This window comes from Coenobita brevimanus, chromosome 45 (genome assembly GCF_032717465.1).
Source record: "Coenobita brevimanus isolate Jiangsu-jjx chromosome 45, ASM3271746v2, whole genome shotgun sequence".
Taxonomy (NCBI): Eukaryota; Metazoa; Arthropoda; class Malacostraca; order Decapoda; family Coenobitidae; genus Coenobita; species Coenobita brevimanus.
This window is the reverse complement of record NC_136998.1, coordinates 21,788,498-21,860,586: the sequence shown is the minus strand read 5'-3', so window position 1 is coordinate 21,860,586 and position 72,089 is coordinate 21,788,498.

Genomic DNA, 72,089 nt, shown 5'->3' with positions numbered 1-72,089 from the left:
ATAAAAAAATCGTAGATCGACCAGACGTACAGTCGTGGCCATAAATAATCACCTATCCTCCTGTACCCCGTGCCTCAGTCTGGCACGTTTATGCGCGGCAAGTCACACTGGAGTAAGAGGGGCTGAGAGGGAGGGTCCAGAGAGAGAAGGGACGGTGGGTGGGGGGGACGAGCGATGGTGCTGGGGTGGAGTGAGGGAGGGGAGGGAGGATAGGTAGGGGAGGGAGAATGAAATGCGAAATTGTGGCCACATAATTTGTCTATTTTCTTTCATTCAGGGCATCATATAAAGGAGTTACTGTTCGGTAGATAAAACTGCATTACACCTTGTATAGCGGCGTCAGATAACAAACTTTAGATAGGTGGTGATATCAAGGACTGGCTCGTGAGAGAAGTATACTGACGTGACAGATCAAATATTAGTAGAGCCATCGAAATTGTGTGGGCCCAGATTGTCAACGCGAGGAAGCCAGAGAACGAGAGAACAAGGGCCCGCCTCCTCCAGCACACCAAGGACGAGTGGGAGCTGTTCAGACGAAACCAGCAAACCATCAACAACATTGTTTCCCCGGTGCCGCGAATCCTGCATGAGGTTTTTAAGGCATGACGCCACAGGACTACTTACTAAGGCGTTCCTGGTTGCTTTGGCTTGACCAGTGTCGGTAAACGTTGATTCAGATATATTTTGGGAGTTTGGCTAAAGAACTTTCTTTCATTTTCCCTGTAACAGATTATGAGAGATACCTTTATGATATCCCCCCATGAGCACAGAAATAAAATTTATTTACCTTTTATGCACATTTATTTTAAATAGCCTTTTCATATAGAGATGTCATTACATAATTATTGAACTGACATGATGGTGACTGTATAGAGAGAGTGTATACTGCGACGGTGATCGTATTTACTGTGGACACAGCCATGTCAAAGGTTGCATATAATATTTACTATATTTCCAAAAATTAATTACATGTACGTGGTAGGTGGAGGCGCTCACCATCCACTCCCTCTGTGTAGTGCTGCTCTCGGCTGTCTGCCCTTTCCTCTCCATCCTTCTTTCTTTCCATTCTCTTCTGACTTTCTTTCCTTCATTCTTTTCTTGTCCTTCTGCCTACGGGTGACTTTACACTTCCTCCTCTGTCTTTCTTTTCTTCATTCTTTCCACTTCCTTCAGCCTGTGGGTGACTACACTGAGTGACAAGCCAAATGGTTTCCTGTGCACCAGGAAACCATTTACTACGCTGGGTGGTAACCATATAACCAAAGTTTGGCGCCTGGTGGTTTAGTGGGTAATTATTGCGCTCCAATCGGATTGAGTCGGTGAAGGTTTATATCCAAGGGGTGGTTGGGGTTGATTGCTCATGTAATGCCACTCAGGGATGAGTGAGGCTGGTCACTCTCATCTTAAATGTCGGGACCAACTGCCTAACCCCGGGCTCCTACACTCCTCATGGGGCAATGTGGGATTGGATGATGGATTAATTACATGTAAGGGTATAGGACGATTCTTACACATACATAACGGAAGTCAAAGCCGTCCAGATTCCATTCTGCGTCTGAAGTCAAAATACACGGATACACACAAATATCTGGCTCTGTACTAAAATTTGATCTGTCACGTCAGTATACTTCTCTCACGAGGCAGCCCTTCTAAAGTTTATTATCTGACGCCGCTACATAAGGTGTAATGCGGCTTTATCTACCAAATAGTAACTCCTCTATATGATGCCCTGAATGAAAGAAAATAATCAAATTATGTGGCCACAACTTCGCATTTCATTCTCCCTTCCTTACCTCCCTACCTCCCCTCCCTCACTACACCCTCGCACCATCACTCGTCCCCCTCACCCACCTTCCCTTCTCTCTCTGGCCCCTCCCTCTCAGCCCCTCTTACTCCAGTGTGACTTGCTGCGCATAAAGGAGCCAGTCTGAGGTACGGGGTACAGGAGGATGGGTGATTATTTATGGCCACGACTGTACCTCCTCCCCTCTGACAATGAGACTTGGTGGAATAGCCTCACCCAAAATCGACAGCTCGGAGTAGATCGTAAAGCGTGGAGTAAGTCGTAACTCTTAGCTGATACGACCTGGAGTGAGCATCGAGCGTCAGGAGGTGTTAGTAGGAGGCAACGTCCAGCCGATCTTTGTAGTCGATAATGGGGGGAAGAGATAGGCAATCCCCCTCGTCAGCATGGGGGGCCGCCTCCTCCACCTCCTCCCCATCTGATGAACTGATCGTCGACTCCTCAAGCATGGGGACAGAGGCAGAAGAGGCTTCCCCCTCCTAGATCTCAGGCGGCTGAGGGTGGATATCTGCCGATTCCGTTAGCATGGTCGAGGCCGGTCCGGGGTCGTCATCACGGGAAGCAGTCCGCCGGTTGAGGGGGACGTCTAGCCGCAGCCGTTTCCGCCGTGTTGTGCGGGGTTTAGGCGACGGCTGCGGCCGGGCCCGACGCTCCCGCCACGCCGGCGAGGTACCGAGTGAACATCGCGGCCAAAGCACTCTAGAATGACAAGGCTGGGCAACCCGTTCTTCAGATGAATTAATGTGGTTAGGCAACGCAGCATTACATTTACCCAGAATACATCCTATGATTGTATAGTCATAGCCAGGAAACGCTGACAGGTAACATTTTATAATATGCCTTGCCCATTGCAATTGACGTTTTAATTTCAAACTGCACTTGTGTAGTTAAACAGATGATGAAAGTATAGCACACCTGTGTCCCGTGAGTAAGCAATGAAACACACGGATGGTTGGGTCTCTTTACATTTTGTCTAAGCTACGGGTTAATCACATAAGTGACGGATGCGACCAGAACGTGGATAAGCGTCTTATTTTAAATTATGATTAGTAAAGTGAAATCAATATGTTGTTTTCTCTCTTAATAATATTATAATCGTAATAATAAACACTGAAGGAGATGAAAGACTCAATTGCACTGATATTTACTATTACCATACTTAATACCCAGTCCACCCACCATTTTCCTCAATAATTTTTGTAGCCTCCGCGTCACTAATGCCACTTGCGTTTGCATCAAGTCTGGCCTGTGCCTGTGATACTCACACTGCCGTTGAACGTGAGCCATCAAGGTGTTGGTATTTTTCTTAATTTCGATTTCCCTGCTGCGATAATCTGGGCCCACATGTGCTCAATGACATTCATGTCAGCTCCTTTGCTGGCCCAATCAAGGAGCTGAAGGTTGTCCTGCCTCTGAAACCACCTCTGTACAGCATGAGTAGTGTGGATTGGGCATTTATCTTGAATGAAGAGAACGGGCGCAGGAGGAAAATGGTAATCACTTTCCCAGAGGAGAGGCAGGAAACACTCCTCTAGAATTTCTGTGTATTTGTCAGCTGTGAATCGACCTTCTATTTGAAACACGTCACACATGCCGTGTTGACACACCCAGTCCCAGACATTGCACGTGACGTGACCAGAGCGGGCCTCCTCTAGAATGTTGTGTCGGTCACAGCTGCAGGAGAAAATAAGCGTGATATTATTGTCCTCTCGTATCAGTCATTAGTAATATACAGTACTTTCTAAGTGGCATTATGGGTGTGCATTTAAATACATATACAGTATTAATATTTTACCTTTATATGGATTGGTGCAAAAGAGTCAATTAAATTATCGCCAAAGAGCCATGATGCACATAGTTTTCATTATTGGGATAACACAATATGCATATAGAGAAAGCAACTAAAGGTTTCTGTTGTGGTGAAATGCCACACTATTCTACTCTGAAAGAATATTCGTCGGATATATATATATATATATATATATATATATATATATATATATATATATATATATATATATATATATATATATATATATATATATATAAAACTAATCATCATCATCAGCCGTTTGAGTATCCACTGCAGGACCGGCCTATCCCGACCGAAGTAGGGATGATACAGCCTATGTATCTCTACCAAGTGGCTTAGGCTGTCTGGTAGAAATTGTACTGTATGTAGGGTGAGAAGTACTTGTAAGTGTGATTGTAGTGTTGTAGTGGCTTTGGATGTGTGTGTAGTCTGTGAAACAAGTGTAATCGGCCCGCGCAAGCCTACTGGGTGCAAACATACTTTACAGTATGCGACACTGTTTCAACCACAGCACCCCTGGCGTCCGCCCTCGCTCTCCAGTGTACGAAAACGAACACTTTACCACTATACCACAGAGGCTCCATATATATATATATATGTGCGTGCGTGTGTGTGTGTGTGTGTGTGTGTGTGTGTGTGTGTGTGTATATCCATCCATCATCCAATCTTATGTTGCCCCATAATGAGCGTAGGAGCCCGGGGCTAGGCAAGTTGGTCCTGACTTTTAAGATGAGAGTGACTAGCCTCACTCATCCCTGAATGGCATTACGTGAACAGTAAACCCCAACCATCCCTTGGATATAAGCCTTCTCCGGCTCAATCCGATTGGAGTGCCATAATTACCCACTAAACCACCAGGCGCCAAAATCTGGTTACATGGTTACCATCCAGTGTAGTAAATGGTTTCCTGGTGTACAGGAAACCATTTGGCTTGTCACTCAGCGTAGAGTCACCCACAGGCAGAAGGAAGAGGAAAAAATGAAGGAAAGAAAGACAGAAAGGGGAGTGTACAGTCACACGTAGGCAGAAGGACGAGGAAAGAACAAAGGAAAAAAAGACAGACGAGGATGGAAGGAAAGAAGGATGGAGGAGAGGAAAGGGCAGACACCCGAGAGCAGCGTATAAAATTAAAGTCGTGCAAGGGAGAGAAAAAGACGGCGCAATGTGGTAAGGGGGGTGTCGTGACGCTGGTGACCCAGACTCTGTGCGTATGAAACAGCCATTTTTGTTTTATTTTCCCATATGCTTTGAAATGGACACAAAGTTGGGTCACAGTAAAAGGTGTTTGGAGTGTAAATGTGATGCGCATTTGATCCCTTAATCGCCTCAGCCCGCCAAGGCGGGGTCACAATAAACCAAAAAACTAAAACAACCATGCAAACTCTGGTCACATTTGCATCACATCCACACTCTCAGCAACGTAATACGTTTTACAGTATTTAAATCTGTGATTATTAATTTGCAATTAAGCCGTATGTATTGCAAGACTGTCGACAGTTCATATCTTACCGTGTATTATCCCTCCTCCAACAATAGACTCTGCCAAGGGAACTAGAGGAGAAATGCTTCTCATCTGTAAAGATGGCTCTGCTCCATAAGTCATCATCCTGCTCAACATGGAGCTGTACAAAGCCAGTCTTCCTGCACAGTGCTGGTCCGTCAGCTGTTCCTTCTGAGCTGGGGTGTGATGGTGTATTCCAGTGCGATGCAACCTTCTCCTTACAGTTCTGGCTGATACGTCTAACTGCAAGTCATGCCTTATTGCCGCTGCGTTGGTAAGGGGGTTAGCTTCCGCTGCCACAATAATGTTCCCATCCTCTACTGGTGTCGTCCTCCTTAGGGCTCCTGTTCTCTCTAAGAAAAGGAGTTTGCTGTAAACCCAACGAGGTTGTGATGCATTTATTGAGGTGTTCTCAAACGTTACTATTATAGCTTGCGTGGGTCTTTCCTAATGACTATGTAAGGTTTTAGTGCATCCGTCCGACTCCGTGAAACCTGAACGATCTGCATATGCAGTATCGTTTCACGGGGCGATCGTCACTCTCTCACCTTGTCAGAGCTACTCAGCAGGGAGATGTTGCCATATGCAGATCGCTTGGTTGTATGAGTCTCGACGAATGGACTACGTTATTACTTCATTGCTAACACTGTCACCTCCATAGAATCCACGAGAGTTACCCAGTTGGGACAATTTCCTTATTGATATTACCAATGGAGGAACGTGTGAACAGGACTGTTTATATTACTCTATACACCCATATATTTTCTCCTCATCCTTTATCTGTTTTACCAATGCTTACCCCTATTTCGCTAACACTGGTGGAAAATGAATCACGTAACATAGATATGTCACATAATACGAATCTTCTTGTAATGTCAATGGATCCTAAACGTAATCATTAGTTTAATCACCAGCTATGCTTAAGTAAAACAATGATATGGATTTGTAGTCAAAGGGTATGTGGAAAAACTAATCATCTCCTTTGCATTTCATATAACATGGTCATTTGAGAACGGGAGGGTGGGAGAGATGATAAGGTTATCAGAAGACTAAAGAGGAAGCCAGAGCTACAATGCGTTTTGCTCACGTAATTGGTACAGCCAGGTTCGGATGCATTAAATATACATAGATAGCATGTAAATATGAACTACTACTGTACTGTAATGTTACTGTAAGTCATACATTACCGTGAACAACAATTAACCATCATAGCACGATTAACAGCGTAACACAGACCCTTCTTTACTGCAACCCCACTACTGACAGGACTAAGTCTCTGATACCCTACATTACCCCACCACCAACCAGTAATGCAGGTCACAAGACAGTTGTTGATGATTGTAGATGTAATCGCAGATAATATGTATATTCGTAGAATATGAATATCTATATATTGAAAATTTCAGTATAATAACTGTAACCTCATAGGTAAAATATTTATAACTGTTCACATTCACTATATCGTCCGGAGGTGGAGGGGGCAAGGGAGGGCAGTTGCCCCCCCTTGGAATTTGACGGCTTCAGTTCTTGTTCAAGGATGATTGAGTGATTTGAGTCGATTCATGCATTCTGTCACAATGCATTTGATGTAAGTCATGTAACTCATATAAGTATATGCCTTTGCCTATTTGGAGTGTGTGTATTCTGATAAAACTGCACATAGATGTATAATTTCTCTTATTTTGCCCCCCCCCCCTTACAAAGAATCCTGTGGACGCCCCTGTGTACTCGTACTATAACAAATCCAAGTATGCACATAGAACTTAAAGACCTTATGCAGGTCGTTTATGTTTCTGTTGGTGTTCCACCTCGTAATCCACTTGGCGACGGTCCTTGGTGCCGGGCCAAGTCGCTGAGCTATAGCACGTATAGACAGCCCACTATCGCGCAGAACGATGAAGCTGCCTCTCAACTCCAGGTTTTGCTCCTTCCTGTTCATACAGTATTTTCCCGGGGACTGGTAACCCCCAGATCCGTATGATACAAAGAAATCTCGGATGATTTCCTCCCTCCTTCCCTCTCTATCAGTGTCAGACACGCGAGTCGAAATTCTTGATCTGATGCAAACGTTTCTGGCATCATTAACGCGGAGGCTACAGAAAGTGATTGTGAAGAATGGTGGGTGGACTGGATATTACGTATGGTAATAGTAAATATCAGAGCAACTGAGTCTTTCATCTCCTTCAGTGTTTATTACTACGATTATAATATTATTAAGAGTGAAAACAATTTATTGATTTCACTTTACTAATCATAATTTAAAATAAGACGCTTATCCACGTTCTGGTCGCATCCGTCACTTATGTGATTAACCCGTAGCTTAGACAAAATGTAAGGAGACCCGACCATCCGTGTGTTTCATAGCTTACTCACGGGATACAGGTGTGCTATACTTTCATCATCTGTTTAACTACACAAGTGTAGTTTGAAATTAAAACGTCAATTGCAATGGGCAAGGCATATTATAAAATGTTACCTGTCAGCGTTTCCTGGCTATGACAATACAGTCATAGGATGTATTGTGGGTAAATGTAATGCTGTGTTGCCTAACCACATTAATTCATGTGACATGGGAATAACGTAATAATAAAATCGCTAGTCTTTTACATATATAGAAGTATGTAGATTACATATTTCATAGAAATATTGGTCGTGACTGTAATGAGATAGGGAGACGCTCCGTCAATGTCCTTTACCATGCCTTAGGTGTATACTCTCTCTCTCTCTCTCTCTCTCTGTCAGTGTGTGTGTGTGTGTGTGTGTGTGTGTGTGTGTGTGTGTGTGTGTGTGTGTGTGTGTGTGTGTGTGTGTGTGTGTGTGTGTGTGTGTGTGTGTGTGAGACACGTGAGTCGAAATTCTCGAACTCTGAACCCCAGACGCTTTGGCGTTGGCAGTGCTGACTGTATCACCAAAACCTGACCGGAGCTGTACCTGAGCAACCCACCCCTGAATCACATCTTGTTTATGTTTCTGCCCGGAATCGTGCTAAGTCTGTTCTTCATTCTGCTAAAAAATAATTTCATCCGTACTAAATGCTCTCAACTCTCCAACTCGAATTCTTCCCGCTCCTTCTGGCACTTTGCAAAAAACCTTTCTAACAACTTTACCTCATCATCCTTCCCTCCTCTTTTCTGTTATGATGGCTCTGTAGCTATTTCTTCTACTGATAAAGCATATCTCTTCGTTCAGACTTTCTCCTCCAATTCCACCTTAGACGATTCCGGTGCTGTTCCTCCATCATTTCCCCCCTCCGACTTCCTCATGGCTGACATTAAAATTTCTTCAGCTGATGTATTTTCTGCCATTACTGGCTTCAGTATTAACGAGGCATATGGGCCTGATGGAGTCCCTCCTTCTTGTCCTCAAGAACTGTGCTTCTGTGCTTACACCCTGCCTAGGTAAACTCTATCGCCTTTGTCTGTCAACTTTTACCTTTCTTCCTTGCTTGAAGTTTGCTTTCATTCAGCCAGTCCCAAAGAAGGGTGACCATTCCCAACCCTCTAACTATCGTCCAATTGCTTTAACATCCTGTCTCAAAAGTTTTCAAGTTAATTCTTAACAAAAAAAATTTAAAGCATCTTTCCTATCACAACCTTTTTTCTGATCTTCGGTATGGGTTCCGTCAGGCAGGGCCGTTTCTTGCTATAGGCGAAGTATGCGGTTGCCTAGGGCCCCCGATGCCACTAGGGGGCCCCCAGGCTGCCAATATTAGCTTTTTAAGAAATTAAAATATGTGAAAAGTGACTCGAGGTTGTGGTGCTTGGCTATTTCTTGGCTGTCTTGGCTTTTGTTCGCGCCTTTTCGTCTGGCATCCCTGGTCTAAGACAGGGGCCCCCAAACAGCATTCTGCCTAGGGCCCCCCAAAGGCTAGAAACGGCCCTGCCGTCAGGGACGCTCCACTGGCGATCTTCTCACCTACCTTTCAGACTCCTGGTCATTCTCCTTTCAGGACTCTGGCGAAAGCTCTGCCATTGCACTGGACATCTCAAAGGCTCTCGATCAAGTCTGGCATAAATCTTTAATTTCCAAACTACCCTCTTACGGTTTCTATCCTTCTATCTGTACCTTCATCTATAGCTTCCTTTCTGGTCGTTCTATAGCCGCTGTTGTAGATGGCCATCGTTCTTCTCCTAGATCTATCAACAGTGGTGTTCCTAATGGCTCTGTCCTATCACCAACTCTCATCCTTTTACTCATCAATGACCTTCTAAGCTGTACATCTAACCCTATCCAGTCGTACGCTGATAATTCCACTCTTCACCTTTCCATTCGGTTCCTGCAACGTCCATCTCAGCAGTTCAACAAACAAGGGATGAGGCTATGGCACACCTAATGTCTGACTTGGCTTGTATCTCTGACTGGGGTAAAAATAATCTTGTTGTTTTCAATGCATCAAAAACTCAGTTTTTACACCTATCAACCCGACTCAATGTTCCACATGAGTACCCACTAATGTTTAACAATATTCAGCTTAATCCTGCATCATCCTTGAACATGCTTGGAGTTTCATTCACTCGGGACTTATCTTAGAAAGATCATATTGCATCTCTTGATAAATCTGCTTCTAAGAGATTAGGTGTCCTAAACTGACTTCGTACGTTCTTTACCCCTGAACAGTTGTTGACTCTATACATGGGTTTTATTCGCCCCTGTTTAGAGTACAACTCTCATGTGTGGGGAGGCTCCCCACATACAACTTTTCTCAGTAGGATGGAATCAAAGACTTTTCGTCTCATTAACTTTCCTCTTCTTACTGGCTCCCTTCAACCTCTGTCTCTTCACCGCACTGTTGCATCTTTGTCTCTTCTATATTTACTTCCATGGTCACTGCTCCTCTGAACTGTCAGCTTGCATCCCTCCACCTAAACAACGGGTGCGTAGCACCCGTCTAGCAACAAACTCTCATCCCTTTTCTGTCCAACTCTGTAATGCAAGAGTTCAACATTACTCCCAGTCCTTCATTTATGCAACAGGTCAACTCTGGAACTGTCTCCCTCTGTCTGTATTTCCTACTTCCTATGATCTCCAGTTTTTCAAACGCAGTGTGTCCAGGCATCTCGAAATGAACGGATCTTGATTTTGGCTCTCTTTTGTATTGTTTTTGTTTTTTCTTGGAGGGAACGGTTTGCGGGCTCCGGCCTTTGGTTCCTTTCTTGCAATAAAAAAAAAAAAGGTGGATGTTTATAGTGGGATGACAGGATAAATAAGTAAACAAATAAGAATTTACACACACACAAACACACGTGTATATATATATATATATATATATATATATATATATATATATATATATATATACGGGGGAGAGAGAGAGAGAGAGAGAGAGAGAGAGAGAGAGTGGCTTTGTTCTGAGTCAAAGCAAAATACAAATATATGTTTTATCATTACGAATATGTCCTGGGGAAACGTCTCATGTTAAAGTCGAGAGAGAATGAAAGCATTCAAACCTCTGTCAGAACCCAATAAACTTCCATAACTTTCCTGACAATAATAACTCGAATGACATCTACGTAATTTTTTTTTTTTTTTAAATGAAATGCTAGCATCATATTGTCATTTATCCCTACTAAATTAATTCACACCAAGTCATATATAGCAGACTTACACGTGATTCTCAACCTATCACCAATCCCTCCTGTGCCCCCAATGCTCCTCCCCGCCCTCCTTCACACACAGTTACCAGACACATGAGGTCTGTCTGCCGCTTCACATTCACCCGTCTCATACCAGTGCTTCTAGAGGTGGGCAATGCGGAACTTTCCCTGATTTTACATACGTGTGTGCATGTACCACTTTGCTTATCTCAAGACTTGTAATGATAATTACTGCAACAACTTTGTACCATATGTCATTGTATGTCTTTGTTCATTACTGTGCTTGTAATGATCTATACCTTCTCTGCCCTAAGGTCCCGATGTACTTTTTTTTTTTTTTTTTTTTTTTTTTTTTTGCATCCTCCCCTGCTTGACCATCAGGGACAATTTTCCCCAGAGTGTTGGGGCTTGTACCGAAGGGTAAATAAAGAACCTAAATTAAAAGAAAAAAAAATTACTTACAGACCGTGTATTTACACTAACAGTAGAGGTGTGTGGGCTGCTAGATATAAGTGTAGTATATAGTTAATGAATTTCGCACTGAATAACCAGAATGAGTCAGGTGAATGATGAAAATCTTGTGGCTTCCACAACGCCGCCCCTAGCTGAGGGAGGGAATTGATTGGAGTTTTCACCCACGACGTCAGAAAGTGTGATCCTTCCTGACTGGAGCCTTCCCACTAGCGCCACTCTATGACGTAGTCGAGATGTGTCGTCATGGTGTACCGCCTGAATAGGGCTGAACTGCCGGGAAAATAATTTATATTGTATTCTCCAAAAAAACAGTCCTTGTTAGCAGGCACAAATTGGGATACTGAAGAAGTGTTTATACTCGGACCTAGGTAAAATGCAGGGGTAGTAGTCCACAGCACACCAAGACAGCAACAATTATCAGACTAAATACCTTCTTGTTGTGGGAGAACAGGAACAGGCGATGATTCAGGTTGCAAAATGTGTGATTTTTATAAGAATGCTGCGAGTCTTTGTTACCAATCCCACCAGCTTTCCACGAATATGTAGAGGGTCAAGCAGTTAGGTCCACTTCGTCTTAAGTGTAGTTCAAACTCTAGATGAGGCTTTGTAAACTATATTTCTTCCAGTTATGTACAGCTTGAGAAGTACAGGTTTTGGCCAGGCCAGGGCATAGAGAGACAGTATGCCCTGATGGTTGACTAGAGAATCTGGTGCACACATGGCTTTGGAGCCTAGGTGTTTCAATGCGGATTAGTAAATCTGTCACTAAGATATATCGGCATTTTTTTTTTTTTTAATAAGAGAACGGAGGAAGGAAAAACATATGAATTAAAAAAAAAAAGTCCATACACCAGATTACTGGTGTCCTCTGTTCATAAAATATCTGTAACAGTTAGACTTGAACAGCTGTGGGTTGAAATTTGGAGGGAAACAACTCTGGGGAAGCGAATTCCAGAGAGATGCAGTTCGGGGAATGAAAGAATTCTGATAGGCAGAAGTTCTGCAATATGGCTGAGTGACATTCCAGACATGAGCGCTACCAGATGCCCGAGTAGCACGAGGGAAGGCATGGAGAGGTGGCACCATGGACACAACTTCGTCCGAGCATTTGCCAAAAAAGTATCTGTAAAATAATGAAAGGGAGGCAACATTCCTTCTTGCAGGGGAGGTAGTTCATTTATAATTGCAGGGTTGTTATTAATTCTAACAGCTTTGCTCTGAATGTTATCTAGTTTTTTTAATGCAACCTCTCCACATCCATTCCACAAGGGTGAGCAATATTCAAGCTGAGTGCACATGACTTATAAATTATAGCTAACTGCTCATCAGCGAAGAAGTTACGGACTCTGTACAAAAATCCAAGTTTCTTTGAGGCGGTTTTAGCAAGTGATCTAACATGAGAGGTCCAGCTGAGGGCATTGTTAAGTGAGACACCAAGAATTTCAATACTTTTGGAGATGGGAATATTAGCGGCACTGAAGGTAATGTACAAATGTGCCAATATCTGTCTATAAGTAAATTGTATATATATTTAGTTTTACTAGCATTAAAAGAGACAAGGTTGTTTTGTCCCCATTCACTGATCGTAGATAGGTCTTGATTTATGGAGATGGCTGTACTGAGTTGAGAGGTAGAGATATTAGACTTTGTAAATGGGTGTCTGAGTGTGAATGAACTTTGTAGTGTTGAGTCATCTGTGTATGAATGGATGGGATTGTGGGTGATAGATAAGAGATCATTAATATGAACCAGAAATAGGGTTGGCGCCAGAACTGATTCCTGCGGCATGCCGGCGTTAATTTAGTGGAATTGGAATATACCTCATCTACTTTTCCTCTTATTTTCCTGTCACTAAGATATGAAGAAATCAAAGGAACAAAAGACGTTAGTCCATAGCAAGAGAGTTTGGACAGCAGGGAACGGTTGCCACCTTGTATCATTAAATAATGTATGAACAGTTAACACTGTATCTGCTTATATTATAATAATTACGACTGAATATTAGTGGATGGTATATGCATGGTGGGACCAAAATAATACTTGTTAGAGATTAAGTTTCATTTCTTAAATCAGAATTTACCGAGTTAAATATACAGTACGTATTTATCATTTACTGTAATCGTTCACACTGTCCTTAGGAAATTGTAATGCAGTCCCGCGAATGAAGAAAATCTTTAAAACAATTCAAACGATTACACATTCATTAGCAAATTTATGGTTTATGCCAAAGCCTGTTGGGTCATTGCCGAAGAGATTTTTAATTACTAAATTTGTCAGACTGGTTATAAATAATAAGAGATGGTTTTATGGTAATCATTACGATAGTTTAATCACTGGCGTTTACCATGCACTTGTCTGCTTCTCGTCTAACACAAACGCAACTAAAACTAGCGATTAGTGAATAGCATAAGGAATACCTCAGAACTGTGGCACTACTAAAATTTCACTACTCGATAAAAAGTAGTGTGCTAGAGTTATTCTCTACCAGGGATGGCCCGAGGAGTATGTGACTCCAGGGAAGTAAGCTTAGTTTTGACCAACTCTCTGCATATTTGAAGAACGCATCCCTTACTTAACCAGCTCGAACATATTTCACAAACAAATTAGATAATTAGATATAGCACTTCTACGACTTTAAGAATAAATATCCCCAGGATAATATATATATATATATATATATATATATATATATATATATATATATATATATATATATAGATGCTGTTGGCATCCCTACGTGTCAAGTGGGGTTGGTGGAGGATTAGTGCCCCTCCCTGTAAAACAATTAACTCTAAGCCCTTGGCCACCCCGTCTGGGATACATGGCGTCTGGCAATGAATGAATGATGAATATATATATATATATATATATATATATATATATATATATATATATATATATATATATATATTTATATATATAAACTAATATGTATATATATATATATATATATATATATATATATATATATACACTATAAAAGCACCCTGGTGATTTAACTGTGAATATGCAGTGGACTTCGCAATGTACCCTACTTCATTTGTTGGAAACGCAGCTTGTCTCTTTTTTTTGACCAACTGTGTGAACGTTTGAACAACTCTGAACCAAGTACTGGGGGGTGTCTCCCTCACCCCCAGGTCGGACATCCTTGCTTGTACTTAAAACCACCTCAACTTTACACACGCCTGCATTATTGTTTACAAGAAAATAGATATTATGTGTATGTTTTAGTGGTCTGATTAAACTAATTCGCCCAGCCATGACATTTGAAGTTATTTATGACCAGACTAGTAGCAGAAGTGCATACAAATTTGCCTCCCCCCCCTCCTCTTGCCACAATTCCATGGGTGGAGGGGGTCCAGGTCAAGACACCTTGATTAAAATGTTACCTGATTTTTGCTTACTCTCCTGACAGGAGGGAAACTAGTGTACAGGCATTTTGTATTTTGTACACTAAATGCATATATAAAATGTAAAAATTAAAAAAAAATTTTTTGTCCTCTCGGAGACCTTTCCTTTATGTAAAAAAAGTCTCTACTCTCCATTTTTGACCAAAGCAGAAACAAACATTGGAGGCGTGACCCTCCCTCCCCCCGGTTTGGCCATCCCTCCTCTCTACTAAAAAAAAAAAAAAAAGAAAAAAAAAAAGCTCCGTTACGTGGCATCCCACTAGCAGTGCAACTTTTAGCGCGCGCGCACACACACACACACACACACACACATATATATATATATATATATATATATATATATATATATATATGGAGGCTGTGGTAGAGTGTGTTTCGTACAAGGGTGAACCAGGGTTCGCGCCCCGCCAGGGTAATAAACTTTGGGAGTGCTCACTCGGGCACGTACTGCATTGACGGACACAAAGGGTGCTGTGGTTGAACCAGTGTCGCTTACTATAAAGTATGCTTGCTCCCAGTCGGCTTGCGCGGGCCGATTACACTTGGTTCACAGACTACACACTCATCCAAAGTCACTCCAACACTACAATTACACTTACAAGCACTTCTCACCCTACATACAATCTCTACCAGACAGCCTAACCACGTGTTAGAGATACATTGGCTGTATCGTCCCGGGATAGGCCGGTCCTGCAGTGGATACTCAAAAGGCTGATGATGATGATTTTATATATATATATACAGGTAAAAATATATATATATATATCATGGTACTTGAAGCCCTTTCACGTGACTTTAGAAACGGACTCCCATGGGAGTTGTTGTATGCTGATGATTTGGTGTTGATCGCAGAGAGCGAAAGGGAGGCGGAGGAAAGGTTTAGGAAGTGGAGAGATGGTATGGGGCACAAGGGTTTAAGGGTAAATGCAGATAAAACAAAAGTGATGATATCTAGGGTTGGTGGCGGTACTGTCAAAGACGAGGGAGAGTGGCCATGTGCAGTTTGCCACAAGGGCGTGGGAAGTAATTCCATCTTGTGCGGTGTGTGTGATAAATGGGTGCATAAGAGATGTAGTGGTATCAGAGGTAGACTGCGAGATAATGCTGATTTTATGTGTACGGCGTGCCGGGGTGAGCAGGTGGAGATCGTCAGACGTGAAAGGATTGAACTTGCTGGTGAATCTCTTGAGTGTGTGGAAGAGTTTTGTTATTTGGGAGACATGTTGTGTGCTGGAGGTGGGGCTGGAGCTAGCTCTGTGGCTAGGGTGAGAAGTGGTTGGAAGAAGTTCAGGGAGCTCTTGCCTCTCCTGACATTGAGAGGGCTCTCCCTACGTGCTAAGGGGTCTTTGTATGCAGCATGTATTAGGAGTGTAATGCTGTATGGCAGTGAGACCTGGGCAGTGAAGGAGGAGGATATTCGCCGGCTCAGACGTACAGAAATGACAATGATTAGGTGGATGTGCAGTGCGTCCCTGCGTCCAAGGCCTGGAGGGGCTGGGTTTACAATGGAAGAGTTGAGAGGTAGGATGGGACTGGAGTGTATTGGTGTTGTGATGAGGAGAGGTAGATTGAGGTGGTTTGGACATGTGGAGAGGATGGGGGATGATAATTGGGTGAGGAAGGTGAGAAGTGTTAATATTGGGGTGGGGTTATGAGGGGTAGACCGAGAAAGACATGGGACGAGGTCATTAAGTGTGACCTTAGGGTTAAGGGACTGAACAGGGAGGCTGCAATGGATCGTGCAGCGTGGAGAGCCGCCATTAGGTGACCAAGGCCGACACATACAAGCATGTTGGAGCCTTTAAAAACGAAACAAAAACCAAAAGAAAACGAATCGATATATATATATATATATATATATATATATATATATATATATATATATATATATATATATATATATATATATACACTATACTGTATACAGGGTGTAACGCGACGTTTGACAAAAACTTACACCAATGATCTAGCATGTAATTCTGAGTATATTTTGTTCTATAAACATATGCTCTCCGCGACCCCAGTTCAGTATCCAGCATTCGGCTGTTTTGTGTAAAAACTCGTCTCTTGCATGTGCCATTGGGTGAGCGCTTCGCAGGACGCCGGGAGACGAGTATTATTAGCTTATACTGTACTATACATAAAAATCCCATATCCTATCAGTACACACGAGTTTTAAGAAGAAACTTTACGTAGTCTATTGATTCTTTAACATCAAGTCATGCATTCATGCAATTCTTTTGCACATATCGACTGTAATTAAGGATTAAATTCAAATTTTATGGCTTGCAAGGGAGTAGGGAGGGAGGGAGGACAGGCTGGTGTGTTGTTGCCAGTTATGTAATATTTGGTTTGTAGGATGTTGTTACCAGCATTATCATAACACCCACAGCTCATTCAGTGAAAGAACATTACCGTACTGAGTGACTAGCATCACTTTAAGTCAGGAGAAATATTATTATTCATAACAATTTTTCTGCTGCAAATAAACGTGGCACCTTTTTTTTTTTTCATATGCTGACGTGAGAACAGTGATACAGGATTGCCAATGTAACGACTCTGTTGCTAGACCTATTTTCTTGGTTCTACTTGCGGCACTAACATCTGGCAACATGATATCTAGCTACATCCTGGATATTTTTGCCATTTTTAGTGTAATGCTGTGTTTTTAAGGCGACTTCTCGTCGTAAAAACACGAGCACTGGAACGGGGTCCTTTTACTAGACCGGATGTAATGCACTAACAAAGGAACAGGGCATAAAGAGAGACAGTATACAGTGTCACATCTATTGCTTAAGTTCTACTCATTACAGTGTACATACAACGATATTTGGTACATAGGAGAACAGAGATACAATATTACACTCGTTTACATAGACTGATCCAATATATATTAACACGTGGCACAGGGCAGTCGTGGCTATTCTTTACTGTTGCTTGAATGGAATATCACCTCACTGTGATTGTTAGTTTGAATTAATTATTATGTTACTTGTGGATAATAATAAAGTTTCACTTTGGATCACTGCGATTGGGAGTCTGTGTCGGAGATATTACTATAATAGAGGTAGGGTGCGGATGGCGACTCTCGACACTGTCACCAAGTCGCGGGGGGGGGGGACCTCACTTGCCTTTCGGCTCACTCGCGCACCTACCTCTAGTTCCACAGAAAACTCCCCGGTTCCTTGATGCAGGGGGGGACTGAGTTATTGAACACTTTACACACGAATTTCTGTTATGCCACTGTTTAATATATCTTTTATAAAACGCTGTCACTGTGCCTTGGATCACTGTCACTGTATTCTGGGTCACTGTCACTGTCACTGTCTTACCCTTGTTTCCTGGGTTATTAAGTCACTGGTACTTACTGTCAGAGAGGCTCCCTTGTCTGGGGCCTCGACCTGAGGGGCGGCTCCTTCCTAGGGCCGCGCTGGTGCGGTGCAGGGAGGCCCTGTGGTCTGGGGGCCTCGACCTGATCGGGGGCCCTCGGGGCTAGGGCCAAACAGCCGGAGTAGTCGGGCCTGCTTCCTCTGCTTCCGGGGAGTGAGGGAGCCTAGATCTCCGTCGTTGTAGACTGCGGTGGAGGGCCTGGGCGTCCTGGGATTGCGGGTGCTCAGGGGGAGAGGCGCCGTCAGGGCTGGGCTGCGGCAGCGTCTCCTGTAGGGCTCCGACAGGGCTAAAGAACTCCCGGGTGTGGGCGGTAAGTCCGTTATCGGGCCTTGCCACTACTCTAGTGCCTCCTCCTGGCCTAGAAGCCTGGATGGCGACAAAGGGCTCCCCGAAAGGGAAAGAGGCTAAAGGGAGACTCACGCTCTTCGTGGTTCCCTAAGTGTGTCCATAGGTCTGAGTCGGGGATCTACTTCCCCTATTGTGTACTTTGGCTGAAGCCGTGAACTTGCCCGGCGTGCGGGGGACACCTATAGGGTGATCGAGGTAGCCCTTTCGCCGTGGCAAGGTACCGCCGACGTGGTGTTCCTCCTGCAGTAGGAGACAAGCCGGAGTGAGGGGCTCAGGAGCCGCACTCTCTCCAATACGGACAGATCCTACCGTCAGGGAATTCTCCACCCTGGTACGTGCCCCAGCCGAAGCTGAGTGTCTGCCCGTATGGAAAGCAACTAACAGAGGAACGGGTTCACCCGTCCGTTCCGGCAAGAGGCCGACCCCAAGACGCCGCTTCCGTAATTGGGTAGCGCTACACGTATGGTAGCAGGGTCTCTCTACCCTGGACCGTATTCTGGCCGTAGCCAAAGAACAACTGGAGAGAGATGCACACAGGCAACTCTCTCTCCTCAGCGTGTTAAGGCCGGAGCCTGGGGCCACCTTCCCCTTTACACACTCTGTCAGGCCGTGGCCTGTGTCTATCTCTCTTTCTCTCTTTTGGCCATAGCCTTGGGCCTCTTCCTGCCCTTGGGCCTCTTCCTGCCCTAGAGAGTGTAACAAGACCGTCAATACGGTGTTACCTGGGACTGACCTCTTTTCAGTCCCACCCCTGGTCTGACGGTCACTACCCTGCCCGCACAGTAGTTCAGTTTGCCTGAACGTCTGTGGTTGGGGCACTTGCGGGGAATAGGGGCTCGGGGTCGGGATGCCCCGATGACCCTCTTGCCCGGGACTACTAACCTCACCGGTGTGTCCTCCTGGGGTGGTGGTGGGGTGGCAGCTCGGTGGTGGTGTGGAGGGTGGTGAGGTGGGAGGTCCTGCGGCGGGCACGGCGGGCATTTTACCACCCTCCGTGTCGTTGAAGTCACGGCCCCGTGACTGGAGGTGGTAGGTGGTGGAGGTGGCTGTCTGGTAGGCCGGGGTAAGGTGTTGGGTGAAGCTGACCCAGTGCGTGGTGAATTGGTTGGGCTCCTGGTGGGGGCTGAGCGTGAAGTGGAGGGAGGACGGCTGGTTGGTCCGGCGTAGGAGGCGTAGCAGGTGGTCGGTGCCTCTGATTCTGGTTGGTGGGTGGTTGTAAGGTTGCCATCGGACCCTTGTCACCTTCATCTCGGGGAATGGTGCCTGGTGGGGAGATGAAATTTGAATGCTGGAGAGTGATGGGAGGTTGGTGCTTTTATTTGGGCTAATGTGGTGGGAGGAGCGTTGTCCTTTGGGGAATTGGGAGTTGGGAAAGTTCCAACGTGCTTGGTGGAGGGGTAGGGTTATGGGGGAGGTGTTGGGGGTGGGTGGGGATGGTGGATTTTGGGGTAGGTGTGTGATGGGTGGAGGTGTCGGGGTGTATCTTGTGGGTGGGCGTGAGAGTCGTCCTGATCTGGTGGTGGTCGTGGTTATGGTGGGTGTGGGTGGTGAGGCTGGTTGAGTGCGTGGTGGCGGTGAGGGTGTACGGTGGTGCGGTGGGGGGATGGTTGGTGGTGCGGTGTGACGTGTATAATGGGAGTGGTCATGAGGGAGGGCGGTGGTGGGTGTGGGGGTGGCGTGATTCTCGGGGAAGGTGGGCGGCTGTGGTGACGAGGGCGGCCTGGGTGGGGTGGGTTGAGAGGTGGTGGGTGAATGGGTGTTTGGTGGGTGAGCGTCTGGTTGTGAAGTAGTGGTGGTGGTATGAGGTTGTGGTGATGGTGTATTGGGGGGAGGGCTGGTAGGTGGAGAGTTTGAGGAGGGGGGTGAGAAGGAGTAGTAGTAGGAGTCTGGGGGGTGATGTTGAGGAAGGTCAGGGTGGCCAGGTGTGCGGGCCGGGGTGGAGGTAGGCTTAGTGCGGGGGTGGGCGGTGTCGGGTGGGTTGAAGGGGTGCACGTGGCGGTTTCTATATGTGCGGTGTTGCCCCTGTTGATCCACGGTGACTTGGTATGGATTAGGTACTCGCACAATTTTGTAAGGTCCGTTGAATCGGGGGGAGGTCTTCGGTGGGGTAGGGAGGTTTGCAACCACAACAGATTGGCCAGGTGTGTATGGGTTGGAGTGGGTTGTGTCAGGTGCTAGATCTTGTTTTGAGTGTAGGTGGTGGAGGCGGCGTTTGAGGTGGTGGAGAGGGTCGGTGTTGGAGGGTGGAGTGGGCGGTTGTAGGTGGTGGCGGAGGGGCAGGAGTAGGGGGTGGTTCCCCGAACACTCTCTCGTGCGGGGTTGTTCCATCTTCTCTTGGGCACGTATTTAACCCCCATTGTATGATCTTTACGTGTGCAGGGCAGTCTTCATTTCCCGTTTGCGTAATGCGTGTGCGGACCTGATTCATAAGGGAGCGATGGCTTCTTTCGCATACGCTGTTGCCTTGGGGCCAGTAGGGGGATGAGTGAGAGATGTTGTATCCGAATATGCTGGCTAGCTCTTCCCAGATTTTTCCTGTAAATTCTGGGGCATTATCCGAATGAAGGGCCTGTGGAATCCCAAAATAAGGGAAAACATGTCGGGTGAGGGCATCGGCGACTGATAGTGCGGTGTGGTCCTTGGCGGGGCAGGCGATGATGAACTTAGAATATACATCCACGAAGGTAATTATGTACTTGTAGCCTGCTTTTCGTGTAAGGGGGCCGACAACGTCTAGGGAGAGTAGTTGCCACGGTTTTTGTGCTGTGACTTTTCCTGTAGGGCCTGGTGTTCGGGTGATGTCTTTCCCAAGGGCGCATGCTCGGCATGATTGTATGATCTTTGCGATGGTGGATGGGTTAGGGGTCCAGTACATATCGTTAAAGATTTGTAGCAGCTTCTTCGTTCCTAGGTGGATGCTGTTGTGGGCATGGAGGTGGAGCATGGTGTCGTGGGCCGTAGCTGGGCTGAGGACAATGTGTCCGTTCGGGTCAAAGAGATGTTCGCCATGTGGGTGGAGTTTGTTGAATGTGGTCTGTGGAATCCAAGTTGGGCGTTGTTGTTAATCCACATTTGAACCAGGTCGGGTTCTGTCTTGATGGCGTTGATTGGGAGACTGGATAGGGCATCGGCGTTGGTGTGTAGCTTGCCTGGTCGGTATGTGATTTCAAAGTCATATTCTTCGAGGGTTTCTCGCCAGCGTATCAGTTGGGCATTGTTTGTATTTGACTGTCGTAGCCACTGTAGGGATTGGTGATCCGTAATAACTACTACGTGGGTGCCTGAGATGTAGAACTTGAAATATTCTAGGGACCAGATGATCCCTAGGCACTCACGCTTTGTGGCCGCGTAGTTCCGCTCTGCCGTGTTAAGGGTGCGACTGGCACAGGCGATGATGTGTTCTCTCCCATTTTGTACCTGCGCAAGAACAGCTCCTATGGCGATGAGGGACACATCAGTATACAGGCGGAATGGGAGGTTGTAGTCTGGGAACGTGACTACTTGGGCGGTGGTTAATTTTGATTTGAGGGTGGTAAAGGCCGTTTGTCTTGTCTCGGTCCACAGAAAAGGCTCACCTTTTTTTGTTAGCTCGTGAAGGGGTTTTGCGATGTCAGCGAATCCTTTGGCGAATCGCCTGTAGTATGATGTTAACCCCAGGAAGGCTCTGACTTCGTGCATGTCGGGGGGTAGTGGGATGTCTGCGATGGCTCGAAGCTTATCTGGGTCTCGTGAGATGCCCTCGGCATTAATTAGATGTCCCAGGAAAGACATTGATCTCTCTGCTAATACGCATTTTGTTGGTTTCAGTTTAAGTCCTGCTTGGCGTATGCGGTGAAACACTTGCTTGAGGCGGTGAAGGTGGTCGGTCCATGTACGACTGAAAACAATGACGTCATCGAGGTATGCTAAGCAAGTCTCCCAAGTTAAACTGCTAAGGACGGACTCCATTAAACGGGAGAATGTGGCAGGGGCGTTGCAGAGTCCGAAAGGGAGGATACTGAACTTGTAATGTTTGCCATTGGATGTGGAGAAGGCGGTTTTGTGTTTGTCGTCGGGATGCACAGGGACTTGCCAGTAACCCGACTGCAGGTCTAAGGTGGAGAACCATGTCGAGCCATGTAACGAGTCAAGTGAGTCATTAATGTGTGGCAGGGGAGTGGCGTCTTTGATTGTGACATCATTTACTCGGCGGTAGTCAATGCAGAAACGCATTGTCCCATCTTTTTTTCTTACGAGTACCACCGGAGAGGACCATGGGCTAGTAGAGTTGGAGATTACGCCGGCATCTAGCATGTCCTGGACCTGCCGGTCTTCTTCCTCTCGTTGCTTAGGATTTTTCCGTCGTGATGGTTGGCGAATTGGAGGTCCTGTCGTGTGAATCTCATGGCTGAGGTAAGTGGTATGGCCAAGGTCGGTCAGGCCTGAGGAGACTAGGTCTTGAAAATCCAGGAGGAGTTGTCGGAGGCTGTTGGTTTGGGTTGGGGATAGGTGTGATGGTAGGGCGGGGAGAGTGGGTGGGTCTGGGGGTGGCGTTTGGCATGGTTTGGCTTCTTCAGTATCGCCGATGATGAGTCCTCTTGGTAAGGTTAGTGGTGTGGTAGCGAGGTTGGCGACACGGATTTCTTGGGCATGTGGGGGGAGGAAGGTGGGGCTTACTAGACAGGAAGAGAGTGGTGCGGTGGGGATGGATGGTGAGAAGAGAATGGAGATATGGGAAGGTTTGTTCAGTTTTACCCAAGCTTCATGGTGTGGTGGAATGGTGATAGAGGAGGCGACAGTGGCTGGAAAAGATGGGGAGGGATGCAGATGATGAGTGGTGGGTGGTGGTGATGGGAGTCTAGTGGTGTGAGGGGCTGGGTTGGGTTTAGGTGTGTCTGTGGTATGGGACAGGTGAGTGTCTGATGGTAGTGTGTGTAGGCGGGTGTTCTTGTTGTGCCTTCGATGTTTTTTTTTTTTTTCTCTTCCTTATTCTTGACTGCTGGTTGGTTGTGGTGGGCTGGATTGAAGTGGAGGCAGCGTTGATGGCAGTCAATGGTGGCATGTAATTTCTGGAGGAGGTCCAGCCCTAAATATCAATCATATTGACTGCATGTTGAGTCGAATATGATGAATGGGTGGCTAGTGGATATTTGTTGATGGGTGTGGGTCTAAATGGCCCGAGTTTCCCCACGGATAGGCAGGGGGCCGTCCCCCGCGTCGACAAGGTTGGCTGAGGTGGGGAAGAGGGGGCCGAATGCACCCATGTGGCGGGAGTAGAAGTGGGAGTAGAGGCACGATCTGGCTGCTCCCGTATCCACTAGTAGACGTGCCTTGACCCCGTTTAGCCAAATCTTGTCGTAAACTGGGGGTCTGTTGTTCTGTGAGGTGGCCCCCGCCACCATGGGGAGGTGCGGGGGCGGGCCTAAAAATCCATCTGTTGTGGAGTGGTGTCTTCTTGGTCGTAGTCGTCTGTTTCCGAGAGGGCGTGCGGCGGTGTGTCGTCTTCCTGGGCATCGTCGTCTAAGGAGGAGACTTTCTTGCGCCCTTGTTGAAAGCTTCTGCACCTGCTAGCTTTGAGCTGTTCCCTAATGTCGTGTAGAGGGCAGGTGCGGCTGCAAGCCGTGAATTCCCAGGGGTTAATAGTGATGAGGTTTCCTTGTTCCCTGGGGTTTGAGCGCTTCTTCTGCGGGTAAGGTCTAGGGACTGTGGGGGGCGGCTCAGTAGTTGGCTGGTGAGGCGGCAGCTTAGGTTTGGAAGGGGAGTGTTGCCTTGTAGGAAAACGTGTCACCGCGTGGAGTGGCTGTGGTGTGGGGCAGGCGGCGAGCAGACGTCGGACGAGTTGTAGGTCATTTTCTATGTCCCCTGACGGGTCGTAGATTGAGAAATACTCCCTGACTATGCTGGGGAGGATCCTCAATAGTGCATTGAATGTATGGATATCCCGGGCATTTGGTGGTGCCTCAGGATAGGCAGTGCTGACGAGGCCCCTAGCCTGGGTGAATGTGTCATCCAGGTTTCCATCGTAGGTGAGGGCGTTGAGTTGAGAGAGAGCGACAACTCGGCCTATTGATGGCGTGAAAGCCTGTCTCACTATTTGTGAGAATTGGTCCCATGACAGTTCTGGGACGATTTTTGGTGCGACACTAGTGATTATTTTATCCAGGTTAGGAAGTGTGACAGCAATCTTTTCTCTCTCTGAGTCGAACCCTATGTCCAGAAGGGGTTTGACCATGTCCAAATATACGTCTATGTCGCACTGGTCCGGGTTGAACCTCGGCAATTGGATGTGTGGTTTGGCTGCCATTGTAAGTTCCCTTTTGTGTTCCTTCGTGCGTTACTCGGATCTAGAACCACCGCTTGCCACCAGTGTAATGCTGTGTTTTTAAGGCGACTTCTCGTCGTAAAAACACGAGCACTGGAACGGGGTCCTTTTACTAGACCGGATGTAATGCACTAACAAAGGAACAGGGCATAAAAAGAGACAGTATACCGTGTCACATCTATTGCTTAAGTTCTACTCATTACAGTGTACATACAACGATATTTGGTACATAGAAGAACAGAGGTACAATATTACACTCGTTTACATAGACTGATCCAATATATATTAACACGTGGCACAGGGCAGTCGTGGCTATTCTTTACTGTTGCTTGAATGGAATATCACCTCACTGTGATTGTTAGTTTGAATTAATTATTATGTTACTTGTGGATAATAATAAATGGGGGAGTTTCACTTTGGATCACTGCGATTGGGAGTCTGTGTCGGAGATATTACTATAATAGAGGTAGGGTGCGGATGGCGACTCTCGACACTGTCACCAAGTCGCGGGGGGGGGGGCATCTCATTTGCCTTTCGGCTCACTCGCGCACCTACCTCTAGTTCCACAGAAAACTCCCCGGTTCCTTGATGCAGGGGGGAACTGAGTTATTTAACACTTTACACACGAATTTCTGTTATGCCACTGTTTAATATATCTTTTATAAAACGCTGTCACTGTGCCTTGGATCACTGTCACTGTATTCTGGGTCACTGTCACTGTCGCTGTCTTACCCTTGTTTCCTGGGTTATTAAGTCACTGGTACTTACTGTCAGGGAGGCACCCTTGTCTGGGGCCACGACCTGAGGGGCGGCTCCTTCCTAGGGCCGCGCTGGTGGGGTGCAGGGAGGCCCTGTGGTCTGGGGGCCTCGACCTGATCGGGGGCCCTCGGGGCTAGGGCCGAACAGCCGGAGTAGTCGGGCCTGCTTCCTCTGCTTCCGGGGAGTGAGGGAGCCTAGATCTCCGTCGTTGTAGACTGCGGTGGAGGGCCTGGGCGTCCTGTGATTGTGGGTGCTCAGGGGGAGAGGCGCCGACAGGGCTGGGCTGCAGCAGCGTCTCCTGTAGGGCTCCGACAGGGCTAAAGAACTCCCGGGTGTGGGCGGTAAGTCCATTATCGGGCCTTGCCACCACTCTAGTGCCTCCTCCTGGCCTAGAAGCCTGGATGGCAATGAAGGGCTCCCCGAAGGGAAAGAGGCTAAAGGGGGACTCATGCTCCTCGTGGTTCCCTGAGTGTGTCCATAGGTCTGAGTCGGGGCTCTACTTCCCCTATTGTGTACTTTGGCTGAAGCCGTGAACTTGCCTGGCGTGTGGGGGACACCTATAGGGTGATCGAGGTCGCCCTTTCACCGTGGCAAGGTACCGCCGACGTGGTGTTCCTCCCGCAGTAGGAGACAAGCCGGAGTGAGGGGCTCAGGTGCTGCACTCTCTCCAATACGGACAGATCCTACCGTCAGGGAATTCTCCACCTGGGTACGTGCCCCAGCCGAAGCTTAGTGTCTGCCCGTACGGAAAGCGACTAACGGAGGAACAGGTTCACCCGTCCGTTCCGGCAAGAGGCCGACCCCGAGTCACCGCTTCCATAATTGGGTAGTGCTACACGTACGGTAGCAGGGTCTCTCTACCCTGGACCGTATTCTGGCCATAGCCAAAGAACAACTGGAGAGGGATGCACACAGGCAACACTCTCTCCTCAGCGTGTTAAGGCCGGAGCCTGGGGTCACCTTCCCCTTTACACACTCCGTCAGGCCGTAGCCTGTGTCTATCTCTCTTTCTCTCTTTTGGCCGTAGCCTTGGGCCTCTTCCTGCCCTTGGGCCTCTTCCTGCCCTAGAGGGTGTAACAAGACCGTCAATATGGTGTTACCTGGGACTGACCTCTTTTCAGTCCCACCCCTGGTCTGACGGTCACTACCCCGCCCGCACGGTAGTTCAGTTTGCCTGAACGCCTGTGGTTGGGGTACTTGCGGGGAATAGGGGCTCGGGGTCGGGATGCCCCGATGACCCTCTTGCCCGGGACTACTAACCTCACCGGTGTGTCCTCCTGGGGTGGTGATGGGGTGGCGGCTCAGTGGTGGTGTGGGGGGTGGTGAGGTGGGAGGTCCTGCGGCGGGCACGGCGGGCATTTTACTACCAATAATTTAAAGCTATTTACATCACCTCAGAATGGCTTAACGTTTTTTAACATTTTTTTTAATGCAGTCCTCTCAGTGCCTCAGTTTTTTAAAGGTTGGTTTAGAGACGATTCAGTTTTGGTAACCCCATCGAGGATAATGGCGTCGGCCAAAAGATAGAAAGATAGAATTTAACTGCCACAGTTTAATAGATTATGTTTATTTTTGCTCTAAATATGTCATTATTCAATTTGTTTAACGGAATAGTAAAGTTTTTATTTTTTAAATGTAATATAGGTGTTTCATTCTTTACCCCGATAATTAAAATTGTCTTGCATCAGGTCCATAGTATGAATAGGAGGGAGTTGGCAACATTCAATGATTAACCGAGTGTTGAGAGAGCCAGCTACGCTCTCTCACCCATCACCGACGTGCTTGGCTAGTCAGCTGGCAAAAATAATGGTTGCTGCAGCCAGGCTACTGACTTGGTGAATCGAGTGACTCAACTACCCGATTCTCTTCGGTGAGTGACTCATAAAAACTTGAGTCACCAAAGTGAATCGAGTTTTCCATCTCTAGTTCAAATGACAGTGGACGCAGGGTTGCCAAGTCCTTATCATAAGTCTCGCTAGTTTAGTCCTGAAAACTTACTAGAATGTTGCTAGATAATAAACACTGCAAAACATCGCTAGAAAATACGATAAAATCACTAGAATATCACCTAAATAAAATGCCCGCCGTGCCCGCCGCAGGACCTCCCACCTCACCACCCCCCACACCGCCACCGAGCCGCCACCCCACCACCACCCCAGGAGGACACACCGGTGAGGTTAGTAGTCCCGGGCAAGAGGGTCATCGGGGTCATCCCGACCCCGAGCCCCTATTCCCCGCAAGTGCCCCAACCACAGGCGTTCAGGCAAACTGAACTACTGTGCGGGCGGGGTAGTGAAAGTCAGATCAGGGGTGGGACTGAAAAGAGGTCAGTCCCAGGTAACACCGTATTGAAGGTCTTGTTACACCCTCTAGGGCAGGAAGAGGCCCAAGGGCAGGAAGAGGCCCAAGGCTACGGCCAAAAGAGAGAAAGAGAGATAGACACAGGCTACGGCCTGACGGAGTGTGTAAAGGGGAAGGTGACCCCAGGCTCCGGCCTTAACACGCTGAGGAGAGAGAGTTGCCTGTGTGCATCCCTCTCCCGTTGTTCTTTGGCTATGGCCAGAATACGGTCCAGGGTAGAGAGACCCTGCTACCGTACGTGTAGCGCTACCCAATTATGGAAGCGGCGACTCGGGGTCGGCCTCTTGCCGGAACGGACGGGTGAACCCGTTCCTCCGTTAGTCGCTTTCCGTACGGGCAGACACTCAGCTTCGGCTGGGGCACGTACCAGGGTATTGGAGAGAGTGCGGCTCCTGAGCCCCTCACTCTGGCTTGTCTCCTACTGCGGGAGGAACACCACGTCGGCGGTACCTTGTCACGGCGAAAGGGCGACCTCGATCACCCTATAGGTGTCCCCCACACGCCAGGCAAGTTCACGGCTTCAGCCAAAGTACACAATAGGGGAAGTAGAGCCCCGACTCAGACCTATGGACACACTCAGGGAACCACGAGGAGCGTGAGTCCCCCTTTAGCCTCTTTCCCTTCGGGGAGCCCTTCATCGCCATCCAGGCTTCTAGGCCAGGAGGAGGCACTAGAGTGGTGGCAAGGCCCGATAACGGACTTACCGCCCACACCCGGGAGTTCTTTAGCCCTGTCGGAGCCCTACAGGAGATGCTGCCACAGCCCAGCCCTGACGGCGCCTCTCCCCCTGAGCACCCGCAATCCCAGGACGCCCAGGCCCTCCACCGCAGTCTACAACGACGGAGATCTAGGCTCCCTCACTCCCCGGAAGCAGAGGAAGCAGGCCCGACTACTCCGGCTGTTCGGCCCTAGCCCCGAGGGCTCCCGATCAGGTCGAGGCCCCCAGACCACAGGGCCTCCCTGCACCGCACCAGCGTGGCCCTAGGAAGGAGCCGCCCCTCAGGTCGAGGCCCCAGACAAGGGAGCCTCTCTGATAGTAAGTACCAGTGACTTAATAACCCAGGAAACAAGGGTAAGACAGTGACAGTGACAGTGACCCAGAATACAGTGACAGTGATCCAAGGCACAGTGACAGCGTTTTATAAAAGATATATTAAACAGTGGCATAACAGAAATTCGTGTGTAAAGTGTTAAATAACTCAGTTCCTCCCTGCATCAAGGAACCGGGGAGTTTTCTGTGGAACTAGAGGTAGGTGCGCGAGTGAGCCGAAAGGCAAATGAGGTGCCCCCCCCCCCGCGACTTGGTGACAGTGTCGAGAGTCGCCATCCACACCCTACCTCTATTATAGTAATATCTCCGACACAGACTCCCAATCGCAGTGATCCAAAGTGAAACTCCCCCATTTATTATTATCCACAAGTACATAATAATTAATTCAAACTAACAATCACAGTGAGGTGATATTCCATTCAAGCAACAGTAAAGAATAGCCACGACTGCCCTGTGCCACGTGTTAATATATATTGGATCAGTCTATGTAAACGAGTGTAATATTGTATCTCTGTTCTTCTATGTACCAAATATCGTTGTATGTACACTGTAATGAGTAGAACTTAAGCAATAGATGTGACACGGTATACTGTCTCTTTTTATGCCCTGTTTTTTTGTTAGTGCATTACATCCGGTCTAGTAAAAGGACCCCGTTCCAGTGCTCGTGTTTTTACGACGAGAAGTCGCCTTAAAAACACAGCATTACACTGGTGGCAAGCGGTGGTTCTAGATCCGAGTAACGCACGAAGGAACACAAAAGGGAACTTACAATGGCAGCCAAACCACACATCCAATTGCCGAGGTTCAACCCGGACCAGTGCGACATAGACATATATTTGGACATGGTCAAACCCCTCCTGGACATAGGGTTCGACTCAGAGAGAGAAAAGATTGCTGTCACACTACCTAACCTGGATAAAATAATCACTAGTGTCGCACCAAAAATCGTCCCAGAACTGTCATGGGACCAATTCTCACAAATAGTGAGACAGGCTTTCACGCCATCAATAGGCCGAGTTGTCGCTCTCTCTCAACTCGACGCCCTCACCTACGATGGAAACCTGGATGACACATTCACCCAGGCTAGGGGCCTCGTCAGCACTGCCTATCCTGAGGCACCACCAAATGCCCGGGATATCCATACATTTAATGCACTATTGAGGATCCTCCCCAGCATAGTCAGGGAGTATTTCTCAATCTACGACCCGTCAGGGGACATGGAAAATGACCTACAACTCGTCCGACGTCTGCTCGCCGCCTGCCCCACACCACAGCCACTCCACGCGGTGACACGTTTTCCTACAAGGCAACACCCCCCTTCCAAACCTAAGCTGCCGCCTCACCAGCCAACTACTGAGCCGCCCCCCACAGTCCCTAGAGCTTACCCGCAGAAGAAGCGCTCAAACCCCAGGGAACAAGGAAATCTCATCACTATTAACGCCTGGGAATTCACGGCTTGCAGCCGCACCTGTCCTCTACACGACATTAGGGAACAGCTCAAAGCTAGCAGGTGCAGAAGCTTTCAACAAGGGCGCAAGAAAGTCTCCTCCTTAGACGACGACGCCCAGGAAGACGACACACCGCCGCACACCCTCTCGGAAACAGACGACTACGACCAAGAAGACACCACTCCACAACAGATGGATTTTTAGGCTCGCCCCCGCACTCCCCATGGTGGCGGGGGCCACCTCACAGAACAACAGACCCCCAGTTTACGACAAGATTTGGCTAAACGGGGTCAAGGCACGTCTACTAGTGGATACGGGAGCAGCCAGATCGTGCCTCTACTCCCACTTCTACTCCCGCCACATGGGTGCATTCGGCCTCCTCTTCCCCACCTCAGCCAACCTCGTAGACGCGGGGGACGGCCCCCTGCCTATCCGTGGGGAAACTCGGGCCCTTTAGACCCACACCCATCAACAAATAACCACTAGCCACCCATTCATCATATTCGACTCAACATGCAGTCAATATGATGGATATTTAGGGCTGGACCTCCTCCAGAAATTACATGCCACCATTGACTGCCATCAACGCTGCCTCCACTTCAATCCAGCCCACCACAACCAACCAGCAGTCAAGAATAAGGAAGAAAAAAAAAAAAAAAACATCGAAGGCACAACAAGAACACCCGCCCACACACACTACCATCAGACACTCACCTGTCCCATACCACAGACACACCTAAACCCAACCCAGCCCCTCACACCACTAGACTCCCATCACCACCACCCACCACTCATCATCTGCATCCCTCCCCATCTTTTCCAGCCACTGTCGCCTCCTCTATCACCATTCCACCACACCATGAAGCTTGGGTAAAACTGAACAAACCTTCCCATACCTCCATTCTCTTCTCACCATCCATCCCCACCGCACCACTCTCTTCCTGTCTAGTAAGCCCCACCTTCCTCCCCCCACATGCCCAAGAAATCCGTGTCGCCAACCTCGCTACCACACCACTAACCTTACCAAGAGGACTCATCATCGGCGATACTGAAGAAGCCGAACCATGCCAAACGCCACCCCCAGACCCACCCACTCTCCCCGCCCTACCATCACACCTATCTCCAACCCAAACCAACAGCCTCCGACAACTCCTCCTGGATTTTCAAGACCTAGTCTCCTCAGGCCTGACCGACCTTGGCCATACCACTTACCTCAGCCATGAGATACACACGACAGGACCTCCAATTCGCCAACCATCACGACGGAAAAATCCTAAGCAACGAGAGGAAGAAGACCGGCAGGTCCAGGACATGCTAGATGCCGGCGTAATCTCCAACTCTACTAGCCCATGGTCCTCTCCGGTGGTACTCGTAAGAAAAAAAGATGGGACAATGCGTTTCTGCATTGACTACCGCCGAGTAAATGATGTCACAATCAAAGACACCACTCCCCTGCCACACATCGACGACTCACTTGACTCGTTACATGGCTCGACATGGTTCTCCACCTTAGACCTGCAGTCGGGTTACTGGCAAGTCCCTGTGCATCCCGACGACAAACACAAAACCGCCTTCTCCACATCCAATGGCAAACATTACGAGTTCAATGTCCTCCCTTTCGGACTCCGCAATGCCCCTGCCACATTCTCCCGTTTAATGGAGTCCGTCCTTAGTGGTTTAACTTGGGAGACTTGCTTAGCATACCTCGACGACGTCATTGTTTTCAGTCGTACATGGACCGACCACCTTCACCACCTCAAGCAAGTGTTTCACCGCATATGCCAAGCAGGACTTAAACTGAAACCAACGAAATGCGTATTAGCAGAGAGATCAATGTCTTTCCTGGGACATCTAATTAATGCCGAGGGCATCTCACGAGACCCAGATAAGCTTCGAGCCATCGCAGACATCCCACTACCCCGCGACATGCACGAAGTCAGAGCCTTCCTGGGGTTAACATCATACTACAGGCGATTCGCCAAAGGATTCGCTGACATCGCAAAACCCCTTCACGAACTAACAAAAAAAGGTGAGCCTTTTCTGTGGACCGAGACAAGACAAACGGCCTTTACCACCCTCAAATCAAAATTAACCACTGCCCCAGTAGTCACATTCCCAGACTACAACCTCCCATTCCGCCTGTATACTGATGTGTCCCTCATCGCCATAGGAGCTGTCCTTGCGCAGGTACAAAATGGGAGAGAACACATCATCGCCTGTGCCAGTCGCACCCTTAACACGGCAGAGCGGAACTACGCGGCCACAAAGCGTGAGTGCCTAGGGATCATCTGGTCCCTAGAATATTTCAAGTCCTACATCTTAGGCACCCACGTAGTAGTCATTACGGATCACCAATCCCTACAGTGGCTACGACAGTCAAATACAAACAATGCCCAACTGATACGCTGGCGAGAAACCCTCGAAGAATATGACTTTGAAATCGCATACCGACCAGGCAAGCTACACACCAACGCCGATGCCCTATCCAGTCTCCCAATCAACGCCATCAAGACAGAACCCGACCTGGTTCAAATGTGGATTAACAACAACGCCCAACTTGGATTCCACAGACCACATTCAACAAACTCCACCCACATGGCGAACATCTCTTTGACCCGAACGGACACATTGTCCTCAGCCCAGCTACGGCCCACGACACCATGCTCCACCTCCATGCCCACAACAGCATCCACCTAGGAACGAAGAAGCTGCAACAAATCTTTAACGATATGTACTGGACCCCTAACCCATCCACCATCGCAAAGAAGATCATACAATCATGCCGAGCATGCGCCCTTGGGAAAGACATCACCCGAACACCAGGCCCTACAAGAAAAGTCACAGCACAAAAACCGTGGCAACTACTTTCCCTAGACGTTGTCAGCCCCCTTACACGAAAAGCAGGCTACAAGTACATAATTACCTTCGTGGATGTATATTCTAAGTTCATCATCGCCTGCCCCGCCAAGGACCACACCGCACTGTCAATCGCCGATGCCCTCACCTGACATGTTTTCCCTTATTTTGGGATTCCACAGGCCCTTCATTCGGATAATGCCCCAGAATTTACGGGAAAAATCTGGGAAGAGCTAGCCAGCATATTCGGATGCAACATCTCTCACTCATCCCCCTACTGGCCCCAAGGCAACAGCGTATGCGAAAGAAGCCATCGCTCCCTTATGAATCAGGTCCGCACACGCATTACGCAAACGGGAAATGAAGACTGGCCTGCACACGTAAAGATCATACAATGGGGGTTAAATACGTGCCCAAGAGAAGATGGAATAACCCCGCACGAGAGAGTGTTCGGGGAACCACCCCCTACTCCTGCCCCTCCGCCACCACCTACAACCGCCCACTCCACCCTCCAACACCGACCCTCTCCACCACCTCAAACGCCGCCTCCACCACCTACACTCAAAACAAGATCTAGCACCTGACACAACCCACTCCAACCCATACACACCTGGCCAATCTGTTGTGGTTGCAAACCTCCCTACCCCACCGAAGACCTCCCCCCGATTCAACGGACCTTACAAAATTGTGCGAGTACCTAATCCATACCAAGTCACCGTGGATCAACAGGGGCAACACCGCACATATAGAAACCGCCACGTGCGCCCCTTCAACCCACCCGACACCGCCCACCCCCGCACTAAGCCTACCTCCACCCCGGCCCGCACACCTGGCCACCCTGACCTTCCTCAATATCACCCCCCAGACTCCTACTACTACTCCTTCTCACCCCCCTCCTCAAACTCTCCACCTACCAGCCCTTCCCCCAATACACCATCACCACAACCTCATACCACCACCACTACTTCACAACCAGACACTCACCCACCGAACACCCATCCACCCACCACCTCTCAACCCACCCCACCCAGGCCGCCCTCGTCACCACAGCCGCCCACCTCCCCCGAGAATCACGCCACCCCCACACCCACCACCGCCCTCCCTCATGACCACTCCCATTATACACGTCACACCGCACCACCAACCATCCCCCCACCGCACCACCGTACACCCTCACCGCCACCACGCACTCAACCAGCCTCACCACCCACACCCACCATAACCACGACCACCACCAGATCAGGACGACTCTCACGCCCACCCACAAGATACACCCCGACACCTCCACCCATCACACACCTACCCCAAAATCCACCATACCCCCCCCCCCCCCCACACCTCCCCCATAACCCTACCCCTCCACCAAGCACGTTGGAACTTTCCCAACTCCTAATTCCCCAAAGGACAACGCTCCTCCCACCACATTAGCCCAAATAAAAGCACCAACCTCCCATCACTCTCCAGCATTCAAATTTCATCTCCCCACCAGGCACCATTCCCCGAGATGAAGGTGACAAGGGTCCGATGGCAACCTTACAACCACCCACCAACCAGAATCAGAGGCACCGACCACCTGCTACGCCTCCTACGCCGGACCAACCAGCCGTCCTCCCTCCACTTCACGCTCAGCCCCCACCAGGAGCCCAACCAATTCACCACGCACTGGGTCAGCTTCACCCAACACCTTACCCCGGCCTACCAGACAGCCACCTCCACCACCTCCAGTCACGGGGCCGTGACTTCAACGACGCGGAGGGTGGTAAAATGCCCGCCGTGCCCGCCGCAGGACCTCCCACCTCGCCACCCCCCACACCACCACCAAGCCACCACCCCCCCACCACCCCAGGAGGACACACCGGTGAGGTTAGTAGTCCCGGGCAAGAGGGTCATCGGGGCATCCCGACCCCGAGCCCCTATTCCCCGCAAGTGCCCCAACCACAGGCGTTCAGGCAAACTGAACTACTGTGCGGGCGGGGTAGTGACCGTCAGACCAGGGGTGGGACTGAAAAGAGGTCAGTCCCAGGTAACACCGTATTGACGGTCTTGTTACACCCTCTAGGGCAGGAAGAGGCCCAAGGGCAGGAAGAGGCCCAAGGCTACGGCCAAAAGAGAGAAAGAGAGATAGACACAGGCTACGGCCTGACAGAGTGTGTAAAGGGGAAGGTGACCCCAGGCTCCGGCCTTAACACGCTGAGGAGAGAGAGTTGCCTGTGTGCATCCCTCTCCAGTTGTTCTTTGGCTATGGCCAGAATACGGTCCAGGGTAGAGAGTCCCTGCTACCGTACGTGTAGCACTACCCAATTACGGAAGCGGCGTCTCGGGGTCGGCCTCTTGCCGGAACGGACGGGTGAACCTGTTCCTCCGTTAGTCGCTTTCCATACGGGCAGACACTCAGCTTCGGCTGGGGCACGTACCAGGGTGGAGAATTCGCTGATGGTAGGATCTGTCCGTATTGGAGAGAGTGCGGCTCCTGAGCCCCTCACTCTGGCTTGTCTCCTACTGCGGGAGGAACACCACGTCGGCGGTACCTTGCCACGGCAAAAGGGCGACCTCGATCACCCTATAGGTGTCCCCTGCACGCCGGGCAAGTTCACGGCTTCAGCCAAAGTACACAATAGGGGAAGTAGATCCCCGACTCAGACCTATGGACACACTTAGGGAACCACGAAGAGCGTGAGTCCCCCATTAGCCTCTTTCCCTTTCGGGGAGCCCTTCATCGCCATCCAGGCTTCTAGGCCAGGAGGAGGCACTAGAGTGGTGGCAAGGCCCGATAACGGACTTACCGCCCACACCCGGGAGTTCCTTAGCCCTGTCGGAGCCCTACAGGAGACGCTGCCACAGCCCAGCCCTGACGGCGCCTCTCCCCCTGAGCACCCGCAACCCCAGGACGCCCAGGCCCTTCACCGCAGTCTACAACGACGGAGATCTAGGCTCCCTCACTCCCCGGAAGCAGAGGAAGCAGGCCCGACTACTCCGGCTGTTCGGCCCTAGCCCCGAGGGCCCCCGATCAAGTCGAGGCCCCCAGACCACAGGGCCTCCCTGCACCCCACCAGCGCGGCCCTAGGAAGGAGCCGCCCCTCAGGTCGAGGCCCCAGACAAGGGAGCCTCCCTGACAGTAAGTACCAGTGACTTAATAACCCAGGAAACAAGGGTAAGACAGTGACAGTGACGGTGACCCAGAATACAGTGACAGTGAACCAAGGCACAGTGACAGCATTTTATAAAAGATATATTAAACAGTGGCATAACAGAAATTCGTGTGTAAAGTGTTCTCAGTTCCCCCCTGCATCAAGGAACCGGGGAGTTTTCTGTGGAACTAGAGGTAGGTGCGCGAGTGAGCCGAAAGGCAAGTGAGGTCCCCCCCCCCCCGCGACTTGGTGACAGTGTCGAGAGTCGCCATCCGCACCCTACCTCTATTATAGTAATATCTCCGACACAGACTCCCAATCGCAGTGATCCAAAGTGAAACTTTATTATTATCCACAAGTAACATAATAATTAATTCAAACTAACAATCACAGTGAGGTGATATTCCATTCAAGCAACAGTAAAGAATAGCCACGACTGCCCTGTGCCACGTGTTGATATATATTGGATCAGTCTATGTAAACGAGTGTAATATTGTATCTCTGTTCTCCTATGTACCAAATATCGTTGTATGTACACTGTAATGAGTAGAACTTAAGCAATACTGTAGATGTGATACGGTATACTGTCTCTTTTTATGCCCTGTTCCTTTGTTAGTGCATTACATCCGGTCTAGTGAAAGGACCCCGTTCCAGTGCTCGTGTTTTTACGACGAGAAGTCGCCTTAAAAACACAGCATTACAAGTAGGATAAAGAAAAACATTTAGATTGCTTAATAAATTATTACTTTATTGCTAGAATAAAACAGAAATGAAAAACACAGCGACCTGTTATTTAAAATCCTTTCCAATTCGTGAGTCACCAGTGACTCGGTGAGCCGGGCCTCGGCCGGGCCCCACCGCATCTGTCCGGGGTGGCCTGAGTCATGTAATACGAGTTCTACGAAATCTTGTTCACACTCAATAATCGAGGCTGGAACACGCTGCCTGCAAGTGGTCCTGTGCTATGAGTGGTGATGTGTGCTCACACTACTGTTCATACCAAGCAGTGGTGTGAACACTGAGCAATACTTATACCGCGACAGGGTACTTCAAACTCGTGAGTGGTGAGCCGGGTCGGGCCCCGCCACATTTGCCTGGAGCGGCCTGAGTCAGTCGAGTTCTAAAGTTATGTCACTCGTGACACTCGTGTCCATAACTCGAGGCTGATAACCGCAGACTGCCACGAGCTGAAGGTCTGGTCACTAAGTCAGTGAACAGCCAGTGATGGTGTGGTATGAGTGGTGATGTGTCCTCATACCAGGCAGTGAGATGAGCAGTGCACATACCACTCTCGAGTCTCAACCGAAATATAATGTTAGAATATAAACTAATACTAAGTGAACGAGTTAATGAAAACAATGACTCGATACACCCGATTCAGCGAAAGGAATCGTTCGATTTGAACGATTGACTCGCGAGTCTTGGATCACTAATTTGAACGGGAACATTTGCAGGGGAGGCACATACTTTAAATACTGTTCTCTGCGTTCTGTTGTTCACCGGGTTCAGCTTCACATATTCATGAAACAGTATTACACGTACGTACAACAATGAAGAATATGCAGATATCGTGTATTTTTTTACGGATTCTGCGATGATGTGCTGCAAAAAGGAACACAGGTGGAGATACCCAATGGCGCCACGTTTACTTGCAGCAGAAAAATTGATTAATAAATTTCTTCCTGACTTAAAGTGAGGCTAATCTCCTTTTAGAATAACGTTTTTTTACTGAGCTGTGGGTGTTATGATAATGCTGGTAACAACATCCTACAAACCAAATATTACATAACTGGCAACAACACACCAGCCTGTCCTCCCTCCCTCCCTACTCCCTTGCAAGCCATAAAATTTGAATTTAATCCTTAATTACAGTCGATATGTGCAAAAGAATTGCATGAATGCATGACGATGTTAAAGAATAAATAGACTACGTAAAGTTTCTTCTTAAAACTCGTGTGTCCTGATAGGATATGGGATTTTTATGTACAGTGCAGTGTAAGCTAATAATACTCGTCTCCCGTCGCCCTGCCAAGCGCTCACCCAATGGCACATGCAAGAGACAAGCTTTTACACAAAACAGCCGAATGCTGGGTACTGAACTGGGGTCGCAGAGAGCATATGTTTATAGAACAAAATATACTCAGAATTACATGATAGATCATTGGTGTAAGTTTTTGTCATACGTCGCGTTACACCCTGTATATAGTCCGAGTCACGTCAACCTTTGCAATTCTCCGTCCCAAACCCGTCCGTACAGCGCCGCCTGCTGAACACCGTTGCCAGACACACGACTGAGGTTACTAATTTATCTATAATATCATTATTTACGGAATCTTTATATGTCAGTTTTCTATATTCCTTGTTTTATAGAGCCAGTATATGTTTATAGACTGGAGTACTATATCAAGCAGTCTGCGATAATTAATCAGGATAAAATAGTTTGGGCAAGAACAATGCACAGTGTACCGGTACTGTACATTGCTGTGTCAAAGTGGTGTAACGGCTGGGGATACCTGAAAAATTGTTGCTCGATCATTCGTGTGTCCGTGTGGTAAAAGGTGTTGGACAACACCAGTGTGGATCATTGTGGTGCTGGTACAGGGATAAACGACTACCTGTCCACTATACTGGAGGATCGGGAGGAGAGAGAACACAATAAGGTAAGAAAGTGGATCATGGAGTGGTTAATCCTTTAACCTTGAATTTTTGTTGTTGCATGTTTCAGGTAACATCAAGCTGCTCTTTTAAGCTTACGAGATTCTTCTCCTCCCTTCATGTAGGGAAAGGATTAATGATTGCTGCATCTGGGTCACCAGTTCCAAAAAGTCTTACCATGTCAAATTAAAATGGCCAAATGGGATTGAGTGAAATGTTTTCAGTATTGTTGTGAAGGCATACAGAGTACATACAGAACAAAAGGCGGTAGGTGTTGCCCCACAACCCCTTCATCAGTTATACACAGCCAGTGGTTGCATACAGTGTAGAACAGAAAACGGTGGTAGCTCTTGCCACTAGGGTTGCCATACGTCCGTATTTTCTTGGACATGGCCTCCATTTTGGTCTTGAAATCTTCATCCGGAAGGTAATTTTAAAAATCTTCAAGTGTCCGGAATATCTTCTTCCATCATTTTCCACACAGAAAAAAAAAAAAAAAACCTAATGCAGTGTTGCCAGATCTACCGAAATATCGTGAGATCTGAATTTCTGATGGATCTCAAGAAATACCGAATTATTGCTCTAATCTACTGAATTTTGAAAGGTTCTCCAGAAAATCTACAGAAATTATGCTTTCCGGCAGTTGAAAATCCATAAAAGCTAAATATGAGAGAGAGAGAGAGAGAGAGAGAGAGAGAGAGAGGGGGGGAGGGAGGGAGGGAGGCCCAGTGGAGGGGTGAGGGAGGACTGGATGGCCGGTGTTGTGACGTCTTCTGTACGTGTGCCACTGCCGACTGCCACCCGTTCGTATTAAACACGTTGGTGTGTACAGGAAGGCGATGAGACTGAACGCTCGGGGATGAGTTGCAGACAATGAGGAACACACATCCACGAGACCTAATATAATGGCCTAAAGGCTCAAAATATTTAGTTGATTTATTTGGATGTTAAGTTTGTAAGGTTAACTAGTTAGTAATTCTGCCAATATCGAATCCAGCGCTTTTCTGTTGCTTTTTATTTGTAAATATAGTGGCCGCTGAGGACGAGACGAGGTGCAGGGAGATAGACATTAGTGCAGCAAATCTTACAAGTACCCAGTTGCGCGTCGCCGCCACAATTGAAAGGTGAGAAGTTTTAATAGATCATAATATGTTTTGGGGATATTTTAAAGTAAACGATGGCCTATACTGACTTAATCAGTTCATTTTTGCTAAAAAAAAAAAAAAAAACTAATGTCCGAATTACTGTCATTTACGGTCGTTAAAAAGCTACTCGATATTCATTATATTCATTTTCGCAGGGAACACGGGAGTCGTGTTGATTTGCATATAAAAGAAAGATTTTGTAATTTTTAGTTTGTGAAGAAAATTATATTTTGTTTTGTAATATTTCACCAACTACTGTAATAAGATATTAAATATATAAAAAGCTTCTCCTTAATTTCATTAAATTGATTCCAGAAATATATATGTTAAGTACCAAGATGGTGCATATATATACTGGTGTGTGTCTACCGAATTTTTACCTATATCTACTGAATTTTTTGGCAATTTTCTCCTGAAATTTCCTCTGCACCATCTGGCAACACTGCTGTAATGAGAAAGGCTGAGTGAAAGGGGGGGGGGGTAGAACTACAGATCTCGTTCATGGGCTGTTCATTAGGGATTATGAGTCACCCACTCAGTACATGGACAATGTAATTTCAAAAAGGCTCCCTGACTGTCTCTTTTCCACACGGGCAGAACTGTACTCCATAGAAGAGGGACTAGGCTGTGTTGTGTCATTATCTTAGGATGTTTACTTTTTTGTGGATAATCAAAGAGATCTGTTCGAGTTACTGTCTCTTCTACGGATTGTGATATTGTCAATAGATGTCTCGACCATCAGGTGTATTGAAAACGCAGGTCATATAGTTCACTTCACATGGGTTCCTTCCCATATAGGGATACGCTTCAATGAGAAGGCTGACGATCTAGCTTGTAATCGGCCTACGACTCTCCTGATTATGTCTGCTGAATATAGTTATACTACTGTCAGAAGCATGATATGGTCTCTTGTTAGCCAAGATTTTAGTAGACAGCTTAATGATAACATAGCAAGTGGCAGCACAAGCTCTGCCCACTATGTAAAGGTGGCTCAAAATACAGATGTAACAAATGGTCAGAGAGGTGGACTTCATGATGCTGTTGTCATGAGACAGAGACTGGGCTATAAATATTATTGGGACTTCACCAGAGAAGATCCTGTACCATGTGCGGTGTGTGGGGCGCCTGCGGCATACATACTGCATCATTACATAATGGACTGTCCGCCAGCTGCTAAGTATAGAAACCAACAACTTTCAACACTGACTGAACAAATCGCATGGTTAATCAGTGAAAAACTGTTACTCCCAATTCTCCGTGAGTATCCGGAATATGTACCACAATACTAACAAGCACTACATTCAGACATGTTTGTTTACACTTATAAACACTTGCTTTCCTCTGCTCTATCCTTCACAGACAAGCAACATTAAACAAGCACTCCGCTATCTAGCAATAGCCGCTAACAACTGAGCTTCCAAGGCAGTGTAAGGCAGGAATACTTAAAAAAAAAAGAAAATCATGTACCATATAGACTGTATGGTCAACTAAACAGTTGTGATGATATCAAACGGAGAAAGAGAGGTATAGTCTTACAGGGTGTGTGCCATATATTTCCCAGCCATAGTGGCTGAAAAAATGTATTGCTTCAAGCCAGTGTAAGCAAAACGCTACTGTGTATCAGTGGAGAATATGTATAAAATATATGCAAGACAAAAGGAAAGGAAGATCTGAAACGAATAGAGAATTCAATGTAGGGAGAGTGTAGTAGGTGTGATGGTGGTGGAGGGTGTTCTGGCCATTACTCACCGACCTGCTGATAGGCGATTCTGTCATCACCTTCGGCCACGGCTGGTACTGATTTGTTTCACTGTATTCCTTTACTGTTCTAATATTACCATTTACTCCTATATGTAATACGTCATACGAATGCCCCTGTATTTCATAGCAGATTGTAACTTTTTTTTTTTTTGGGGGGGGAGGGGGTTTGTGGCTACACACACACACACAAAAAAAAAAGTGTGGCCACACCCACGAGTGTCCAATTACTAACTGTATGTAACTGTATTGCTGAAGAAGGTGTTTGGCCGACCCACCACCTTCTTTTGTTGCATTAGCACTCTGTACCTTTTACAACAATAAATTATTATTTCAGTTCAATTCAATTCAGATCTCGTTCAGCTTCCGTCAGCTCATGAATCACGTGTATGCCTGTACAGTGTTGTCACCTTAGTTTTAGGGCTAGCATGTAGTGCCATGTACTGCTTTTCCTTATTCTTCAACCATGCGGATTATTATGATTTTTTGATAATGCTATTTCAGCCATAAATGAAATGTTTCAGCATAATTTTATTAACTGAAATCAATTCCCCAGAATGCAAGAGCGAAGACTATGGTTATTTAAACTTGGAAAAGAAACAAAAATTTGTGACAGACCAAATCTAGATAATACTGTACTGTAGACATTTTCTATTGACATTTTGTATTGTAGACATTTTCTATGGTCATGGTCATGCAAAATTATCACGACTGCTTCAAGGTTACATAGCACCAAAGTGTGTGTCAGGCGTGGGCAGGATGTCTTCGGGAACGAACTCGTTTTTGTTGAGATATGGCAACCCTACTTACCACACACTCCTTCAACAAAGTGAGATGTAATAACATACATTCAGTAGGTATGGTACCGTAAAATGAAATGTAAATGAATCCATGAGATGTAACTCATATGCCGGTATAGGAGAGAAGAGTTGCAATAGAGTATAGTAGTATAAGCATAGTGGCACTTGTCACGGCTTGGGACGAGAACAACACACCGCTTTATCCCCGGGCCTTATGGGGTCTTGAGCGAGGTCAAAAACGTCCTTCCCCACACCTCTAGCTCCCATGCCCCCCCTTCGGTCTCTCTCTCTCTCTCTCTCTTTCTCTCTCTCTCTCTCTCGTTGTTTTTACATATCCATTGTTGCACTCTTGTGCTTCCTCTTAACAGTAGCTAAGTAGTATCTGTAATTGTTAGCGGCTATAGGTAACCTATACAAGGCATAGTCTATAAGTAAATATACATGCTAAATTATCTATTGAGAAACGTGATTAATGCAGCATTTGCCATGAAATATAATACAAGGAAAAAAAAAACAATTACTGTACATGTAAAAATACACATAATGAATGTAATGCCCCCTAGAATCATGGTGCAATATCAGGATATTCACGGAGAACAGAAATTATCATTTATTGACAGCACGAGATTTGCTCAGTCAGCGTACTAAGGTATGGATTCTGTATTTCTCAATAAAGGGGCATTCCATAATATAGTGATGCAGTGTGTGTGTGTGTGTGTGTGATGCTGACACACCAGAAACGCACAAGACTTGGGTCATCTCTGGTGAATTTCCGTTTTTATAACCAAGTCTCAGTTTCATAACAACAGTGGCATAGGCCTATAGTCAACCTCTTTGGACATAATTATGTATCCTGAGTATTTAGACGCGTTCATTTGGTGAAGCGAGCTAGCACTACCATTTTCTATGCTTGAATGAAGCTTTCCAGTTATATGACTAACAATAGAATTAATCGTACTCTTAACAAAAGAATAGCTATATTCAGCATTAACATCAGGAGAACCGAGAAGCAGAGCTTTATGAACTAAATAGTCAGCCTTTTTGTTGAAGGGTATCCCAACATGGGAAGCAGTCCATGTGAAGTGAATTTTATGAAGTGAGCGTTCAATACACTGGATGGTTGATAGACATCTATTGACTGCATCACAGTCTGAGAGCATTAGACAGTAATTCGTATGGAGCTTCCTTACTGTCAACAAAGAAATAAACATCCATAGTAAAAGAGATCTGCCCTTGTAGAAGAAAAACAGCCAACGTCAGGGAGTCTTTTGGATGTAAGTGTCCATTACTTTGTGGGACATTCATAATCCCTAATGAATATCTCCCACTCAGACTTGGTTCCATCGACAGTTCCGTCACAGTAGATGTGAACTAACTGATGATGACAATGTCTCCAACTCTTCCATGAAGAAAGATTTTGCTTCATAAGACAGTCAGTGGTCTTTGCACTTTGACATTTTTTCAATATCAGCACTCACTCTGCGAGGACTCCAAGTGGCCTGACCTGGTGTTTGTATATAGTTAGTTCTAAAAGTAAGTGCATGAAATCGCAAGAAAAAAAGTACATTGAACCAAGGTACGTATATGGAGGTGAATAATCATTGTTATGAAAGTAGCCTACAACAGGGAGTGTCTTACGTATTCAGACCCGTTATTGATCATTCTGACAACTGTGCCAGACAGTTTCATGTACCGGTATCCTAGTTACAGTTCTAGGTACTGTACCTCCGATTCAGCCCACAGTACCTCAATTTTTGTTGTCCTAGAACAACCTAGCACAGTCCTTGGAGGCTCATTCTGTGACTTCCAACTTCTAAGGTGCTTCTGACTATGTTGTGTCATGACAGGGGCAGCATAATCAGTAAAAAATCTAACAGTAGTAATATACGGTATATCATTCTTGGAGCTGGGATGCCAACACCTCGTCCCCAGTTAGTCCAAACGCAATGGCGCAAGTCTTGGAAGACATCTGTCTATCTATCTATATACCTAGGCTGCTTCCCCCAAGGAAAGGGAGGTAGCCAAGACAGGACGACACATTCCCCATTTACTCATCCATTCAAACATTCATTCACGTCATAGCCCCAAAGGGGAGAACGGACAGATCCTCACCACACCACACCGCACAAGGGTCAACTGTGTGATGCAATCAATGACATCCGCAGCAGGGCCCGACAGCAGAGCTGGTTTACCCCTGCCACATCATAACAGACCCATCCCCTTACCCGCACCTGACCTGACTAGCTGATCAGACCAAATGCGGGAGAATATCCCCTCAGGGCTGCGTCATCATTTATTCATTCACAATTTCTCTCCATTTATTTCTGTCACGCACAGCCACTCTTCCTTGCTCAACAGACATCCGTCTCGCATCCAGCGCTCTCTTCACACTGTCCATCCATCCTATTCGTGGTCTTCCTCTCAGTCTTAAACCTCTCACATCAGATCTAGCTATCTTTTTCACCAATCGCTCATTATCCATTTTCTCCATATGCCCAAACCATCGTAACACTCTCTGCTCAACTCTACCAGCCATCTCCCGAACAACTCCAGTTCTCCTTGCACTTCATCATTTCGCACTCGATCCATACGCGTCACTCCACACATACTCAGATGCTTCATCTCCATTACATTCAAACTTTTCCTCTCTGCTACACCCATGTTCCATGTTTCAGCCCCATATAACGCAGTCGGTACCACAACACCCTCATACAGCCTTCTCTTTACATCCATTCTAAGCGAACGACATCTAAACACTTTTTTCATTCCTCCCAGCACCTTTCCTACTTCATTTACTCTAAACTTCACTTCTCCATCTATTCCATCCACAGCAACATGTGACCCAAGATATTTAAAACACTCTACTTCCTCAAGCAACTCACCATTCAAAACTATATTCATCCCACTACCATCTACCAACCTCGTACACTTCATCACTTTACTCTTATTCTCATTTACTTTCAATTTCCTCCTTTCACACACCCTTCCATACTCCTTTACCAACTGTCTCAATCTCTCCTCTGAATCAGCCACCAGTGCAGTATCATCTGCAAACAGCAGCTGCTTCAGATTCCACTCTCCACCATCAACATTCACCAGACTCAGACCTCCACCTAAAACTCTTGCATTCACCTCCCTTACAACACCATCCATGTAAATATTAAACAACCAAGGCGACATCACACATCCCTGTCACAGCCCCACTCTCACGGGAAACCAATCACTCACAGCATTTCCCACTCTTACACACGCTCTACTATTTACTTTAAAACTTTTCACCTCTTTTAGTAACCTACCATCAAGTCCATACAATCTTAAAACAGTCCACAAAGCCTCCCTATCAATTCTATCATACGCTTTCTCTAAATCCATAAATGCCCAAAACACATCCTTGCTTTTCGCTAAATACTTTTCACACACTTGTCTCACAGCAAACACCTGATCCACGCATCCCCTCCCTCTCCTAAAGCCACACTGCTCATCACCAATCACTCCCTCTGTACCCTCTCTAACTCTCATAATTAACACTGTACCATACACCGTACCTACAACACTCAACAGACTTATACCCGTAAAGCTAATACATTCATGCTTATCACTCTTGCCTTTATACAACGGGACTCCACAAGCACCTGCCCAGTCAATTGGCACCATACCTTTCACAAAGCACACATTCAACAGTCTTACTAACCAGTCAACAATAGTCACTCCACCACCCTTCAGGCATTCCACAGCACACCCATCCATACCTGCAGCTTTCCCTGTTTTCATCTCTCTTTACTGCTCTCTCCACTTCCTCCTTCGTGATCAAAGAATCATTCAACTCTCCCAACACATTTATTCCTTGCACCCTTCCATCCGCCACAATCTCAGCCACCCTTTCCTCCTCTACATTTAACAATCTTTCAAAATACTCTGCGTATCTCTTCCTTACTGCATCCATCGCAGTTAACATCCTTCCATCCTCTGCTTTTACTCGTTCTTCCTTCCCAGTCTCTCTCTTTCGCACCCTTTTCACCTCCTTCCAAAACATTTTCTTATTCTGTTGAAAATTCTCTGTCAGCCGCCTACCCACCTCGCATCTGCTGCCACTTTAGCATCACGCACAGCCCTTCTCGCCCTATTCCTCTTTTCCTTATACCTTCCACGTGACATCTCATTCTTCCTCTGCAGCCACACTTCATTTGCATGTCTCTTCTCAGCCACAGCTATACTTACTTCCTTGCACCACCATTCACTTCATTTTACACCACCACCCACACGTTTCACACCACACACCTCTTCTGCATGCCCCACCACAGCACACTTAAACACCTACCATTCCTCCTTCACACTGCCATTTTTCTGATCTTTCACTGCGTTCCACTGATCTTTCAATTTCTCCTGATACTCTATAATTTTCTCTCTTTTATCCAACTCACTCACTTTCAAAACCTCCTTGCTACACCTAACCCTCCTAGCTCCCACCCATCTCTTACCTACTCTTAACTTTCCCTCCACCAGGTAGTGGTCAGACATACCTCCACCCTCCCCTTAGAACTCTCACATCCAACAATCTTCCTACTACATTTCTAGACGCAATAATTTAATACTGTGTCAAAATACAAGTGCAATACATTACCAGCTCACCTTACGGATTACGTTAGCCAGTAAAAAATACTTATGTGCGTAGCCCACGTTTCAGTAATAGTCATGGGGTAGCCATACTCACAGTGATGTTTTTGTAAATGTTTTAGGTAATTATGTGTTCACTGGCGGATACCAGTCGGAGGGGAGGTGGCCGCTGGAAACCCCCAATCCCAGTAGCTTCTCTGGCGAGTTGCATTGTCACTGTAGAGGATCTTCATCCTCCAGTTATGTCAATTATTAAGGTTAATATACTGATGGACAGCCATTTCTTATGAAAAATACCATCAGCCTATTATGAACTCTCAAAATGTATTATGGAGCATATTGTGGTGGCGTTGCAGCTCTCACGCAACAATCATAGTCCTGGTCCGTTTGTTTCAGTTTTTCCGGCCTGACAGTGTGGTGTCAGTGAACATGATATTGATGTTACGAGTCTATATGCTTATTTTCATTGGGAACAACAGAATTCATAAAAGGATTTCATTCAGTACGCAGAATGTCAAATACAGTATGTTTGTGTGTGAGTGAGTGAGTATGAGTGTGGGACATTACGTGTGATGGGGGTGGGGGGAGTGTAGTACCGTATGTAATGTGGGTGTGTCATAATTGTAATGTGGCTGTGTGCATACGTGGCTAAGGACGTCCACGACTGATATACGTAATCTGACACACAATAGAATTTAGGGTCTGTTTATAAGTTTGTAGCATATTACATATTTATATTATATATGATTATGCTTTCTTGTTGGAACCTGAAACATTGTATAAACATTGAAGTATTAAAAAAATGCATTATGGGTGGCATAATACATGAATAACAACATTTCAGAAAGAAATATTACCGTATTATAACATCCATTTAACAACGTTGTAGGTGCAGCGTTTCTTAAGCTTAGCATATCGGATTTCCTTTGATCATTATATTACGTTATACTATAGTTTTGATTTCAGTAATATATATATGTTGTATATTATGTGATATTACGGTGGCTCACCCAGTGGATGGCCACTTAAAACTACATCCAACAGACAGCAAGTGCAGTTGTTAGCAGTTTACCAGTAGGCCTATTTGTTATTGATCACACACTGAACAATTTATACCTCAGCAGTTTGATTAAATCTTTATCACGATTGGGAAACAGCACCTTAGGCATGTCAGCAGATGGCAAGATGCCTAGCGAGTTGGCGAGATGTCCAGAGTTGTCATTGTGTCAGTCAAGAAAGTATCATATTTTAATGGAATAAAACGTGCCATCGTAACTGGAAAGTTTCGTTAAGAAATGCACATGAACCTGCCAAATTCCTGTATAAGTACCCCCCAATACAAATCATGTCAGTGGGCAAACTATATAATACAGTGTTGTATCAGCTATATTCTCAATAAGCTATATTACTCCATACAGTGTGACAACCTAACAGTGACTTTAATAACTTAGTATAACTTATCTGAGAATATAGCTGATACAACACTGTATTATAAATTTTGCTCACTAACATGATTTGTACTGGGGGTACTTATACAGGAATTAGGCACGTTCATGTGCATTTCTTAACGCAACTTTCCAGTAACAATGGCACGATTTTTTCCATTAAAATATGATATGCTCTTGATTGGCACAATGACAGCTCTAGACATCTCGCCAACTCGCTAGGCATCTTGCCATCTGCTGACATGCCTAAGGTGCTGTTTCCCAATCGTGATAGATTTAATAAAACTGCTGAGGAATAAATTGTTCAGTGTGTGATCAATAACAAATAGGCCTACTGGTAAACTGCTAACAACTGCACTTGCTGTCTGTTGGATGTAGTTTTAAGTGAACGTCTACTGGGTGAGCCACCGTAATATCACTTATTATACAACATATACATATTTCTGAACTCTAAGCTATAGTATAACGTAATATAATGATCAAGAAAATTCGATAAGCTAAGCTTAAGAAACACTGGACCTACAACGTTATTTGTTAAATGGATGTTATAATACAGTTTTATTTCTTCCTGAAATGTTGCTATTCATGTATTATGCCACTCATAATGCATTTTGTCTAATAGTTCAGTGTTTGTCTTTATACGATGTTTCAGGTTCCACCCCGAAAAGAAAGATATATAAATATGTAATATACTACAAACATAAATAGAACTTAATTACTACTGAGGTGTGTGTCATCAAGTGTTAAAGGCTCAGATTACGTATATCAGGCGTGGACGTCCTTAGCCGCGTATGCACACAGTCACATTACCATTATGACACCCACATCACATACTATACTCCCCCCACCCCCACCACACATATTGTCCGACACCCACACTCACTCACTCACACCCAAACACATTGTATTTGACATTCTGTATACTGAATTAAGTCCTTTTATGCATTCTGTTGTTCCTAATGAAAATAAACATATAGAATCGTAACATCAATATCATATTCATTGACACCACACTGTCAGGCTGGAAAAACTGAAACAACCGGACCAGGACTATGATTGGTGCGTGAGAGCTGCAACGCTCCCTCACTATGTTCCATAATATATTTTGAGAGTTCATAATAGGCTGCTTGTATCCAACCATTCCATTGCCAGACGCCATGTATCCCAAATAGGGTGGTCAAGGGCTTAGAGTTAATTGTTTTACAGGGAGGGAGGATAGCATTAATACGAAATGGCTGTCCATTATTATGTTAACCTTAATAACTGACATAACTGGAGAAAGAGGAACATCTACAATGACACTAACTCACCAAAGAAGTTACTGGGATTGGGGGTTTCCAGCGGCCACCTCCCCTCCGACTGGTATCCGGCACTGGACATATAATTACCTAAAACATTTACAAAACATCACTGTGAGTATGGCTACCCCATGACTATTACTGAAACACAGGCTATGCATATTGTTTATTGGCTAACGTAATCTGTAAGGTGAGCTGGTAATGTATTGCATTTGTATTTTGACACAGTATTTAATTGCAGGTAAACATATTATATGCACTGTCACTGTTCATTAGCACAAGCTGATAATGCATGTGTGTCAACTGATAGGCAGTTGATGAGTTGAGAGAGAGGGAGAGAGACAGTGACAGAGAGAGAGAGACAGGGAGAGAGAGAGATTCGAGGTGGTGGAGCAGGCTGCATGTTGTCCGTTAACGAGAGACTGGGTATTCTATGTTTGGTGTAATTTAAAGTGTGTAATCAGTTGTTTATATTTGAATAATAAAAAATAAATAGGTTTATTGTCATTTAGGATATGGGATATCATTGACACCTTAATAAACATACTGCAGCGGCAAAGAATGTATAACTGTTGGAGTAAACGACGTGACACCACTTCATCTTCCTACCCTTCCCCTGCCACACTCACGCTCACACCCATACTTTCCCCTTCCCCCTACATCGCGCCATTTGTGGGTGAACTTGCTTACTGATTATGAACCACAACTCACCCTGTATCGTGGTTCACGCTACACTATAAGAGAAGAACTATTTTATATAACTCAGACTTTATTAATAGCAGTGCTGGGCAGCGCAAAAGAAGAAGGACGTTGCACAAGCGCAATGAGCAATCCACAGTTCACTATCTTGCTCAAACGGAAGTGCGCAATCTGACAAATGTTTAGCTTGCGCAGTGTTGCAAAGCGTAAGCGCAAGCCATTTGCATATATTTCTGGGAATTACTGTTAAATATTGAGATACCGGTATTTAAATAAAATAGCATACCTACTTTTATTTATTATTAGTATTTTCTATTAATTGTAATTTGTGCAAGTGCCCAGTCTAATATTTAGCTTGTGCAATGTCACTAAGCGCTAGTGCAAACTATCTATCTATTGCCAGACGCCTCAATCCCGTTCTGGGTGGCCACAAACAAATCTACGTCGCCCTGTCCCCCGCCATTTCACTGCCCTGCTCCCAACTCACACCCCCCTCTCTCATATACCTGTCCACCCCATTCCTCCATCTCATCCTCGGCCCCCCCTCCCTCTCCCTCCCTCCACTTTACTCACATACACTCTCTTCGTCAGTCTTTCACTCTCCATCCTCTCCACATGGCCAAACCACCTCAGTGTATTCCTCCTAACGCTTCCTATCACATCCACATCCACACCACAACGCTCCTTTATATCCTCATTTGTCAGCCTGTCTCTCCATGTGACTCCACAGGCTCCTCTTAAATAACTCATTTTCACTGCTCTCACTCTTGCCTTGTGTCCTTCCAACAACGTCCAAGCTTCACTTCCATACGTAAAAGTTGGTATCACAGTACTGTCATGTAGTAACTTTTTCACTTCCATGCTCACTTCCCTGTTCCTTATCACTGCTTTCAAGGAACCAGCAACCTTTCTTCCCTGCTGCACCCTTTCAAGCACTTCACTCTCCAAACCTCCATCCTTACTCATCACACTACCCAAGTACTTAAACGTACTTACATTTTCCAATTCCTCACCATCCAACCTCATTGTACATTCACTGACTTCATCTCTCTCAAAGACCGACACTTTACTCTTCCCTACATTCACTTTTAGATTCCGTTTCATACACACTCTCCCAAACTCATCCACTAAGCCTTGCAGCTCCCCTTCGTCTTCACTCAACAACACAGTATCATCTGCAAACAACAGTACAGGGAGTTTCCAAACACTACCCTCTCTCACCAGGGCCACTCCAACATCCACTGCCCTACCTTGTACCTCGTTTATTACCCCATCCATATACAGATTGAACAACCATGGAGACATGACACATCCCTGCTTCAGCCCAACCTTCAAAGAGAAAAATTCATTCAGTTCACCATCCACATGCACTGCAGCCTTAGCACCATCATACATACTCTTCACAGCATTCAGCAACTTCCCATCTACTCCATATATTCTTAATACTTTCCACAATCCTTGTCTATCCACCCTGTCATATGCTTTCTCCAAATCCTTGAAAGCCGCATACAACTTCTTTCCCTTCTCTAGAAACTTTTCCACTAAAAATCTAAGAATGAATATCTCATCACAACCTCTTCCCTTCCTAAAGCCTCCCTGTTCTCCTCCAACTAATTCCTCTGTTCTTTCTCTAACTCAGTCAGTAAGTATCCTGCCATACACTTTTCCTATTATACTAAGAAGACAGTTGCCCCTATCAATACCACACACTTCTTTTTCCCCCATTTCCTTTGTACAAGGGAATAATTATACCTGACTTCCAATCCTCCGGGACTCTACCTTCCTCCCAGGCCAATCTGCACATCTTCCACATCCATTCTACTGCTATCTCTCCCCCATGCCTCAGCATTGCACCACACACTCCGTCAATTCCTGGGGCTTTCCCCAATTTAACTTTCTTCATTCCTTCCACAACTTCTATCCTAGTGATTGCTTCCTGTCTTCTCACCTCCCTCCTCCTCCCAGCCTTTCCCCAGCCACTTATACTCACATTACTTCCATCCTGTATGTTCAACAATTCCTTAAAGTGTTCTCTCCATCTGCTCACTTTTTCTCCCTTCTCCAATAGTAATCTACCATTTTTATATTTCACTTCCCTGCTAACTTCACTTCCACCCTGTCTTACTCTCTTCACCTCTTTCCAGAACATTTTCTTACAGTCCCATCACTTTACACTCAAATTCCTTCCAAATTCCTCATCCACTTTCTTCTTACTCTCTCTTACTAGTGTTTTCACCTCTCTCTTCATTTCTACATATAACTCTCTCTTCCGCCTCTCAACTTCTTCCACACCCCTATTTCTCATCCATTCATTGTATGCTTTCTTCTTTTGTGCCACAGCCTGTCTCACCTCCTCAGTCCACCACTCTGTTCCTTGCAACCCTCTCCACCTTCTCTACATCCCACACACCACATCACAAATGCAGCACATATTTCTTCTGTGAATCTCCTGCACACACCTTCCACGTCCCCCATCTGCTCCAATTCGTAATTGCCCGATCGTTCCTCCACTTCTCACTTATATTCTGCCTTTTTCTCATCCTCTTGTAACCTTTCCACTCTCCTTGCAAATACTTCTTCTTCCCGTCCTTCCCTTCTTCTATTTCTCCATCTTATTTGGATCTTGATTCTGGCCACCACCAAGTAGTTGTCAGAAAGTCCACTCCCCCAACCTCTATAAGCTCTTGCATCCATTACACATCTTCGCATCCTTTCATCCACACACACATAATCAATCATTGCCTTCCTTTCATTCAGTTCACCACCCATCCTTCTCATCACTCGCCATGTATACCTGTGGATCATTTTGTGCCTGAAGAGGGTATTGGCTATTACCAACCCCCTCCCAGCACAAATGTCCACTAACGCACTGCCATTCTCATTATCTCAGCAGGCACACCCCACTCACCCAGTATTCCATTTGCATATATTTGTGGGAATTACTGGAAAATATTGAGATATTTAAATTAATTAGCATACTTTTTTTTTTAATTATTCTATCTATATATTGCCATACGCCTTAATCCCGTAAGGGGTGGCCACTGGCCACAAACAAACAACAAATCGCCTCCATGTCGCCCTGTCCCCTGCCATTTCACTGCCCTGCTTCCAGCTCATCCCCCTCCTCTCTCGTATACTTCACTCCATTCCTCCATCTCATCCTTGGCCTCCCCCTCCCTCTCCCCCCCTCCACCTCACTCACATACACTCCTCGTTAGTCTCTCACTCTCCACCCTCTCCATATTACCAGACCACCTCAGTGTGTTTCTCCTAACTCTTCCTATCACATCCACATCCACACCACAACAATCCTTCACTTCCTTATTTGTCAGTCTGTCTCACTATGTAACTCGACATGCTCCTCTGAACTCATTTATTTCCACAGCTCTCATTCTTGACTTCTGTCCCTCCAACAAGGTCAAAGCTTCACTTCCATACATTAGAGCTGTTATCACAATACTGTCATGTAGTAACTTCTCACTCATGGAAGTTCAAACAGAGGAGTGAGTGGGATGCGCAGCGGAGGGACAGGGAAACATAGGCTGTGATGTTGCCAGTTTTTCTTTTATCTGCATTCTCACAAGACGTTTTATTTACTAATTCAATATAGATAAATGATAGCATGTGTAATTCCTTACAAGAATCATTAAAACATATTATTAAAATCAAATATCCAAAGCCTAATAAATTATTAGGCTGTGGATATTTGATTCAAATATGTGCAATGATTTTTGTAAGGAATTGCATATGATACTTTTAATAAATAATGTATTTTTAATTTAATATTTATTAATAATTTAAAAAAACATTAAAATACTGAAGCATTTTAAGAAATGATACTACCCTCTGTCCCTCCCGCCTCCCCCAGGACCCTCGCAACCCGCCCGAGCCTCCCCAATCCCTTGTCCAGACATATGGAAAGCTCCCAAGACCACATGTCCCTTGGATTGCACAGTGCGCAATCCATAGGACCTTCCGTTTCATGTGCGAAAGCGCAATATTGCGCATGGTCTCGTGCGGTGCACAATGCGCAAACGATATTTACTGGAGCACAATGGTGCACAATTACTCTTTGCACAAGTGTTTGCGCACCTCCCCAGCACTGATTAATAGCATAGTGCACCACAGCTCATTATCCCAAACAATCACACAATATTTAATAGCCAATATCACAGCACAATACAACGACCACAGAATAACATAACACGGCACAGAGGATGAAGCTTGGCGATTAGAAATATTCTTGGACATGTGCACACGAACATACATACGCGCTGTTGCCATTTTAGCCATATCCTGTGACTAGGTGGTCCAGGTGGAACTCGTCGAGTAGCCGCGTTCTTGTCGTCCAAGCTGGAGCTTGGGATTTGAAGCATGTCTTGGGGCACTTGGTTTTTGCTAGTAAAAGCTCTCCAGGGCCCGTATGCATAAAAGGTCCTGGGACCTAGGAACTAGTCGCAAGTCGTAGGAACTGATCCCAAGTCGCAGGACTTGTTTATAAACGCTCCCACGTCCTAGGACTGGTCCTAAGACACGGTGATTTTAGGTGTAGCCAGGGAGGTGACTTACGACTTAGGAATATTCCTAGGACCTGAAAATGGCTGAACAACAAGCTCCGAGGCGTCAGCAGAGAACTTTTCGCCCACGTAGGGACGTGTTGAATGAATTATGTGATGCAGAACTGATAAGCAGATACCGTTTGGATCGTGCAGGAATTATTTTTGTTACTGACTTGGTAAGAGATGTCCTGCAAAGTCCATCTGAGAGGAACCAGGCACTTACCCCGAAGATGAAAGTGATCATTTTGTTGAGATATTTGGCCACAGGTAAAATGCAACTATGCAGCAGTGATGATTTGGGACCCTCACAGCCTACGGTCAGCAGAGTTATCTCACAGACATTAAATGTGTTCTACAGACGTTAAATAATGTGTAGATTCTTGAAGTTCCCCACAGGCCCCCAAGAACTACAGAGGAAAAAAATCGAATTTATGGAGATTGCTGACTTCCCCGGGGTGGTTGGAGCAATTGATGGGACACATGAGAATAATACCCCCAGAAGAGTTTGAAGAAGAATATGTGAACAGAAAGCGGTATCATAGCATTAATGTACAAGTTGTTTTTGATGCCAAGTACAGCATTATTAACTGTTTGGCCAAGTGGCCAGGGTCAGTGCATGATGCTAGGATACTCGGTGAAAGTGGACTTAAAAGAATGTTAGTTGTGCTGTTGAAGATTACGTCCATTCTGCCAAACGAGGTTGAATGCTCCCGCGTCGTCTGTATGTTTACAGTACACGATAGCCTAGCGTCCACAGAAAAAAGAAAATGTAACTGGAAAATAGATACTTACATTCATCAAGAAATCCACCTACATTATTTCTATAATCATTTTATGACTTAGAGTATTTTACTAAATAATATATCTCTCTATCTTGGCCAAAAACTGCATTTTCGAAAAAAAATATTGCTACAGGTAGCAATTTTCCTAAGTCTGGGACTTGGGAAAATTCCTGCGTAGGAATTGCCATGTACGTCCTAGGTAGTGTTTATGAATCGATTCCCAGGACACAGTCCCAGCTGAGAGCAGTTCTTAGGACTTTCCTAGGAACGTTTTTGAATACGGGCCCAGGATACATAGAACCGAAAAATTACACTTGCCGATCGCAATGTAAAATGAGGGGTTCGGTGATGAGGAGCATCGGACGTATATGCAATTTACTGGTGGCCTCTATTTGTGCTGAACTGGTTCTATATGTCGTTAATATTAGCCACGTGCACCCCGATTTTATGTACATAGTGCTATTTTCATTATATTTATCATTTACGGATCCGTGCTGATCATTCTCACTCGCCTCAAGGTACACAAAGACTGCTCCCAACCATTCTTGGGTGAGATACGAAGACGGTTTTGGTTTGGATGACAAATGCTTGGGTCGGCTTCGTATCACTTTGGTCGACAAAAACGGCGCAGCTTGGTTTCAATGAAGATGGCTTCGAATCCGATCTGTTAGCTTGGACGACAAAAAACGGTCTGTGTTTAAATCAGTAACTTGATATATTGGTGGCTACTGATTGGTAGAGCAAATTTTCCCCACGAAATTCTGTGCATGCCACGGAAGCCGGAAGGCAATTGAGAAGGAGCCAACCTCAGTGTTTGTGAACAGCTCCCATGAGGTGGTCGTGAGCCTGCCGGTGACGTCGTGCCACGCCGTCGCTCAGCGGTCGCAATTGAAGCCACCGCCAGCACAACACCTTTTAAGTGATGTTAACACCATCATACAGATGCTAAATATATTACTCGGAGACACGACCTGAGGCAGGATTTCTCATGTCCCCTTTTTGGATCGTCTCTGCATCATCCACACCCAAGAATTCTGTGTGTGTGTGTGTGTGTGTGTGTGTGTGTGTGTGTGTGTGTGTGTGTGTGTGTGTGTGTGTGTGTACTTACCTAATTGTATCTTTACAGGAATGAGTCAAGCTCGTACTGTCCCGTGTCTTAAACCATATTTATCGTACATATCCTTAAATTTGTGAATTGTTTTGGCACACACTATTTCATTTGGTAGTGCATCCCACTGATCAGTTGCTCTATTTGGGAAACTAAATTTCCTTACGTCTTTATCACCTTTCTTTTTATGCAATTCTTTGCAGTGTCCTCTTACTGATGCATCCCCATAGGTTAGGTAATCATTTATGTATATTTTCTCCTTCCCTGATATGCATTTATATAGCATAATCATGTCACCTCTTTTCCTCTCTACTGTAGTGTTGGTAGATTCTGTTTTTTTAGTCTTTCTTCGTAGCTGAGATCCCTTAAGCTTCTTACCCATCTTGTAGCTGCCCTTTGAACTTTTCCAATCTTGTCTATGTGTTCTTTGAGATGAGGACCCCAGACTACTGATGCTTACTCCAGGGTTGGTCTGATGAATGATGTTATTATCATTCTTAGCATGTCTTCATTTATGTATGTGAACGCTATTCTCATATTTGGAAGCAGTGTATACATGTTCCGTACCTTCTCACTAATGTGGTCATCCGGATATAGTCTGTTATTGATAATCACACCTAGGTCTTTTTCTCTTTCTGATCTGTGTAGGGTTTTATTTCCTAACTTATAATCCCAATCAGGTCTTTTTCCACTTTTACCAAACTTGATTACATGACACTTGTCCACATTGAATTCCATTTGCCATGCATTACTCCATTCATGAAGTTTATTTAATTCTTCTTGTAGCTCTTTACAAGAGTCTGTTAGTAATTCTCCTTTGTATTTTTGCATCATCTGCAAACATATTTAGATAGCTTTCATATCCAGTGTTACTGTCTGTATAAGTTATATGCACTGAAAACATGATTGGTGCCAGCACTGAGCCGTGTGGGACTCCACTAGTCACTTCTCTCCATGATGAGTAATTTCCCCTTTGTACTGTTCTCATTTCTCTTTTTATGAGAAAATCTTGCATCCAACAATACAGTTTGCCTCGAATTCCTCCTTGATGGTACAGTTTCCATAAAAGTCTTTGGTGTGGTACTGTGTCAGATGCTTTCTTGAAATCTAAATAGATACTGTCCACCCATCCTTCTCTTTCCTGTAATGTGTCTGTTAATCTGTCATAGTAGCTCAACAGATTAGTAACATATGATTTTCCTTTTCTGAAACCAAACTGTCTTTCTGTTATCATACTGTGTTCTTCATACTGTGTTCTTCTAGATGATTTACCCAAGCTTTTCTTATAAATTTTTCGTATACCTTGCTTAAAACACAGGTTAGTGATACTGGTTGGTAGTTGAGTGGATTTTGTCTATTCCCTTTCTTGAATAAGGGAACAATGTTTGCTTTCTTCCAAATATCAGGTAGTTTACCTTGTCTCAAGGATTTCTTGAAAATTAAAGATAATGGTTTACTTAACTCCTTTGCACATTCATGTAGCACCCAACATGAAATTTCATCAGGACCATTTGCTTTTCCTTTGTCTTATTTACTTAACTCCTCCTGTATTACTTTTTCTGATGTTTATGTATCTGGTAGTATGTGTGGGCATGCATGTTCCACATAATCCCTCTCAAATTTTTTTCTGTAAAAACTGATTGGAATTTCTTATTTAGTGCTTCACAAATATCCTTCTCTTGCGTGTAAGTGATTCCCTCGTCCGTAATGGGTTGTATTTTATCTTTTACTTTGGTTTTGCTTCTGATGTAGCTGTAAAATAGCTTCGGCCGATCACTGCTTTTATTTCATATGATATCCTCCTCAGACTCTTTTTGGGCTTCCCTCCTTATTCTTGTATAATCGTTTCTTGCCTGTTAGCCGTTTCACTATTGTGTCTTCTGTATCTATTCCACAACAAATCTCTATTTTCTTTTGATTTTTTACATTCTGTATTGAACCATTTCTTTCTTTTCTTTTCTGCTTCTTTGTGTTGTGGGATGTACTTCTGGACTCCTATTTCATAAAGTTCACAGAATTTTTTATATATACAAGTAGCTTTTAAATCTTGTCCTCTAAGCTCCTTTTCCCAATCAGTTTCTAAGAATTACTTCTTTAGGTCATGATAGTTTCCCTTTTTATAGTTTAGGCTCTTTTTGTAACTTTCCTTGTTGTTAGCTATGTCATGTTGCAATTTAGTACTGCATGGTCGCTTTTGCCGAATGGAGGGAGGTGTGTGTGTGTGTGTGTGTGTGTGTGTGTGTGTGTGTGTGTGTGTGTGTGAACCTCACACTTACAAGTCATTTCATGTTTGTGAAGCTTAATGGCTTGGTGCGTAGCTTGGTTGAGGCAACAGTGACGTAGGGAGGGTGAAGTAGATGAGGTGGGTGGGTGGGTCAGAGCGGGCGGGTTAGTGTGGGTGGGAGGAGGGTGGGTTGATGGATTGAGAGTGGGTTGGTAGGTCTGTGGGTGGGTTCATTGACTAGGTTGATTGGATAGATGGACCTATGGGTGGATGGGTGCGTCTCTGGGTAGGTGGGGTGGGATGGACTGGATTGGGTGGTTGTTTGGGAGGACGCACAGGGTGGGAGGACATACAGTGTGGGTGGGGGAGTGGGTGGTGGGAAAATACGCTAATAAGGTGAGGAGGCCTATGATAGGAAAAGATTAAATGGAAATACACATGGGGGTATGGTGAATGTATCAGGGGGAAACTGGGCCAGATAAAAACGTCCAGTCGGTAAAAGTAGGTCCATTAGAGAAAATAGGTCCGTGTGAGGATTTCGTTTTTGCACACGGGGAGAACATGGGTCTATGAGGGAAAACTGGGTTATGCGGAAAATAAGTAATGCGATAATAAGTCCACAAGAGAAACTAAGTTCACTGAGAAATAGGTCCATGGTGTAAAACAGGTCCATTAAGAAGTGGGTCTATAGTAAAAATAGGTCCATGTGGACTAACTGCATGGATGAAATAGGACCATGGGGAAAAGTGGTCTGTGGCGAAAACTAGGATATGGAAAATGTTCTCGGGAGAAATTTGGTCCAAAGGGATAATAGGTCCATGAATGAAAATTTGTCTTTGTGGAAACAGGTCCCTGGGAGAAAAGTGGGTGGAAAATGACACCTGGAATCCTTGCTGGAGACGTTTTATATGCTTGTTTTAATGATTCATCGTCCATGATTGCTATCTTTCCGAACAACTGTAAAATTAACCCCACCAAAACCATGTTTTCACTTGACAGGCATATATAGACCAATTGTATCATCCTCGTAAACTAGAGTGACTAGTAAGGGTGATTAAAGAGGATATTTTTGCGAATCGTATATTGCAACTATTAAGATCGAGATTATAATTATACTAGATTTACCTGGTGCGACAACACTAGAGGCATAATCTTACAGGAAATTAATGTTGGTGGATGATTTTGAAGGTGCAAAATACAATTACGACGATCAGTAGCGTGTGTGTGTGTGTGTGTGTGTGTGTGTGTGTGTGTGTGTGTGTGTGTGTGTGTGTGTGTGTGTGTGTGTTTGAGAGGCGGTATCGCTTCTAAAGGACTAGTCTGTATAACTAATATCATCTGATTTTATTTTAATGGTACTGAAGCATATGTATGTTTTTCATGGGTGACCTAATATCCTATGGGACAGCATACATAATTATCTAATTTTTGCTTTATCTTACCATTAGAAATTATGTCAGCTTTTTGCTGGCTTGCAGACATCAAGACACATGCTATGTAGCTCTGGAGAATGGGTAAAATTATGGATATCGTGTGGTCTGTTACAGCCTGCTACACCACCCACCTGTAGGTGATATATTAAGGAGAATATACATGCTGGAGACGGGAATAGGGTGTGAGGAGTTGAGGACAAGGGAAGGAAAGGTAGTTGGGATGCTGAGATTGTTTTCTTCAGTTGCTCATCTCTTTTCGACTAGTGTGTCAAATGTGTTAACGATATATGAACGAGAGTATACGTAGATGAACGTATACTAAAATCACACACATCACTTATTGTCATGGCTAATCAACAAAGTGTAGGGGTGAACACAGGAGTAGATGATGGAGGGAAGGAGTACCTAAAATTGTCTCCCACTGTGGTGTAGTAATTATGCTGCAAAATAAGACGTGTTTTTAAGTTGTTCATTATGTTTAGCTATAACCTATCATTTATTCAGTTAAATTCACTGAATTAAATAAATAACAAAAAGGACGTCCTTGAGAGTGCCACTTACGTCCACCAATTGGTCAAAGGGCCGAAATTTTGACTTTATTCTGTGATCATGCCCTTTGAAGTAAGGGATTTAATCCCGAGGTAGGCAACTATGGCCATATAGCTCCGCTAGGTTACAGGAGCGCGCTACCACTCCCGGCATGGCAGTCCTGGGCGAGGCTCGAACACGCAATCCCCCGAATACGACTCCGATGCTCTACCACTGAGCCACCGTGCCCCAAATACGACCTGGGCCCCTATTCAAAAACGTTCCTAGGAAAGTCCTAAGAACTGCTCTCAGCTGGGACCGTGTCTTGGGAATCGATTCATAAACACTACCTAGGACGTAATGGCAATTCCTACCCAGGAATTTTCCCAAGTCCCAGACTTAGGAAAAATGCTAACCGTAGCAATATTTTTTTTCGAAAATGCAGTTTTTGGTCAAGATAGAGAGATATATTATTTAGTAAAATACTCTAAGTCACAAAATGATTATAGAAATAATGTAGGTGGATTTCTTGATGAATGTAAGTATCTATTTTCCAGTTACATTTTCTTTTTTCTGTGGACGCTAGGCTATCGTGTATTGTAAACATACAGACGGCGCGGGAGCATTCAACCTCCTAGAAGAATGCGCCCCGGTGGAACCTCTCGGTTTTCAAACATTCTTTTAAGTCCACATTCATTGAGTATCCTAGCATCATGCACTGACCCTGGCCACTTGGCCAAACAGTTAATAATTCTGTACTTGGCATCAAAAACAACTTGTACATTAATGCTATGATACCGCTTTCTGTTCACATATTCTTCTTCAAACTCTTTTGGGGCTATTATTCTCACATGTGTCCCATCAATTGCTCCACCCACCCCGGGGAAGCCAGCAATCTCCATAAATTCGATTTTTTTCCTTTGTAGTTCTTGGGGGTCTGTGGGGAACTTCAAGAATCTACACATTATTTCACGTCCGTAGAACGCATTTAATGTCTGAGATAAATCTGCTGACTGTAGGCTGTGAGGGTCCCAAATCATCACTGCAGCATAGTTGCATTTTACCTGTGGCCAAATATCTCAACAAAATGATCACTTTCATCTCCGGGGTAAGTGCCTGGTTCCTCTCAGATGGACTTTGCAGGACATCTCTTACCAAGTCAGTAACAAAAATAATTCCTGCACGATCCAAACGGTATCTGCTTATCAGTTCTGCATCACTTAATTCATTCAACACGTCCCTACGTGGGCGAAAAGTTCTCTGCTGACGCCTCGGAGCTTCTTGTTGTTCAGCCATTTTCAGGTCCTAGGAATATTCCTAAGTCGTAAGTCACCTCCCTGGCTACACCTAAAATCTCCGTGTCTTAGGACCAGTCCTAGGACGTGGGAGCGTTTATAAACAAGTCCTGCGACTTGGGATCAGTTCCTACGACTTGCGACTAGTTCCTAGGTCCCAGGACCTTTTATGCATACGGGCCCTGGTTCATTTTTCTTGATCCTTATCACATCCAGTAAGTTTGATTCAGATTTGACCAAAAGAGTTTGAGCTGATCTTGTACTATGACTTTAACTTTTCTCTGTGACATGGAACTTTTGATTGGTTGTTTTCGAAATTGGATCCCTGTATCCCTGTCTTATTTCATAACATTCTACAAAATTTTACCTAACAGAGATAAACAGTTTTAAGTTGGTATGTGCTGTTTACTTATCGCCTAATTTTACGGACTATGACAAATTCTTCGACTGTAATGTAAGTTGGAACACATCGTATCAGTTTTTCTTTTCTCTTAAATCTACATTCTAGGTGATCTCGATGTTCACCACTACCTTTGGCTCTCCTCTCCATTCACTGATTCACATGGTGACCAAGACTACATTATTTTTTTCTGTCCTTAATGACATAGTGCATCTTGTACACCATCCTACTGCCTTGGAGGGTTCCAACATAATTTACCATTTCCTTACAACTAATCCTTCTGCTTACACTGTTAACCTTTCCCGTCACTCCAGGATGACCTGTGGACCCTCGCAAGAAGCGTTGGCTGTGGCACTTTGGAGTAACTGATTGGAAGGCCCTCAGGCTGAACTTCTTTGATTTTTCCTGGAATGAATATTGCTTCCTTGGCCGAGAGCCCTGTGGGTGTGTTTGAGTATTACGGAGGTTATTCTCTCGGGCGTGGAAGCATACATTCCTTTCTCATATCCTGTGACTAATGAAAAAAAAAATGGTTTAATCACGCTTGTTCTAATACTCAACACAACGAGAAGATGGCTTTAAAAAGGTACTAGAGCCAACCCACCCCTGAATCTCAACTTTTGTATGTTTATGCCCGGAATCATGCAAAGACTGTTCTTCACTCTGTGAAAAATAATTTAATTAATACTAAATGCTCTAAACTCTCTGACTTAAATTCATCCCGCTCGTTCTGGCACCTTGCCAATGACCTTTTTAATAACTTTACCTCATCATCTTTCTTTTCCACTCTGATGGCTCTGTAGTTACTTCATTTATGGATGGAGGAAACTCTTTGCTCAGACTTTCTCGTCCAATTCCACCTTAGACGATTCCGGTGCTGATCCTCCATCATTCCTCCCCCCCTCTGACTTCATCATGACTGACATTAAAATTTCATCAATTGATGCATTTTCTGCCATCATTGGTCTCAAGGCATATGGGCTTGATGGGACCCCTTCTGTTGTTCTCATGAATTGTACGTCTTTGCTTACACCCAGCCTAGGTAAACTCTTTCGTTTTGTCTGTCAGCTTGTACGGTACCTTTCCTTCTTGTTGGAAGATTGCTCTCACTCAGCATGTCCCAAATAAGGGTGGCCATTCCCAGCCCTCTAACTATTGCCCAATTGCTTTAGCATCCTGTATTTCAGATTTTTTTGAGTTCTTTGCAGAAAAAAAAAAAAAAATTCTATCAACTATCTTTCCGATCGTCAATCGCCAGTGGAACATTCTGCCAGGATCTAACCCAGTGACTTTTATATAATTTCAAAACATTGTCAGCACCTAGGATGACCCTCAACCATTAAGCTAAGTTTGGTTAAAATAATATAAACAAGAAGCGGTGTTAAGGCACAGTAAATGCGTCCCCTGCAGTCATTTTAGTGTTGACGTATAATCACAACAGGATATCAAGTCAAGGATATCACATATCAAATTTGGAGTAAATCGGGTGAAAATTGACAATTTTATGCCCATTTGAAAATTTAGACCCAACCCACCTGACCCCCCACCGCTAACTAGGGGGGGGGGTGACCTCCCTGATGCAGTGAGGCATGTTATAGGATGCTGATTTGAAAGATTCACCTATAAATTTTAGTTTCATGTCGATATGACGAATTTGAAAGGAGTTATGGCGAGAAACTATTTTTTTTTTTTTTACATTTTTTAGCTTACAGCCTGAGCCTTGGCCCAATTTGGCCCAAAATTTAATCAGGTGATCAGAAGGTCATGGCCCATCATCCCTGTAATTTTAGTCAAAATTGCACCGATGGTTTTTGCATAAAGTTGTTAACAGACAGACAAACAGACTGACAGAAAAACAGACAGACAAACCGAGTGAAAACAATATCCGTCCCCGAGTCCCTCCGGGGCGGGGACGGGTAACTATGAATTGGTTCACAGAGACAGAGAAACATAGATAAATCACGTCGAACACATTATAGCAGCCACTCTCAACATGCATTTGAAGGTGTAATAAATTCATGCACAACTGCAACACTCACTGACAAAAAGCCTCGTGAAAAATAATGGTGCGAAAAAGGCAGAGCCTATGAGAATGAGTGCTCGAAAGTGTGTTTGTATAAAGGAAGTTGTGCGAGAGGAGAGGAAGGCTTGGGAGTAAGAGTGTGTGCAAGGGCGTGGAAGTGTGCAGGGCAAGATTGTGTGTGAAGGAAGGAGAGGGTCCATCCATCCATCCATCATCTAATCCTACGTTGCCCCATGAGGAGCGTAGGAGCCCGGGGCAAGGCAAGTTAGTCCTGGCACTTAAGATGAGAGTGACCAGCCTCACTCATCCCTGAGTGGCATTACGTGAGCAATAAACCCCAACCACCTCTTGGATATAAACCTTCACCGGCTCAGTCCGATTGGAGCACCGTTATTACCCACTAAACCATCAGGCGCGAAAATTTGGTTATATGGTTACCACCCAGCGTAGTAAATGGTTTCCTGGTGTACAGGAAACCATTTGGCTTGTCACTTAGTGTAGAGTCACCCACAGGCAGAAGGAAGAGGAAAGAATGAAGGAAAGAAAGACACAAGAGGGAGTGTAAAATCACCTGCAGGCAAAAGAAAGAGGAAAGAATGAAGGAAAGAAAGACAGAAGAGGATGGATGGAAAGAAGGATGGAGGAGAGGAAAGGGCAAACACCCGAGAGCAGCACTACATCAAAGGAGAGGGTAAAGAGGAAAAATTCTACGCGAGGGAAGAGCCTCTTGTGAAGAAAGACTGAGCGAGAAGTTAAATGAAAATGAGAAGGAGCAGTACATGGTGTGTGAAGAAAGAATTGTGTAAGGGAAAATGCAGTTTGAGGCGGTGTGTGTAAAATGTGGAGAGAGAGAGAGAGAGAGAGAGAGAGTGCGTAGGTGTTTTTTTGCGTTTATTCCGCTTGTGTTGTGCATGATTATTTTTTTTGTCTATATGTGTGTGCGTGTATGTAATTGTGTGTGTTTGTGTGTGTGTGTGTGTGTGTGTGTGTGTGTGTGAAAGAGAGAGAGAGAGAGAGAGAGAGAGAGAGAGAGAGAGAGAGAGAGAGAGAGAGAGAGAGAGAGTTGCGATGCCTCTTCACATATACAAGTAATGAATTTGTGAGTGTGAGAATGCTGTGTTAACAACTAAATACAATATTTATATATTACCTGTAGTAATGTAAGAAAGTTCCACTCACCAGTTCATTTATAGCAGACAGTTAAATCTTTAAGCGGCCCTAACATATAATATTAACACTTTTGGATCGCACTATTTTATAACCACCTACATACCTGAGTAAAGGAATGATTACATACACAAGAGGTATGTGGAGATAACTGAAGTTACAGTGACTCAGTTCCGAGTTTTGAGTAGCATTTGGGGAGATTAATGCGTTATCAACATGAGTCTTTCCATAAAACATTCTTTTGTGAGATTAGTAAACATCCTTTGACCCACATAACAGAAATATTTCTGATATGTCTTTCTACAATCAGTCTTTTTCGTTGGGGGAAACTAATAATGTAATCTTAGCCTAATTTTCTCCGTAAGTTTTTTGGGAGCTTATCAAGCAGGTGAAAACTTGTATTATTTTGACATGTGTAAATTAAATTTGATGTAATGACACTAAAAACTTGAAATAAACATGGCCAGGTTAGTAAACTCAACTCGGCGTCCTTCACGATACTGGCCTTACTCTGCGGGGTCTTGAGCCTCACTGAATCATCTGAGCCTTGTTCATACGACTGTTTATTATTCAAGTGCACTAAGAGACTTGTCAAACCTTGAGATATGAATGCTCGCGTGTTTCTTTTATAACAATATAGTCGTAACTATAATAACACTATAATTATAAACAATAAAGGACAATAGTCAAATAATGGTCACTGCTCTTCAGAACTCTGCTTGCATCATACATCTTTCTTTCATTGCAGTGGGCACATAGTCCGTCTAGTTACTCACTCTCACCATTTTTGTGTCCAGTGTTGTAATGTAAGAGTAATCCGATATTCTTAGCCCTTCACATACTCAACTGATCAATTCTGGAACTGTATTCCTGAAGTTGTGTTTCCCCAGAACTGTATTCCTGAAGTTGTGTTTCCCCAGTCTTTAGAAATATGGATCGATGAATCTCGATATGAAGACGTCTTGGTCTTCGTCAATTTTTATCGAGAACATAGCGTTTATTGGCTTCCAGATTTTAGTTCTCTTCTTTTTTCATAACACTGGTTATAGCAAACTAAAAAAAAAATCTCATACTTGATTACTCGCACTTTCACTGTCATAAGCACATCATCTCTCTCACTGCTTTACTGTAACATAAACTTTCACACTCTCTTACTATCACACTAATTCACCCAGTCACTTAATCATGCGTATCAAGCGATCTTCACTAACTCTTGATTTTTCGTTGGCATGCCACACCATAGTCTCACACCCCCATGTTAAAATAGGCACTAAAACTCTTAATGATCAGTTATATTAATACTACTGGCGCCTGCTTAGGTAAAGAAGGTCAGTGGTTGCAGCACTAAGCAGACACACCTTGTTTCAATATCCAGTTATGCCGCCATAGAGAACTGTGATATGTGTACCATCGGCACTATTCATAGGAATTTCGGCTCGATAGAACACACTTTATTTTCATAGCTTCTTAAGGGAAGCCATCAATATAATATTTTAAATTCTAATATTTGCCTAACCTAAACAATAATCTTTGATATATAATTATACCATTTCTACAAACTAGATTTGTTTTTATTGCAATGCGAAATTATCAGGCCTCGTCACCTTCGGATTCCATCCAACTACTGTGTAACTATATTCCAATCTGTGTGTGTGTGTGTGTGTGTGTGTGTGTGTGTGTGTGTGTGTGTGTGTGTGTGTTGGAAGACAATGTATGCTGAAAACCCATTTTAAATAACCACACCATCTCATTATCTTTCGTAATAGACCTTTCGTGTTTTCCTGTAGTGATTAAAATACATGGACGTTATGCACAGGAATATCCTGCATGACGATTACTGATTAGCTTTGTTTCTTAACCTTATGAGTCGTACAAACCTTTCACTTTCTCACATTTAAATACACTAAGGTACGGTACTAAATAGTACTTTATGATATGTTCCCCCCCTTGAGGAAGGGGGAATAGAATACTTCCCCAGTAGTCCCTGCTTGTCGTAAGAGGCGACTAAAAGGGACACTTTTATCTACATTCTTTTTGCTGTCTTTCCCTTGCACTTTGTCTGTCTTAACCCTCAGCATTTTCTTTTCTTTTAGTAAATTCCTCTACTGTCTGGTTCCTGCGAGCCACTGGCATTGGCTCCAGGGTAAAATATTTTTCTGCCTAAGAAATCTTGATGATCTCTGGTTATGAAGCAATGGCCCTCAGTTCCGTGCAGCCCTTAAGTGGGCAGGGGATGCTAAGAATCCCACGGCGTAGGAATAAGTTTATATCCAAAAAGAAACTTAAGAATAGGAAACTGGAATGTTCGAACTCTCAGTCAGGCTGGTAAAATGGAAGAACTTATTTCAGTGTTTAAGGAATACAAGATGGATATTTGTGCTCTTACAGAAACGGGGTTGCTTGGAGTTGATAAAATGAATTTGGAAGATGGTATTACTTTGTTGGTTTCTGGTAGAAGTGATGGAAATCATTACCAAGGAGTAGGCTTACTGTTGAGTAAAGATGCTTGCAAGGCACTATGTGAGTTTGAGCCAATTAATGTACGCTTGCTTTATGCTCCTGTAAAATCTGACCATGGTAATATCAGCATGGTGGTAGGGTACGCTCCGACAAATGAGGCTGCTGATAAAATGAAGGATGACTTTTATGAGAAGCTGCAGGATGTAGTGAATAGAGTTGCAAGACATGATGTGTTAGTTTGCATTGGTGATTTTAATGCGATTGTAGGTAGTAGTAGGGATGGCTTTGAAGATTGTATGGATAAGGAGGGTGTTGGTATAAGAAACGAAAATGGGGTGCGATTTGGAAGCTTTTGTTTGGCAAATGACCTTATGATTGGTGGAACTATCTTTGAGCATAGAAAAATACATAAAACTACTTGGATTTCACCATGTGGTAAATATTGTAACCAGATTGACTGCATTGCAGTTAGCAGAAGGCATAGGAGTTATTTGCAAGATGTTTATGTAAGGAGGGGGGCAGATATAGGTAATGATCATCAACTTGTTGTGTCAAAGATTAAAATAAAACTTGAGAAACGGTAATGGTAATTGTACAGGAGGTGGTAAATATGATTGATGAGCTGAGGAATGATGAGAACACCAAGGAAAAGTTTCGGTGGGAATGTAGGAACAGGTTTCTTAATCCTGCAGACCTTGATGGAATATGAAGAAAATGATATTAATCAAATGCGGAGAGATGTAAAAGAGGTTGTGCATGAGAGTGCTAAGGTTACTATTAAGAAAAAGGGAAAAGCGAGAAGGAAAAAGTGGATGTCAGATGAAACATGGAATGCAATTCAGAAAAGGAGAGAGACGAAGTTAAGAAGTGAAGAATAACATGTTGATGGTCAGGTAGTTGAAATACTTAGAGCAAAGTACTGGAGCTTACATTCTGAAGTTAAAAGACTCGTTAGAGGAGATAAGAGGAGGCTATATGATGAAAAGGCAACAGAGACAGATATTACGTAAAAATGACGGTCAGAGCACAGCAGCAGCGTATCAGGCCATAATGGAGTTAACTGGGACTGAAAAGAGAAGGAAGGAAATACCTGTACGAGATAGAAATGGTAACTTGTTTACCAAAGATTTGGATATAAAAGGAAGGTGAAAAGAGCATTTTGAATCTGTTCTAAATAGACCAATCCCAGCTGAAGAGAACATTTTGCCAGCCGAGAGAGATTTGCAGATAGAAACAGGGGATATAACCTTGGAAGAGGTAACACAATCTATAAAGGAATTAAAGAGTTTTAAGGCCCCAGGAGAGGATGGAATATTTCTTGAAATGCTTAAGGTGGAAAATGATGAGTTGATAAATACGCTTTTGAAACTATTTAGTGTGGCATGGAATAATGGTGCAATTCCAGAAGAGTGGAAGAAATGGAGTGATTATAAAAATGCCCCCCCCAAAAAAAGAAAAAAAAAAAAAAAAGGGGAGATTTAAGTGTGTGTGGAAATTGGAGGGGGATAACTTTGACACCTGTAGTTGCAAAAGTCTTTTCCAAAATCTTATTGAACAGAATAGAGCCAGTAATTGATAAAATTTTAAGAGAAGAACAAGCGGGATTTAGAAAGGGTCGAGGTTGTAATGATCAGATTCTTATTGTAAGGCATCTAATGCAACAAGCTAATGAGATGAAAATGCCACTTAACATGTGTTTTGTGGATTTTGAAAAGGCGTTTGATAGTGTTTCACGTGGAGCTATGTTGAAAATTATGAGATTCTATGGTATACCAGAAAAGTTTGTAAATATTATTAGAAGCCTGCATGAAGGAACTTTCTGTAAGGTAATGGTGGGTGGTTCTTTGAGTGATCCATTTCAAGTTAGGTCAGGAGTGATTCAAGAAGGAGTTCTTTCCCCATTGCTGTTTGTTTTGGTTATGGATTATGTTATGAGAAAGGTTGTAAGGAGAACAGGTGCAGGAATTAACTGGAAAGAAAATAAGAAGCTGATGGATTTGGACTATGCTGATGATATTGTACTGATTTGCTTAAGTACTTACGAGATGCAGAGGGTGCTTGATTGTCTGGTGGAGGAAGGAGAAAAAGTGGGATTGATAATGAATTGTGGAAAGACTGAAATTATTAATATGAACGTGGAGAACCAAATGGATTGTCCATTTGAGAATAATGTGGCGAAGAGTGTAGAAAATTTTAAATATCTGGGAACGATTGTATCATCTAATGGATCATTAAACAATGAAATTGAGGAGAGGATTAGACAGGCTTGGCGAGCTGTGGGAATGTTGAAATCGTTTTGGAATAATAATATGCTTTCCATACATACTAAAGTAAAAATTTACAAGTCCATGGTTAGACCAATTTTAATTTATGGGCATGAGTCATGGTACAGTACAATTGCAACTGATCAGAAAGTACTAGGATTTGAGAATAAAATACTGAGAAGGATACTTGGGGTAAAGTGGCAAGACAGAGTTACAAATGAAAGAGTAAGGGATATTACAAGAGTGGAATCAGTTGATGAATATGTGAGACTGTCTCGCTGGAAATGGCTGGGGCTTATATATAGAAAAGAAAGCAGTTTAATACAGGATGTGCCAGAGTGGACTGCTAGAGGAAGAAGAGGCCGAGGTAGGCCGAAGGAAACCTGGTTGAGGACAATGAAAAGAGAAGCAGGAGAGGAGTGTTGGTGGGACCTGAAGGAGATGGCAAGAGACAAATAGTGGTGGAGAGAGTTCATCGAGGCCCTATGCATTCCGTGGGGTGCCACAGGAAATGATTGATTGATTGATTGAGAATATTATGTAGTATAGAATTACGTTGAAAGATTAGGAGGACAAGAAAGACAAAGTGATAATCCGAAAGAAAACTTCAGCAATATATTCTCGTGGTCATTAATTTGCATACTGTATTTTGCCAGCTAACAGCCTCATTCCCTGACTTTCTCATTTGATCCGTCTAAGCAAGTAGGTCACATAAGAGCGTGCGGAGTTGTGAGATTTTACTGGAAGATGACGTGAGATGTTCTTTAATGGTGCAGGAGTAAATTTTTTTTTTTTAAGGTCGTAGACACGACAGAAGAGGTTTGTGATGCATAACGGGGTTCATTTATCATTCAGGTATAGAATAAGGATTATCTGTTTAGATAATGCCACATTTGATAATGTATGTTACAATAAAACTTTGGCCACTATAAAGGTGGCGAGGAGAAGAAGTGCATTAAAATGGATGATTGGTGATATGACAAAGTGGCAAAGACGATTGGAATAAAACATGTACACATTCCATTGCCATATAGTTCATGAATATTTGTTGATTCATTGTAGTAAATAGACAGCCCTGCCTCAGGGTTAACATCCAATCTTTCTGGAAATGAATTTACTGTTGGTTTCCCAACCTGGTTCATCAGCCCACCCACTCCGCACCCAGCCACCCCTCTCCACACACTTCACCCCGAC